Source organism: Vidua chalybeata, chromosome 8 (assembly GCF_026979565.1).
Source record: "Vidua chalybeata isolate OUT-0048 chromosome 8, bVidCha1 merged haplotype, whole genome shotgun sequence".
Lineage (NCBI taxonomy): Eukaryota > Metazoa > Chordata > Aves > Passeriformes > Viduidae > Vidua > Vidua chalybeata.
This window is the reverse complement of record NC_071537.1, coordinates 4,400,243-4,470,960: the sequence shown is the minus strand read 5'-3', so window position 1 is coordinate 4,470,960 and position 70,718 is coordinate 4,400,243. Positions and strand designations below refer to the sequence as shown.

The 70,718-nt window shown below is 46.2% G+C and overlaps 3 protein-coding genes across 3 annotated transcripts in view; all 3 read left to right on the top strand.

Annotated features, from left to right (window-relative positions):
* Nucleotides 1-7,253, top strand: part of LOC128791263 (deleted in malignant brain tumors 1 protein-like) — a 9,693-nt gene extending 2,440 nt beyond the window's left edge. Inside the window, exons 3-14 of the mRNA XM_053948739.1 lie at nt 181-198; nt 425-727; nt 1,089-1,118; nt 1,456-1,503; nt 2,219-2,372; nt 2,503-2,717; nt 3,509-3,541; nt 3,960-4,110; nt 4,461-4,672; nt 4,941-5,113; nt 5,801-6,189; nt 6,865-7,253. Of these exons, the coding sequence (XP_053804714.1) occupies nt 181-198; nt 425-727; nt 1,089-1,118; nt 1,456-1,503; nt 2,219-2,372; nt 2,503-2,717; nt 3,509-3,541; nt 3,960-4,110; nt 4,461-4,672; nt 4,941-5,113; nt 5,801-6,189; nt 6,865-7,150 (2,012 nt within the window). The 3' untranslated portion in view covers nt 7,151-7,253. The remainder of the gene's footprint in view (nt 1-180; nt 199-424; nt 728-1,088; nt 1,119-1,455; nt 1,504-2,218; nt 2,373-2,502; nt 2,718-3,508; nt 3,542-3,959; nt 4,111-4,460; nt 4,673-4,940; nt 5,114-5,800; nt 6,190-6,864) is intronic.
* Nucleotides 7,254-18,619: 11,366 nt separating this feature from the next.
* On the top strand, nt 18,620-39,554 carry DMBT1 (deleted in malignant brain tumors 1). The gene is made up of 24 exons (XM_053949234.1): nt 18,620-18,698; nt 19,156-19,203; nt 19,430-19,741; nt 20,292-20,603; nt 21,581-21,896; nt 22,441-22,778; nt 23,308-23,628; nt 24,603-24,944; nt 25,474-25,789; nt 26,764-27,087; nt 27,629-27,936; nt 28,926-29,240; nt 29,511-29,529; nt 29,798-30,103; nt 31,072-31,404; nt 31,943-32,256; nt 33,247-33,561; nt 33,822-33,869; nt 34,935-35,007; nt 35,218-35,426; nt 36,085-36,257; nt 36,645-37,033; nt 37,871-38,142; nt 38,806-39,554. Exons 1-24 carry the CDS (start codon nt 18,620-18,622, stop codon nt 38,976-38,978), a joined length of 5,955 nt encoding a protein of 1,984 aa, XP_053805209.1. The 3' UTR covers nt 38,979-39,554.
* Nucleotides 39,555-40,020: 466 nt separating this feature from the next.
* Nucleotides 40,021-61,507, top strand: LOC128791513 (deleted in malignant brain tumors 1 protein-like). The gene is given in 22 exon segments (XM_053949233.1): nt 40,021-40,036; nt 43,133-43,150; nt 45,217-45,528; nt 48,516-48,827; nt 49,253-49,294; nt 50,050-50,361; nt 50,416-50,450; nt 50,673-50,823; nt 51,259-51,570; nt 51,995-52,061; nt 52,727-53,115; nt 53,454-53,495; nt 53,939-54,250; nt 54,589-54,630; nt 55,074-55,385; nt 55,724-55,765; nt 56,209-56,520; nt 58,053-58,260; nt 58,586-58,797; nt 58,998-59,170; nt 59,277-59,665; nt 60,301-61,507. Coding segments are annotated over 22 exon segments (4,296 nt in total). The 3' UTR covers nt 60,587-61,507.
* The last annotated feature ends 9,211 nt before the right edge of the window (nt 61,508-70,718 follow it).

The following is a 70,718-nucleotide window of genomic DNA, read 5'->3' as shown; positions in this document are numbered from 1 at the left end:
AGGAATTTGGGGATGGCTTTGCCCTCCAGCAACCAGCCTTGCTAGAATGAAAAAGATCTTCTGTCACTTGTGCCCTTCAGTGGGATCTTGACTCACTGGAGGAATTGACAGCTCCCAAAGAATTTGTCCTAATTCTCTTGCTCTCTGTGTGTTTTTTCCCCTGCTTGTTCTCCTCCACAGTTCCAATCATAGGTGATGGTGAGTCTGTCTGCCAGGGTTCTCGTCATGGCCCTGGGCACAGGGATGCGACGTGCCTGCCCTGGCTGCCCCAACCTCTCCATCCTGCAGTGTGGGAGCTGAGAAGGGGCTCCCAGCCCTGGGCTGCGCTGCAGGTGGATGCAGCCATGCCCAGAGAGGGTGTGGGACATCATTCCCTGGACCCAGAGCACCACTGGCTTGACCAAGGGGTTTGTGTCTCTCAAAGATCTGCATCTGAGGCTGAACAATGGGCCCAACTGGTGTGCAGGCAATGTGGAGATCTACTACTTCGGAGCCTGGGAGAAGGTGTGTGGCTCCCTGTGGGACATGCAGGACGCCACGGTGGTGTGCAGGCAGCTGGGATGTGGCTTCCCCCTCGCAGTCATGTACCCCTTCCCTCCGAGCAACTCGTACCCGTACATGATTACTGAGGTGAACTGTACGGGCAATGAGAACTACGTGTGGCAGTGCCCCTACAAATACAAGTACAGTGCCTGCTACCATGGACCTGCTTCTGTCGTATGCTCAGGTGGGTGTTTGTGTTTTGGTGGCATTTTCCTGAAGAAAATCCGTCCGGATTGAGGTGGGATGAAGGCTGCCCTGCCCTCGCTCCACGCTCAGCAGGGCAGCAGCAGGTCGTGGGTCCACGTGCTTGATGCAGAGGGGGGGTGTTTCAGAGGGAGCATCAATCTCATGTTTGCAGACTGTACCTGGGAAATCTGGGGTTTGGGCATCACTCCTGCACAGAGCAGGGTGTGAGGAGAGGGATGGTTTTTAGTCAGGCCATCCTGTCCGTGGGTCCCTCCATAACTTTCCATGAAATTAAATACATGGTCCAAGGGGAGCCAAGCAGTCCTAGTGCCTCACATCCTCTGATTTTCTCCTTCCAGACTCGGGAATAACAGTGACTCCAGCAACAGGTAACAAGAAATTTCTGTTTATATATCAGTTTTACAGACCCTGGCTAATGTCCCTAACATTCAGGGAGACGTGGGATTGCTTGGGATCATTTGGGATTGAGCAGCCACTTCTTCTGTGGGAGAGGTTTGGCACTGGTCTTCATGTTGCTGCAGTGGGGATGCCCTTGAGCAAGTGCTGGCACTGCAGCCATCTCAGTCCTGCCACATTGCAGTGCTGACTGTGGGCTTTGGTTTTCATTGGGGCTCAGCGGGGTTCCCGTTGGAGAGGGGGGACTCCCAGCAGGATGATCCTCTTAGGTAAAACACTGCTTGCTCATCTGCTGCTCTCTCCCTGCAGCGCCTGCTGTCTCCAGATTGATGCCCGCCAGGCTGTGGACTACAACAGGTATGTCCAGAGGAGCTGTGGGGCTGCACTAGCTTCTGCCCTCAGTTAAGCATCACAGAATCACAGGATGATGAGGTTGGAAGGGATCTCTGGAGTACATCTGGTCCTACCTCCTGGCTAAAAGCAGGATCAGCCAGAGCTGGCTTCCCAAATCCATATCCAGACGGCTTTTGGCTATTTGCCACCTCTGCGGGCAACCTGTGTCTGTGCTCAGTCACCCTTGCAGAGAATAAGTATCTCCTGATGTTCAGAGGAAATCCCCTGTGCTTCAGTTTGTGTCCATGGTCTCTTGTCCCCTCACTGGGCACCACTGGAAAGAGCCTGGAGAGGGTTGACTCCCAGCAGGTCGTATCTCTTAGGAAAAATGCTGGGAGTGAATCCTGCTGATTTCTCCCTGCAGCACCAGGTGCCTCCAGCTCAACTTCCCCTCTGTCACGGACCACATTTAGTTCCACAGGAGTTAGGGGGTCTGGTTATTTCCTTCCCCAGGTAGACAGCCAACCCCATGGATCTGGGTTATTGTATGAGCTGAGCACAACCCGTGCTCTGGGCTGGGGGGATGCAGGGATGATGTTTTGGGGTGCCTGGCAGGGAGGGTCTCTATGGGGCTGTGGCAGAGCCTCCTTGGCGGGGCCGTGCCCGCTAAGAATCTGACGGATTCTGGCGATAGGATAAGATCTCTTTACCCATGCCCGGGCTCTGCTCTTTTCCTCAGAGAACCCATCCTGCGGTGGCTTACTTCAGGGATTGTCTGGCACCATCCAGAGCCCGGGATACCCCAGCTCCTACCCCGACAACTCCTACTGCGTGTGGCGCATCCGGCTGCGGGACCCGGCCCGCAGGATCCAGCTCCAGTTCACGGACGTGGAGTGAGTCCAGCCGGGCTCTGGGGGCGGCTTCGTCCCCACAGCCTCTGCCCGAGCACTGGGGCGAGGCGGGAATGGGGCCGGGTTGCCGGGCCCTGCAGCTGTGGTCAGACAGATCCTCCTCTCCCTGCAGGCTGGAAGGCAGCACCTGCACCTACGATGCCATCGAGGTGTTCGACGGAGGGTCCCTCCAGAGCGGGCGCCTCGGCCTCGTTTGCCGCAACGACCATCGTGTCTTCAACTCATCCGGGAACCAGCTCACCGTCCTGTTCCACAGTGACAGCAGCGTCACCAGGAGAGGCTTCCACGCCTACTACTCATCATTTCTTGCCTTCAATACCACCGTGGGTAAGGCTAGAGCTGTCCTTTACTCCTTGCCAGGGCAGGAGCTCAAACTCAATCACAAAGAGCTTCTGGCAGCTCTCAACCCCTTGTGGGCATCCAGACCTTCTGGCCCCACTTAGAGGCATCCTGGCTCAAGGGCATTCTTCAGGATAGGATGGCCATGAAGCTGCTCCCAGACACTGTTTCTTTGCCAGGTGGGCAGGAATGGGACTCTCCACCTCCCCCAGTGCTGCCACTGAGCTATCATCAATTTTCCTGGCCTGTGCTGTAGGCAGAGGATTTGCTCAGCCCTGGCACACTCATTGCCGCAGAGGCCAAAGGCTACTTTTTGTTTTTCCAAAATAAAGGGAGCTGATGCGCTCAGCCACAGTGCAGAGAACTCCTTTTGGCAGCTGAGGAGCTGTGGAGCAGCAAGGCTGGCTGCTGCTCTGTCTGCAGTGCCAGGCTCCCTCTGAATGGCAGCAGCACCGTCTGCCTGACCATCCTCCCTCCAGTTTGGTGTCACCAGCAAACATGCTGAGGGTCTGCTCTGTCTCACCCTGCTGACCATTAACAAAAGAGGTCATGGCCCTGCTGATGGGAGCTGTTGCATGTGCAGAAGACCAGCTGCACCCTGGGCTGGTGGGTGGAGGGGGAGGTGCAGCCACACAGGGACCTGCCGTGGGTCCAGGTAGTGATTGTGGGTCTGGTGTTTCAGTGTCCCTTCAGGAGCCCTTCTGGGGAGAGGTGACCCCCAGAGGGCTGTTTCTCTTAGGCAAAATGCTGAGTGTTCACCTGCTGCTCTCTCCCTACAGCTCCCGATACTTCCACTCTGTCACCAACCTCAGGTAGGTTTGGAGGACTTGGGTAAGTTTATGAACTGGATATTTATCAGCATTCTTTTTTTGAAACAAAATTATTTGATTTTTTTTTTCCTCTTCCCTTTGGTCATTAGCAATTGTAATAGGGGGCTCCCCTTTCAAGGAACAGCTGACCTCCATAATTCCAGCCTCAAAACTGTCTAGTTCTGTGTAAAATATTTGTGTCCTGCTAGTGCAGGTACTGCAGATCAGCATTATAAAATCTATTCAGTGTGGTTATCATCTCCTAACCTGCATTCAGATGTATATGAACCTGATGGAGAGGCTACTGAAGCTGATAAAAGTCACTATCTCTACATTTACACATAAACTTCACATAGACATACTCCAAACACAACCCTAAAGGTGCATACATATCTTTTTCTTCTTGTATTTTTCTCTGCAGAAGATTATTCTTGTGGTGGTTTGCTCTCCTCTTCATCTGGTACCTTACAGAGCCCATTTTACCCCAGAAATTATCCAAACAATGCCAACTGCGTGTGGGAAATACAAGTAAAAAGCAACTTCCGTGTCATACTTCAATTTACAGATATTCAGTAAGTAAGAATTCATTACTTGGGAAGATGAACATATGGGACTGACATCTTGGACTTACTAAGCAAAAGCCTACTTGATTTCAAGGATCTTTATCAAAGCTTTTAGTCCATCTGGAGAGGGAAGATGTGTTCATTTTTGCTTATTTAGTCAAAAACGTGGCTGACATCTACTGAGACAGGAATTGGAGGCTGTAGATTCTGTTCCAAAGATTTGACAGTCATATCAATCAAATGTATTCTTCTGCCAAACACAAAGAGATAATCTGACTGAAAAACCAAACCAACAAGCAAACAGAAACCAAAGAACATAAAAACGAAGCATTAAGCTAAATAGTTACGTTGCTTCCCAGGATGGAAGGTGGCAGATGCCTCTCTGACTACGTGGAAATCTATGATGGGCCCCCACACACCTCTCCTCTCCTTGGGAAGATTTGTTCTGGTTATTACCCCACGTACACATCGTCCTCAAACCTGCTGAGCGTCCGCTTTCACAGCGACTCCCGACACACATACAGAGGGTTTCAGGCCAACTATCATTCCACTCCAGCTGATGACAGCACCAGTAAGTTCATCTTTAAAGCAGAAACATGCTTTTCAATTATTTTCTAGTTCACGGATTGTTAATCTTGTTAGTGCTTTGAATGAGATCTGTAAAATTTCAATTAGATCTGTAGCGTTTTCGTGGAGATTCAAGTCCGTGGTTTGGATTCTGAACTCCTTCTGCCATATCAACTGCTCCTGCAAAAGATAATGTTTACTCAATCCACTGCTTACAACCTTTTTTGGTCATTTCACTGAGCTTGTAACATATTTTCTCTGCCATCCACTAGCACTGCTGTGTTTGCCAGACTACATGCACGTGGTTGTGAGCAGATACTTCCTTCAGTCCCACGGCTACTCTGCTTGGAACCTCACCCTGAACGACCCCTTTTGCACACCCAACATCACATCAAATTCTGTGTCATTTGACATTCCATACACTCGCTGTGGCACTGTCAGAGAGGTAGGACTGAACATTTCAACAAAGTGGGCAAATAAAGGGAGGATATAAAATTTCAAACAGAATATTTTGCTTTGAAAACCAGCACAAATTGAAAGGCACCTGGGATCTGCAGGGACTGGAAGTGGCCTGGTGATTATGGGTTGTCTCCCTCTCTGCTGAAGGATAAGGTTTATTTGCACTTGCATTTCCTGCCTCTGCTAACAGAACATTCCCTTACAGCCCGTTATCCATCTCCGAAGGAATAAGCTGTGGGAGGATACAAATACTTGGCATTTTCAAGGTCCCAGGCTGAGTGTGATAGCTACAAAGGTTTCAAAGCTTTCACTAAACATGGCTAATAATGTCGTAGTCAGATTTCAGCTTAAATAATGTGCCAGACCTGAACCTTCACATATTTAATGTTGTACAGGTTGTATTTAATTCTGTTACATCTGCATTTATTGTGAGTAGTTTTCTAGGCCAAAACTGTGGGCACTGAATATCACATGAAGATTACAGATTCTTATCTTGAGAACAGAAATTACTAGATTCAGACTTTTCCACATCAGACTTTCTGGGAAACAATGTTTTTACAGTGCACATTGCTGTAAGGGTACAGCAAAGTTCAGACTGTATAATAGGGTACCTATTATATATACCTATAGGCTATATGAATTAATTCTGCATTTTATTTTATGTGCCAAACAGGGAAACAGCAACACAATCAGCTATTCCAACATTATTAGAGGATCCTCTTCTGGTACATTAATCACAAGAAATAGAAATCTTCTCTTGCATGTCAACTGCAAGATGCTCCAGAACACGTGGGCAAAAGCGATGTACGTCGCGGACGGCAACTTTGAAGTCAACGAAACTCAGTATGAGAGATACGATGTAAACCTCACATTTTATGACTCTTCAAGCTTCTCACGGCCAGTGTATGACTCACCCTACCATGTTGGCATCAACCAGAATTTGTTCCTGGAAGCTTCCCTGCACAGCTCTGACCCGTTGCTGGAGTTATTCCTGGACACTTGTGTGGCATCTCCCACCCGCCACAATTTTACAACAAGAACCTATCCTATAATCAAGAATGGGTGAGTTCTTATGAATTACAATTAGAGATACAACTGCCTTCAAACTCTTTTATCTCTTATTAATTTTTTTTTAATTTAATGGAATATTGTGAATATAGCACACAATAATGATAGCTTCTAATCAATTAATGGACAAGAGTATTCAGGGTTTACTGGGAAAAGGAGATGGATTGACCCAAAATATAACACACGCCACAGCTTAAAATAACTAGTAGACTAAATGACTATGGCCAGTTCATGATGGATTATTATTAGTATTAGTAATATTAACAATATTATTAAAAATTAACAATATTATTATAAAATAATAATATTGCAATAATAATTTATAAAATTCTAATATTATTATAATAATATTATAAAACATAAAACATAAAACATAAAACATAATAATAATAATAATAATAAATAATGTTGTGATAGCAAAATACCTCAGGTAAGGTTAATTTACCTTCACAGAATCATACAAACACCACATATCAGACACAGGACAGGCTGGGGAAAGGCAATGTGGTGCAATTCTGCCAATGAAAGGCATTTTGGTTTTCCCACTTGCAGTTTTCTGAACTGTTTTCATTATGTTTAAAGATGGCTTCTCATGTCATGTGTTTTATTGCCTGTAAATGACTGACTGCAGTGTGTATTCATGAGAGGGTTTTTTTTGTTCCTTTTCAGGTGTGTCAAAGATCCCACCTATGCTGCTTATTACTCACCTCAGAGAAACATCGTCCGGTTTAAATTCAATGCCTTCCAGTTCATTCAGAGCAATCCAGAGGTTTACCTGCAGTGTGAGCTGGTGGTGTGCAGGGTCTATGACTATTCTTCCAGATGCCACCAAGGCTGTCTTCAAAGGTCCAAGAGAGAGGCAAGCTCTGACCTAGAAAGTGTGATTGTTGTTGCTGGCCCAATACAGCTTTGGGAACCTGGTTCTGAGATTACGAAGGAACTTGGATCTGAGTAAAAGTGTCTCCTTTGACAGATGGCATCTTTAAATGCCAGCTGAATTCTGGAAGAAACTATGCTGCTAGATTGCCAGAAGCTCTAGAATAAATATTAGGAATGTGCTTACTGACTCATGCCTGTTAATCCCACTTCACGTCAGTCTTCCCCATATAACAAAAATGCTACCTCAACAGTTTTATGGGGAGTGAGATTTGTGATCTTTAAGCTTTTTGATCATTGTTTGCTTTCTTATTGGTAAAACTGAAATGTTGAAATTGCAGTTCAGGTTCTATAAACAAGTTCTATTAATACACACCTGAGTCTGGATGTATTAGAGTGCAAGAAATCTGTTAATCTAGAATCATATTTTCCAGCATTTTTTATGTTTTGGACATAACGCAATGAGGGATAAAGCATGACCAGGTCTTTTAGTCTCTCCCAGAGCTGAATTCTTTTTTGTCATCCAGGAAAACCTGAATGTTTCCTGTGCATAGTTTTATTTTTGCTGTCAGCCCCTGGCAGTTCATAGAATCACAGAATATGGAAGGGATCCACAGGGATCGAGTCCAGCTCCTGTTCCTGCACCGACACGCCAACAATCCCACGCTGGCACTGCTGTCCAAACTCCTGGAGCTCTGGCAGCCTCGGGGCTGTGCCATTCCCTGGGGAGTCTGGGCAGTGCCAGCGCCTTCTGGTGGGAGAACCTTTCCCTGATATCCAACCTAAACCTCCCTGACACCATTTCAGGCCATGCCCTTGACTCCTGTCACTGGCCACCAGAGGTTGGTGTTGTGCTTCACTTCCCCTCACGAGGAAGTTGCAGACCATAATGAGGGCTCCCCTTAGTCACTGTTCTCACTCTGGATGGGTTTCTCTTGAAGCAGAAAATGAAGAAAGTAATTCCACACCAGATTAGGTAAACCTTGCTAAACACTTGGTCACATTGTCTGAGTAATTTGGTGGATTGAGCAATTTTCCTTGCACTGAGTAATTTCATTGATGATTCAAGATTAAAATCCAAACCTGACTGGCTTTCCTTGTTGAAGGCTCACTTCATGAAAAGAGGTGGGCTTGGCATAACAACTCAAAATTGAAGGAAGCCAAAAGACCAGGGGAAGTTTAACAACCTTCAGATTGTTTTGGTGCAGCACAACGACCACCCTGTAATATTAGGCTCTCTTATTTAATCACAGCACATGAACCATAAAATCCCTCTTCTCAAGATGGATATCTTGGTTCTGCCCGTGAAAAACACAGCCAGATCTGCTGTGAGATCAGCACAGCGTAACATCTCATGTCTGTAACACCTCATGTCTGTCATCCTGGGTGCCATCCTGTGGCATGTACAGGGAACCAGCACTGCTGTGGCACCTCAAATCCCGGGTTAAGTTTGGGGTCCCTCACTGCAAAATGTCATTGAGGTGCTGGAGCGTGTCCAGAGAAGGGCAAAGGAGCTGGGGAAGGGTCTGGACCATATAAGGAGTGGGAGCTGGAAATGTGTTCAAAACTTCCCAAGGGAAAAAGCCTTAGATCAGACTTTAACACCTTTCACTTATCCTGTGCCACAGTGATGAAGTCATTGCACCACAGCCAGAGGAAATTTTTCAGTGGAAGGTTCTTGAAGAGGAAGAGGGCTGGGAGGTAACGTGGACTGAGGATCAAACTGGATGGAAATTTAATGACAGACAAGGGTTTAATATTTGTGACTTAAGTCAGCTCACGGTTTCTGATGACTTCCTGTTGTCATGCAACCACAACCTACAAAATTGCAGCAAAACCCCACACATCTCTATAATTTCCCCCTCTGTTAAATACTGGTGAATGAATAGAAAACATAGCAATGTCCCCAAAGAGGTATTTGAACTGTCATATTTGCATTAAGATCTGAAGTTCTCCTCACCATTCCTTGGCTATGTATAATAAGTCTTCTCCAGTTCTATATAAAATCTTAAGTTTAGGGTAAATGGTGTAGTCATTAAAGTGCTCTTAGTAAATGCAAATGATGATTATTAATAAATGGCATCTACTCTCATATCTTCTTTTTTTAACCACACTTCCCTGAAGTCCTCAAATCTTACTTGAAAAGGTTTGTACTAGAATTTATTTCTTTTTCAAGGCTGCTGGTGACTTCAGTAAAAGCCCACATTATTCTTCTTAGCTCAAGTTCTTGGTTCAAAACTACACCAATCTTGCTACACTGTAGGGTGGCAGCTACAAAGAGAACAATGGGATAAGTCAATGACTATTGTCTTTTTCTCTTTGAAGGGATGACTCACCCATCCTTATGACAGGACAGAGTAGATTCGTTGTGTTGTTGTATTCACATGGACCAGGGAGCACCAAAGCCAGAGCTGCAGCACAGTGAAATCCTCAAGAAAAGCATATAGGTCAGGGATGAGGAAAGGATATAGCAAGAGATGAGATGTATGAAATTCTAATTTGCAAACACAATGCAGAATCTTTTCAGAGTACTTGAACATTTTTATGGATCTGATCTGTTCTGGGACAGTATTTGTTGAGCTTGAAGTCAGTCTAATATATCTGAATATCAATGAAAGCCATAAAAATATATTTTATATCCTCTCATTTTAAGATGTCTCCACCACTTTTCCCCTCTTGTTCTCCCCAGTGTATTTAGATAAATAGACCAATACAGCATTCATCTTCCCTAACAAAGAGATGTTTGCTGAAGTGCCTGGCTTAGGCAAGAAAGTTTTGCCAGCTGTTCCAGCAGGCTGTGAGCCCTTGAGTACCCAGTTACTGCAGCCAGTGCCTGCCCATGAATTGTGGTGCAGGCAAATTCTGGGCTCTGTTCTTTACACAAATTCTTGGTTATTTATATAACATAAACACAGCGTGGAGCCCACTGGGCAAACCTCATCTCTGACTTTGAATGGTAAAGAACAAAACGTGCTGCTTGGCATGGCATGGCCATGCCCTGGTTGCGCCAGGCTCTGCACTGTGCAGGAGGGTGTGGCACAGTCTGGCTTGGTTTTGGGGAGTTTTCCAGTGTGAGGGCTGAGGTATGTTTGCCCTCAATATGCACCATCATTGTGAAATTTATAAACTTAGAGCTTCACTCAAGCAGTGAGTAGTTCAGCAAATATCTTCAGGAGGATTTCAAGAAGTGTGTTGGAGGCCTGATCGTGCAGAGGTTAAGGCAAACACTTAACTGCCCCAGTGGTTTACAAAGAATCTGGGATGCCAGTCACAGTAGAAAAGTTATGCACATAACTTATTTAAACATTTGCTAATTCAAATATTTTATTTTAATGGTTTCTCTTGGCTCATAGTTAAATGTCAATGCATTATTTGCCATCATGCAATATTTAATACATGCAATATATGTGTAAAAATGGTTTCACTTACTGTGGCAAAGTTAACTGACTTCCCTGTCTATGAATTGTTGTAGAATGCCTTGTAATGTGGGGGGTAAGGTGAGATGTATTTACAGTTGCCATTGCCCACTCATTCAGTAAATACTGCTGCCTCACATGATCAGACATAGAGCATCCCTCACACCATAAAAAGCACCCTGGCAGAAATGATCTGCCCAGTTAGGTGGGGGAAAAAATAAAATGTGAAAGGAAATGGCGCATACAACACTTTGTTTTCTATCTTGCTACCTGTGTGATTCAGAGAAAATAAAACATGCAGGTCAGAAAACTAGATTGTACTGAGTACTGGACTGCAGATAGGAAGAAATTTATTTTGTTCATTGGTAATTTTTTTTTTTTGTGCAGATTTTAATTATTAGAGCTGCACATTCCTAAGATAAACTGCTTGATGCTTTTAGATTTTTGGTTAGTGCTAGGAAGAATGCAAAAAGTATTAATAAGTTTAAAGATTTGTGGTAGATACAAACAAAAATCTAGTTCTACTTTAAATGGCAAATCAAGGCACACATTTTTAATACAAAAGGTATAAATTACTGGGGCTTTGATCAGAAAAAATACAAATCCAGTCAGTAATCAGTAATCCTGCCTTTTCATTATGGCTCTTTGGGCTTTTGTTTTTTTGGTTTGTTTTGTTTTGGTTTTTTTTTTTTCTTTGTGGTTTTTTGTTTGGTTGGTTTTGGGGTTTTTTTTTGGGTTTTTTTTTGTTTGGTTTTTTTGGTTTTTTTTTTTGTTTGTTTGTTTTGGGTTTTTTTTTTGTTTTTTTTTTTTTTTTTTTTTTTGGTTTTGTTTTGTTTTGTTTTTTGTTTTTAAGCTTTGAAAGAAAAAATTCCTAGAAGAGACAAAGCATGGAGCAGCACATGTAGATATCTGCTGTCCAGGGAATTTCTGGGAAGACTTTGCACAAACTGGGCTGAGTGGGGAAATTATCAAATCCACTCTCAGCTAGAAATGTAGACTTACATGTTTGGCAATCACTACCTTTAGTGCAGTTGGCTTTTTTAGGATGAAGAACATTACGTAAATTTAATGTGGTTTTTCTCTCCCTTAGGACCACAGGTGTTTCTCTGCACATAAATAGGCTTGAAACACAAATACTGTGAGACATGGGACCACAGCCATATCACAAAAAGGAATTCTTACTGCATCAGCTTTTGAATGTCCTTAAACACTATACATATAGAAATTTAGTAACAAGTTTTCCTTTAATCCACTAACATTCCAAGTAAATACAGTTTATTATTTTTAAAGTAGTTTAATTTAGCTTTTTCTTTGCATTTCTGTGTTTAAGCACAAAAAAATACTACTTTAAGATAATTTTTTTAAAATGTTGATCATTTCTGGGAGGTATATAGGATGAACAAAATCCTTGACAAAGATGTAATATTGTGGCCAAAGAATTAGTTTTAAATATATTTCCAAAGCTCATGGGTCATTAAAAGGCTTCAGAAATACATAATTCTTGACAAATTGTGAGAACAAAGGAAGAAATAATGAGGCTGGCTGAAGGCAGACATAGAAACATATTCTTGAAAAGGTAAAAGAACAGGTAAAAAGCATTTAGACAAAACGGTGTATATAAGGTCAGTATTAGCTTTCTGGAGAAGGACTTTGACATTTCTCAGTTTGTATCAGCTTTAAAGTATCATAAAAGTTGAGCAAGACATTATAAACGGATTGGTGATGAGAAGTAATTACTGTAAAACTGCTAAATGACTGATTCCTTTTCTCTTTCTTGCTTTGAAAAGATCTTTCACACAGACAGAAATGCATATTACTTTCCCCTATACTTCTCTTAAGTTTAGATGTACACCACAAAGCGCCCAGAAGCAGCACAACACCTCTGATGTGTTCTCTCTTTTGAGCACCAGTGGCTTTTCCTGCAATTAGGCATTTTTGCACTTTTTTTAGGCATTTTGCTGACTTTCCTTGAGCCATTCCCTTTGGCAACTGGCAGCATCATTTCCTTCCTGCTGGTCCTGCTGGCTTAAAGGCAAGGTCAGGGCAAGAAAATGGTAATACTGAAGAGAGTTGGAAGTCTTGGAGCCAAGTTGCTTTCTGTGCTCACACCACCTCTTTCAGGAGCCACTTGCCCCAGATCAGATGTTTTTTCTCTCAGTAAAACTCAGAAAGGAAACTCGCATTAAATGAACACTACAGCTAAAATCACTTCAAAGAACTAAGGGTTCTAAATATTCCTCTACTTGAATAGATGAATATGAGAAGGGGGTGGAGGTCAAGAGCCAGGTTTGATGATCAGCTATAATGCAGTAGGAAAGAATTCAGCTGCAGGGTCTCTCAAGGCAGGAGCAGATATGGCCCAATAAGAAGCATCCACCAAGGTTATTCTCACACTTTCTCCCAGAAACCCTTCAAATACAGGTAGTTCTGACTGATGGGGACATTCACTCACTATGTGACAAAAATGCACGTGTCATGTCACAAGGTCTGTTCACACAAGGGATTTTGAGGCCATGAGACCCAGGACACCACCCTAATGTCAGACACAGGCAAGGGTGGTGTACAGATAGATTTCACCTGCATATGGCCTTTCATAAAACATCTGATATTTATTTTTGCCACTTTCTTAGACTTAAAACTGAACAGTTTTCCTTTTGTGGGGAGGAAGCAAAGAAGATTAAGAGTAAAAGTCTGAGTGCTGGGTGCTCCCCTGGCAGGGTATGGCCCATCTGGTACAACGTAAAATGAATATGGACAGACACAGGAACTGAAGCCCTGCAGAGCATTCCTGGGCAGATATAGAGAGACTAATCATGTTCAAGCTCCCTCCTTCAAGAAGCATGTGACAGAAAACCAGCACAGAGTGTTATTGTAAGTGAGTCTTCTTGTTCCTTTGTTAAACTGAAAGAAAATGATTGATCAATGAACAATAGCAGAGCTTTCTATAGTGTTTAACAGCTCTAAGAGCAACTAAAATTGTGACTGAAATTTCAAATCACAACTGTGACTGAAAAATTCAACAGTTTGAAACTTCACTTTTGATTGAAGTTGCATAGAAAACATTTGGTTTTTAATCCAACTATAACAGTATAATTTATTGAACACTTGCTCCAGCAAGCAACTGACCTCTGAAAAAACAGGTTATGCATTAACTGAGGCTGATATTCCTAGACAAATGTCTTAAACTTTCCTGTGTCTCAAGGCTTTTGATTACGGTAAGACAAATTTGATCCCATGTATTTTATCCTACTGATAAGTGGTCAAGAACCAAGGCAAAAGTTTCATTTATTCAAGATATGAGAACAGCAATGGATTGCTGGTCTGCTAGCAGGAAATGCGGTCTCATAACACGTTTTTCCAGACTTTTATGGTACTTTGTTTTGCATAAAACTTCCTGCTGCTCTGATCTCAGTGATGTCAGCAATAGATAAGACAGATAATCTGAGGCATGATTTGTAGATTACATTGGAATTTTAGCCTCTACAAATCAAAGGTGCCTGTTATTAAGGCATAGGTCCTCATATAAGTTAAAAAACACTTACTGGAAGTGCCAGAAATGCACCATTAAGCTGAAACTGGTGAGACCCAGGAAGTAGCCTGAAATGTTCACTTGTTCATGAACCTTGCTAGCAGATTTAATTACTGCTAAATTTAACATTTAGTCCTTCTCTGTTGTTGAAAGTCCTTGATATCATCCATAAATTTTCTGTTCATAGTGTCTCAAAGCAGCTATGGCTGGACAATCTGGAGATTCTCAAGTCCATCCCTTTGCTCAAAGCAGGGTCAAAGAAAACATGCTGCTCAGGACTGTCCAGTTGGTGTGAATATCTTGAAGAATTGAGGAATCTATAAAATTTCTGGGCAACCTATTCCACTGCTTGTCCAGTCTCACAGTGGAATTCTCTTTCCTTACGTTGACTTTATTGTACTTCAGTTCATGCCCATTGTTTCTCAACCTGCCACCGGGCACCACTGAGACAAGTCTGGCTCATTTTTCAAGAGTCTTGAAGCAGGGTTGACCTCATGAGCCCCTCCCAATGACAGTGTGTGATCACTCCACTGAGCACATGGTATTGTTTTTTGCTCTTGTCAGACAGTCAGGAGCAGTAGAGCTGTGAATAGCAATGTTCAGGCTCCCATTTCTTTATTAACATGTGAGTACAATCGGTTGTATTTACCATTGTCCTCCAGTTTGTTTGCTCTTCTCAGTAACAGCTTTAACAGCTTCTGATTCTGTTTCTGGACTCTGGCCTTTTGTCTTTCTTTCCTCTATTTGCACACTGTGAACTTTTGCAGGAAGAGCACTCTTTATTCCCCTTGTTCTAGACCCAAGCTGTGCTTTTCTACAGAAGGAGAGCTGGAACACACCAGCAAGAATACCAAGTTATGTCCAACCACTACAGTTTGGTTGCATCTGGTCTTGTAGCCAAAATAAACAGAGAGATACAGCCTGGATGGGTGTAATGAAAAGAATATTAGCCCAAAAACTGGCCTGTTTCTAGCTAACCTCTATTTCTCCTCATCAGGTGAGCAGAAACAGTAGAAATGCAATAAAACGACCCCAGCAGACAGGACTGTGGGCTGTCGTACCCCCAAGTCATCTACAGCTCCATTGAGATTTCACACAGACCAGCCAAGGAAACCAGCTCAACAGGACTTTTGATTTCAGTTCATCCTTCTTCTCTTTTTTATAAACTGTGTGATTGAAGGGATTGAAGGGAGTCCTGCTGGCAGATGCATCTGAGGACCATAGCTGTAGATTGAGAGAAGACACTGGTAAAGCAGAGCAAGCTCAACAGAGGTCTGCAGGTGAGGTCCACTTAGGATATGTTACAAAAAATTGGCATGAATTTACTTTTGATTCCTGACTTAATCCCATTTATGGTGTGGGTTTTTTTGGTGTACAAACAGCAGGGAAACAAACCTACAGTTTCAAATAGAGAACTAAAATATAAACATTTATAAGACCAGGACTCTCTGCTGAAGAATTTATCAGAAAACCTGCTATGAGTCTGCTGCTTCATCCTGCAATACAGTCTGCATAATCAAGCAATTACCTGTTAAGAATAAATAACTAAAATTGGGATGGCTGAGGCAAAGAAACACATATACTCACCTCAGTCAGGTTGGAACAGTCTGGTTCCAAAGCTAACTGTGGGCCAGCATATACAGTTAAAGATAATTTATACTAAAGGCATATCCTGGCTTTGACTGGCATAGAGTTAATTTTCTTCCTAGTAACACAAATTATCTAGGAAATGGAAACTTTACCACTCCTATGTAATCCTTCTGTAAAGATCAGATAATCATAAAAAATATTGCATAATAAATCAGACACAGCATGGGCCAGGCTGACCTTGGGAGCCCCAGTTTTTACCAGTGCAGAGTATAAAATCTAATGCTCAGTTTTACTGGGATCTCTTGACAAGATGGGTGTCACCAGGGACTTGCTGTGGTTAGTCCTCCTAGATGCAGCACTCCTGGATGCCGTCTCATCAAATCTACCCAAAAATTATTCTTCCCAAAAAGGTAGGAAAAAGGGTGTCTTACTTTGCTACTCTGGGTCTATACATGGCACTCACAGGCCAGTTTAATCAACCCTTTGGAGAGATTAGAATACAGGTTGAAATTAGATAACACCAGGTTGCCTTATTAAAAATATGAATTGGTTGATATCACAATTAAGTATTATTTTTGTTAAAATTAATTTAGTGTGATGAAATTATCATTTTTTGCAGTAGTGTCTTGTAGCTAAGTTTGAACCAAATTTAAAAAGAATTCTGACATGAAAGACTGAGAGGCCTTGCTCCTATAAATCTATGGCTTTCAGTATGGAATTATGAGGGATTATAGTTTCTTTGGCTGTAATGCATATCTGCTTTATAGTACTTCAAATTCCACCTTACAAATGCACATGGAACCACCCAATACTTATTTGGCTTTATATAATTTAATGGGAGTGCAACAAAAAGACACAGTTGCTGTGTTGTAGGGTGTCAGGAAGTCCCAAGTGTGTGCATTTTACTAACTTGGGACTTTCAGGCAGGTGGAATAAAAACCTGGAGACTGTAACAATCCAGCCTGCACGCATGCAAATACAAAACAGTGTCGGGTTTCCTCAGAAACCAATATTAAGTATTGCTAAGAACTTTCTAAACTCTACCAGTATTTTTAAAAAAGCTAAAACAACAAAACCCGAACAAATTAATAAAAAAGGTACGACTCGCATTCCTCTTTCACAGAAGATATCCAAAGTTCTTATGCTCCTGCTAGGAATTTCTTCTGACTCAGACACCTCTTTGTTCACTGGTTTTTGCAGCTATAAATGAGAAAAAAACACCCATTATATCCCTGGGAACACTGGTGATAGAGTGTGCCTTGCTTATTTTGCCCACTGCTTTCCAAAAGACAGTTCAAAATTCTTGAATTATAAAAAGAGAAACAGAGAAATGAAAAATAATCCAAGGAAATCAGAGACATTTAAAACAATGAAATTGTAGAAGAAAGAAACCAAAAGGGTCTGACATCTGTCTCACTGTATAAAGTCACTTTCTATATATCTGGGAATTACCAAATACTTTGTGTGTGCCACTCAGATAAAAAAGGCTTTAGAAAGACACAGCACTTGTATAATGCTGTATCAGATCATTGACCCTGACTAAGCATGTCACTGATTTCTTTTTTGCATTAAAATCATGAATACATTTATGCCAGTTTTCTTTGTTCTTGTTTTGGGGCTTTTTATACTTATTTCATTTTACAGATAAACCTGTGTATATAAACAACTTGAAAGTGGTATTTCAAATTAGAAGCACAGATTTAACGGAGTTCCAAAATTATTCTGTATTGCTCATGCCCAGGCACCTCTTCCTGTAAACTTTGAGTATTTCAAAGTTTGAGTGCTTTGAGTATTACATTATTTTACTTTATTAGGTTACCAGTAAGACTTTAATCTTGGTTTATTGACCTCCCAGCAAATTCTGTCCATTCCTAGCAAATACACATTAAGAATTGCCACTAAAATATTAAAATATCAGTCAAAAATCCAAATTATTCTCTTTATTCTGACCAAACATGCATTAATCCAAACATGCATGTATGAAAAATAGGTTTGCTAGTTGGCAGATTTGCCTTCAGTTGTCTCTGTTTACATCCTTTCATTAATTGAAAATATAAATTTGTGAGGCTACCATGCCCTTGTGGAATATGACATTACTAATTATGTCTTATTTTGCAGAGACCAGAGCTTTGCCCTGCATCCCAGGTGATGCAGCTTTTTAGGGAAAACATACCTGATATGAATTTGTTTTTCAGATGTATTGCAAATTAAATCACTGAAAGCAGCCATGTACAACAAGAATCCGAAAGTAATAGACTCATGGAACCACAGAATCATAGAATGATTTGGGTTACCATGCAATTTTAATAATCTTCTGGCTTAAACCTCCAAAAAGAAGCAGAGGCAGTTTAAAACAGATGCTCAGAGCCATGTCTGACCTGGAAAGTTGCCAGTGAAGGGAAATCCACAACATCTCAGGGTGACCAAAAAAATTAAAACTCATTTTATAGGAAAAAAAGTGTTTTGAACATGTATCCAAAAATTCTTGGTTTCCTTACTCCTTCAACAAAAGATCAGCTTTGAGATTGACACATTGCTCTCCATCTCCAATTTGACAGGGTCAGACCAACATCCCCACCACTGGGAGAGACCTGATCATGATCCTTCACCCACCAGGGACTCACCTGCTTCTTTATCTTCCAACTCTATACATGCCACATCCGCTGATACACCTACGTTAGTGCCTTCCACTCCTCCAGGTGGGTCTGAATCTCTCTGAAATTTCTGGCCAGTGCTTTTGAAGAACCAGTAATTCCTGCAGAGTTTAGGGTTCAGTTACCTCCATGGGACAGCAGATCCCAGGAAAAGTACAACATAACTGAAGCCAAGGGTGGTGCTCCTGGTGGCCTCAAACTTGTAGGCCTATGCCAAGGTTCCAGCAAGGGAAGGTGCCTGCTTGTGGTCTCTGTTGGCTGGAACTCAGTGTGCATTGGCGATGAGTGCAGGGTTATGTTTCTGGTTGATCCCACCATGACAAACCACCCTGCTGACACCCCCAAGCTCTCCATCTCCCATGCGACAGGGTGGCAGCAACGTGCCCAGCACTGGGAGAAACCTGGCCATCCTACTTCATCCAACAGGGCCCTACTTGCGTCTGTCCTTTCCTCCCCTGCAGATGCCACCAGTGCCACAACCAGCCTCCCTGTCTCTGCTCCTTCAGGCGAGTCTGAATTTCTCCTGGGATTTCTCGCCACTGCTATCTGTAGAAACATTTAGTGCCTCAGAGTTTACGGTTTAGTCTTCTACAAGGCAGAGCCTGGGAAAGCACAACAGAATGCAGCTGAGACTGGAAGACGTCGTAGCTTGAAATTCCTAGAGCATTGCCAAGGCCCTGGCAAGAGAAAGCACCTACCTGTGGCTTTTGTTGGCTGGAATTTGGTGTGTGTTGGGAGGGAGTGTGGGATTATGTTTTTGGTTAATCCCACAATGAAAGAACACCATGCTGACACCCTCAAGTTCTCCATCTCCCATGTTACACGGTGGCGCCAATATCCCCAGTCTTAGGAGTAACCTTGACATGCTCACTTCATAATTCTTTCTTTGCTACAGATGCCACAGCCAAAGATCCACCCAGGTTCAAGTTGGACACTCCTTCAGGTAAGTCTGAATTGTCCATGTTTTTCTGGCAAAAAGTAAATGCGGAAGAGGCTTGTGTTTCAACTTCTCCCTCAGAGAGGAGAACACTGAAAAAGCTCTTTAACATAGCCAGGACTGGCAATCATGGTAGCCTGAAATTCATAGACTGATGCCAAGGCCCTGGCAAGAGAAGGTGCCTTTGTGCTAGAAGCATTTCTCAACTTTTCCATACCTCCTTCTTTCCCAGATGCCACCATCAGCCTGGTGAACGGCACGAACCGCTGCGAGGGTCGTGTGGAGATTTCATACTCTGGGGGCCGGGGCACCGTCTGCGACGATGGCTGGGACCTGAAAGATGCCCAGGTGGTGTGCAGGCAGCTGGGATGTGGCACTGCAGTTTCTGCACCATCAGATGCCTCCTTTGGACAAGGCAGTGGCAACATCTACCTGGACGACGTGAGCTGCACAGGGTCGGAATCGTCCCTCTTCCAGTGCAGCCACAATGGCTGGGGCGTCCACAACTGTCGCCACAGTGAAGATGCTGGTGTTGTGTGCTCAGGTACCACTGATTTGACTGCCTGCATTCTGGGACTCTTTCAGGAAGTGTTCCCTCTTGGCTGGAATTTGGTGTGTCTTGGGGATGCGTGTGGGGATTTGTTTTTGCTTGGTCCCACCATGAGAGACCATTCTGCTGACACGCCCAGGCTCTCCATTGCCCATGTGCCCAGCTGGCAGCAACGTGCCCAGCACTGGGAGAAAGCCAGGCATCAACCTTCATCCCACAGGCCTCACCTGCCTCTTTCCTTTCCTCCCCTACAGCGGCCTCAAGCACAACTACAGCCAGCTCCATCACCTCTGCTCCTTCAGGTGGGTCTCATTTTCTCCTCAGTTTTCTGGCCCCTGATTTTTGCAAAAACAATTAGTGCCTCAGTGTTTGGTGTCTGATTTTCTCCATAGGAGAGGAGATGCCAGGAAATGCAGCTCAGTACAGCTGAGACTGGCAATTGTGGTGGCCTGAAATTCATAGAGTGATTCCAAGGCCCTGGCAAGAGAAGGTGCCTTCATGCTAATATCTCTTCTCAAGTTTTCCATACCTCCTTCTTTCCCAGATGCCACCATCAGCCTGGTGAACGGCACGAACCGCTGCGAGGGTCGTGTGGAGATTTCACACTCTGGGGGCCGGGGCACCGTCTGCGACGATGGCTGGGACCTGAAAGATGCCCAGGTGGTGTGCAGGCAGCTGGGATGTGGCACTGCTGTTTCTGCACCATCAGATGCCTCCTTTGGACAAGGCAGTGGCAACATCTACCTGGACGACGTGAGCTGCACAGGGTCGGAATCGTCCCTCTTCCAGTGCAGCCACAATGGCTGGGGCGTCCACAACTGTCGCCACAGTGAAGATGCTGGTGTTGTGTGCTCAGGTACCACTGATTTGACTGCCTGCATTCTGGGACTCTTTCAGGAAGTGGTCTTAGGTAGAATTAGATGATTTGCTGGGGATGAGTGCAGGGTCATGTTTTTGCTTGGTCCCACCATGAGAGACCATTCTGCTGACACGCCCAGGCTCTCCATTGCCCATGTGCCCAGCTGGCAGCAACGTGCCCAGCACTGGGAGAAAGCCAGGCATCAACCTTCATCCCACAGGCCTCACCTGCCTCTTTCCTTTCCTCCCCTACAGCTGCCACAAGCACAGGCACAACCACTCCCAGCACCACCTTCCCTGCTCATTCAAGTGGGTCAGAATTTCTCCTGGGTTTTCTGGCTGCTGCTTTTTGCAAAGCAATTAGTGCCACAGAGTTTGGTCTTTGGTTTTCTCCCTGGGAGAGAAGAAGCCAGGAAAACCAGTTTAAGACAGCCAAGACTGGGAGTCGTGGTGGCCTGAAATTCATAGAGTGATTCCAGGGCTCTGATGCCATCTTGGATTTTCTCTTTTTTCCTTTATATATTCTCCATATCCTTTACACATATATTTGTCGCTTTGTAGCTTCTTATTGTAACTTAGCTACAGCATTTTTGTAGGCAGGAAGTCAGAACTCATTCCAGGATCCCTATGCCATCTTGGTTCTTCCTGGATAAAAAGGTCCAAAAATGGCTCTTCAGACACATTCCACCAACAAAGCCCAGTCCCAGATGAAGGCAGAGAGGACTTGGGAGGGTCTTGGATGAGAGGGAATTGCATCCCCATTTGTGGATATTTTGTGGCCTTAGTGGATATTTTTCCATATCTTCCCTGGAGGCCTCCAATGAAGATCCGCTTTTATATTGTTTCCTGCACAAAAATGGTCCCGAAAGCTGTGATGTTTCATTTCAAGGTTGACAAAGGCATCACTCTCTCAAGAGATGGTGCCTTTGTGCTAGAAGCCCTTCTCAAGTTTTCTATACCACCTTTCTTTCCAAGATGCCTCCACCATCAGCCTGGTGAATGGTAGGAACCGCTGCGAGGGTCGTGTGGAGATTTCACACTCTCGGGGCCAGGGCACCGTCTGCGACGATGGCTGGGACCTGAAAGATGCCCAGGTGGTGTGCAGGCAGCTGGGATGTGGCACTGCTATTTCTGCAACATCAGAGGCCTCCTTTGGACAAGGCAGTGGCAACATCTACCTGGACGACGTGAGCTGCACAGGGTCGGAATCGTCCCTCTTCCAGTGCAGCCACAATGGCTGGGGTGTCCACAACTGTCGCCACAGTGAAGATGCTGGTGTTGTGTGCTCAGGTACCACTGATTTGACTGCCTGCATTCTGGGAGTCTTTCAGGAAGTGTTCCCTCTTGGCTGGAATTTGGTGTGTCTTGGGGATGTGTGTGGGGATTTGTTTTTGCTTGGTCCCACCATGAGAGACCATTCTGCTGACACGCCCAGGCTCTCCATTGCCCATGTGCCCAGCTGGCAGCAACGTGCCCAGCACTGGGAGAAAGCCAGGCATCAACCTTCATCCCACAGGCCTCACCTGCCTCTTTCCTTTCCTCCCCTACAGCGGCCACAAGCACAACTACAGCCAGCTCCATCACCTCTGCTCCTTCAGGTGGGTCTGATTTTCTCCTCAGTTTTCTGGCCACTGCTTTTTGCAAAAACAATTAGTGCCTCAGTGTTTGGTGTCTGATTTTCTCCATAGGAGAGGAGATGCCAGGAAATGCAGCTCAATACAGCTGAGACTGGCAATTGTGGTGGCCTGAAATTCATAGAGTGATTCCAAGGCCCTGGCAAGAGAAGGTGCCTTCATGCTAAAATCTCTTCTCAAGTTTTCCATACCTCCTTCTTTCCCAGATGCCACCATCAGCCTGGTGAACGGCACGAACCGCTGCGAGGGTCGTGTGGAGATTTCACACTCTGGGGGCCGGGGCACCGTCTGCGACGATGGCTGGGACCTGAAAGATGCCCAGGTGGTGTGCAGGCAGCTGGGATGTGGCACTGCTGTTTCTGCACCATCAGATGCCTCCTTTGGACAAGGCAGTGGCAACATCTACCTGGACGACGTGAGCTGCACAGGGTCGGAATCGTCCCTCTTCCAGTGCAGCCACAATGGCTGGGGCGTCCACAACTGTCGCCACAGTGAAGATGCTGGTGTTGTGTGCTCAGGTACCACTGATTTGACTGCCTGCATTCTGGGACTCTTTCAGGAAGTGTTCCCTCTTGGCTGGAATTTGGTGTGTCTTGGGGATGTGTGTGGGGATTTGTTTTTGCTTGGTCCCACCATGAGAGACCATTCTGCTGACACGCCCAGGCTCTCCATTGCCCATGTGCCCAGCTGGCAGCAACGTGCCCAGCACTGGGAGAAAGCCAGGCATCAACCTTCATCCCACAGGCCTCACCTGCCTCTTTCCTTTCCTCCCCTACAGCTGCTACAAGCACAACTACAGCCAGCTCCATCACCTCTGCTCCTTCAGGTGGGTCTCATTTTCTCCTCAGTTTTCTGGCCACTGCTTTTTGCAAAAACAATTAGTGCCTCAGTGTTTGGTGTCTGATTTTCTCCATAGGAGAGGAGATGCCAGGAAATGCAGCTCAATACAGCTGAGACTGACAATTGTGGTGGCCTGAAATTCATAGAGTGATTCCAAGGCCCTGGCAAGAGAAGGTGCCTTCATGTTAATATCTCTTCTCAAGTTTTCCATACCTCCTTCTTTCCCAGATGTCACCATCAGCCTGGTGAACGGCACGAACCGCTGCGAGGGTCGTGTGGAGATTTCACACTCTGGGGGCCGGGGCACTGTCTGCGACGATGGCTGGGACCTGAAAGATGCCCAGGTGGTGTGCAGGCAGCTGGGATGTGGCACTGCTGTTTCTGCACCATCAGATGCCTCCTTTGGACAAGGCAGTGGCAACATCTACCTGGACGACGTGAGCTGCACAGGGTCGGAATCGTCCCTCTTCCAGTGCAGCCACAATGGCTGGGGCGTCCACAACTGTCGCCACAGTGAAGATGCTGGTGTTGTGTGCTCAGGTACCACTGATTTGACTGCCTGCATTCTGGGACTCTTTCAGGAAGTGCTCCCTCTTGGCTGGAATTTGGTGTGATTTGCTGTGTCTTGGGGATGTGTGTGGGGATCTGTTTTTGCTTGGTCCCACCATGAGAGACCATTCTGCTGACACGCCCAGGCTCTCCATTGCCCATGTGCCCAGCTGGCAGCAACGTGCCCAGCACTGGGAGAAAGCCAGGCATCAACCTTCATCCCACAGGCCTCACCTGCCTCTTTCCTTTCCTCCCCTACAGCTGCCACAAGCACAGGCACAACCACTCCCAGCACCACCTTCCCTGCTCATTCAAGTGGGTCAGAATTTCTCCTGGGTTTTCTGGCTGCTGCTTTTTGCAAAGCAATTAGTGCCACAGAGTTTGGTCTTTGGTTTTCTCCCTGGGAGAGAAGAAGCCAGGAAAACCAGTTTAAGACAGCCAAGACTGGGAGTTGTGGTGGCCTGAAATTCACTGAGTGATTCCAGGGCTCTGTTGCCATCTTGGTTTTTCTCTTTTTTCCTTTATATATTCTCCATATCCTTTACACATATATTTGTCGCTTTGTAGCTTCTTATTGTAACTTAGCTACAGCATTTTTCTAGGCAGGAAGTCAGAACTCATTCCAGGATCCCTATGCCATCTTGGTTCTTCCTGGATAAAAAGTTCCAAAAATGCTCTTCAGACACATTCCACCAACAAAGCACAGTCCCAGATGAAGGCAGAGAGGACTTGGGAGGGTCTTGGATGAGAGGGAATTGCATCACCGTTTGTGGATATTTTGTGGCCTTAGTGGATATTTTTCCATATCTTCCCTGGAGGCCTCCAATGAAGATCCGCTTTTATATTGCTTCCTGCACAAAAATGGTCCCGAAAGCTGTGATGTTTCATTTCGAGGTTGACAAAGGCATCACTCTGTCAAGAGATGGTGCCTTTGTCCTAGAAGCCCTTCTCAAGTTTTCTCTACCACCTTTCTTTCCAAGATGCCTCCACCATCAGCCTGGTGAATGGTAGGAACCGCTGCGAGGGTCGTGTGGAGATTTCACACTCTCGGGGCCAGGGCACCGTCTGCGACGATGGCTGGGACCTGAAAGATGCCCAGGTGGTGTGCAGGCAGCTGGGATGTGGCACTGCTATTTCTGCAACATCAGAGGCCTCCTTTGGACAAGGCAGTGGCAACATCTACCTGGACGACGTGAGCTGCACAGGGTCGGAATCGTCCCTCTTCCAGTGCAGCCACAATGGCTGGGGCGTCCACAACTGTCGCCACAGTGAAGATGCTGGTGTTGTGTGCTCAGGTACCACTGATTTGACTGCCTGCATTCTGGGACTCTTTCAGGAAGTGTTCCCTCTTGGCTGGAATTTGGTGTGTCTTGGGGATGTGTGTGGGGATCTGTTTTTGCTTGGTCCCACCATGAGAGACCATTCTGCTGACACGCCCAGGCTCTCCATTGCCCATGTGCCCAGCTGGCAGCAACGTGCCCAGCACTGGGAGAAAGCCAGGCATCAACCTTCATCCCACAGGCCTCACCTGCCTCTTTCCTTTCCTCCCCTACAGCTGCTACAAGCACAACTACAGCCAGCTCCATCACCTCTGCTCCTTCAGGTGGGTCTGATTTTCTCCTGAGTTTTCTGGCCCCGGATTTTTGCAAAAACAATTAGTGCCTCAGTGTTTGGTGTCTGGTTTTCTCCATAGGAGAGGAGATGCCAGGAAATGCAGCTCAATACAGCTGAGACTGGCAATTGTGGTGGCCTGAAATTCATAGAGTGATTCCAAGGCCCTGGCAAGAGAAGGTGCCTTCATGCTAAAATCTCTTCTCAAGTTTTCCATACCTCCTTCTTTCCCAGATGCCACCATCAGCCTGGTGAACGGCACGAACCGCTGCGAGGGTCGTGTGGAGATTTCACACTCTGGGGGCCGGGGCACCGTCTGCGACGATGGCTGGGACCTGAAAGATGCCCAGGTGGTGTGCAGGCAGCTGGGATGTGGCACTGCTGTTTCTGCACCATCAGATGCCTCCTTTGGACAAGGCAGTGGCAACATCTACCTGGACGACGTGAGCTGCACAGGGTCGGAATCGTCCCTCTTCCAGTGCAGCCACAATGGCTGGGGCGTCCACAACTGTCGCCACAGTGAAGATGCTGGTGTTGTGTGCTCAGGTACCACTGATTTGACTGCCTGCATTCTGGGACTCTTTCAGGAAGTGGTCTTAGGTAGAATTAGATGATTTGCTGGGGATGAGTGCAGGGTCATGTTTTTGCTTGGTCCCACCATGAGAGACCATTCTGCTGACACGCCCAGGCTCTCCATTGCCCATGTGCCCAGCTGGCAGCAACGTGCCCAGCACTGGGAGAAAGCCAGGCATCAACCTTCATCCCACAGGCCTCACCTGCCTCTTTCCTTTCCTCCCCTACAGCTGCCACAAGCACAGGCACAACCACTCCCAGCACCACCTTCCCTGCTCATTCAAGTGGGTCAGAATTTCTCCTGGGTTTTCTGGCTGCTGCTTTTTGCAAAGCAATTAGTGCCACAGAGTTTGGTCTTTGGTTTTCTCCCTGGGAGAGAAGAAGCCAGGAAAACCAGTTTAAGACAGCCAAGACTGGGAGTCACGGTGGCCTGAAATTCATAGAGTGATTCCAGGGCTCTGATGCCATCTTGGATTTTCTCTTTTTTCCTTTATATATTCTCCATATCCTTTACACATATATTTGTCGCTTTGTAGCTTCTTATTGTAACTTAGCTACAGCATTTTTGTAGGCAGGAAGTCAGAACTCATTCCAGGATCCCTATGCCATCTTGGTTCTTCCTGGATAAAAAGGTCCAAAAATGGCTCTTCAGACACATTCCACCAACAAAGCCCAGTCCCAGATGAAGGCAGAGAGGACTTGGGAGGGTCTTGGATGAGAGGGAATTGCATCACCATTTGTGGATATTTTGTGGCCTTAGTGGATATTTTTCCATATCTTCCCTGGAGGCCTCCAATGAAGATCCGCTTTTATATTGTTTCCTGCACAAAAATGGTCCCGAAAGCTGTGATGTTTCATTTCAAGGTTGACAAAGGCATCACTCTCTCAAGAGATGGTGCCTTTGTGCTAGAAGCCCTTCTCAAGTTTTCTATACCACCTTTCTTTCCAAGATGCCTCCACCATCAGCCTGGTGAACGGCACGAACCGCTGCGAGGGTCGTGTGGAGATTTCACACTCTGGGGGCCGGGGCACCGTCTGCGACGATGGCTGGGACCTGAAAGATGCCCAGGTGGTGTGCAGGCAGCTGGGATGTGGCACTGCTATTTCTGCAACATCAGAGGCCTCCTTTGGACAAGGCAGTGGCAACATCTACCTGGACGACGTGAGCTGCACAGGGTCGGAATCGTCCCTCTTCCAGTGCAGCCACAATGGCTGGGGCGTCCACAACTGTCGCCACAGTGAAGATGCTGGTGTTGTGTGCTCAGGTACCACTGATTTGACTGCCTGCATTCTGGGACTCTTTCAGGAAGTGGTCTTAGGTAGAATTAGATGATTTGCTGGGGATGAGTGCAGGGTCATGTTTTTGCTTGGTCCCACCATGAGAGACCATTCTGCTGACACGCCCAGGCTCTCCATTGCCCATGTGCCCAGCTGGCAGCAACGTGCCCAGCACTGGGAGAAAGCCAGGCATCAACCTTCATCCCACAGGCCTCACCTGCCTCTTTCCTTTCCTCCCCTACAGCTGCTACAAGCACAACTACAGCCAGCTCCATCACCTCTGCTCCTTCAGGTGGGTCTCATTTTCTCCTCAGTTTTCTGGCCACTGCTTTTTGCAAAAACAATTAGTGCCTCAGTGTTTGGTGTCTGATTTTCTCCATAGGAGAGGAGATGCCAGGAAATGCAGCTCAATACAGCTGAGACTGACAATTGTGGTGGCCTGAAATTCATAGAGTGATTCCAAGGCCCTGGCAAGAGAAGGTGCCTTCATGTTAATATCTCTTCTCAAGTTTTCCATACCTCCTTCTTTCCCAGATGTCACCATCAGCCTGGTGAACGGCACAAACCGCTGCGAGGGTCGTGTGGAGATTTCACACTCTGGGGGCCGGGGCACTGTCTGCGACGATGGCTGGGACCTGAAAGATGCCCAGGTGGTGTGCAGGCAGCTGGGATGTGGCACTGCTGTTTCTGCACCATCAGATGCCTCCTTTGGACAAGGCAGTGGCAACATCTACCTGGACGACGTGAGCTGCACAGGGTCGGAATCGTCCCTCTTCCAGTGCAGCCACAATGGCTGGGGCGTCCACAACTGTCGCCACAGTGAAGATGCTGGTGTTGTGTGCTCAGGTACCACTGATTTGACTGCCTGCATTCTGGGACTCTTTCAGGAAGTGCTCCCTCTTGGCTGGAATTTGGTGTGATTTGCTGTGTCTTGGGGATGTGTGTGGGGATCTGTTTTTGCTTGGTCCCACCATGAGAGACCATTCTGCTGACACGCCCAGGCTCTCCATTGCCCATGTGCCCAGCTGGCAGCAACGTGCCCAGCACTGGGAGAAAGCCAGGCATCAACCTTCATCCCACAGGCCTCACCTGCCTCTTTCCTTTCCTCCCCTACAGCTGCCACAAGCACAGGCACAACCACTCCCAGCACCACCTTCCCTGCTCATTCAAGTGGGTCTGAATTTCTCCTGGGTTTTCTGGCTGCTGCTTTTTGCAAAGAAATTAGTGCCACAGAGTTTGGTCTTTGGTTTTCTCCCTGGGAGAGAAGAAGCCAGGAAAACCAGTTTAAGACAGCCAAGACTGGGAGTTGTGGTGGCCTGAAATTCACTGAGTGATTCCAGGGCTCTGTTGCCATCTTGGTTTTTCTCTTTTTTCCTTTATATATTCTCCATATCCTTTACACATATATTTGTCGCTTTGTAGCTTCTTATTGTAACTTAGCTACAGCATTTTTCTAGGCAGGAAGTCAGAACTCATTCCAGGATCCCTATGCCATCTTGGTTCTTCCTGGATAAAAAGTTCCAAAAATGCTCTTCAGACACATTCCACCAACAAAGCACAGTCCCAGATGAAGGCAGAGAGGACTTGGGAGGGTCTTGGATGAGAGGGAATTGCATCACCGTTTGTGGATATTTTGTGGCCTTAGTGGATATTTTTCCATATCTTCCCTGGAGGCCTCCAATGAAGATCCGCTTTTATATTGCTTCCTGCACAAAAATGGTCCCGAAAGCTGTGATGTTTCATTTCGAGGTTGACAAAGGCATCACTCTGTCAAGAGATGGTGCCTTTGTCCTAGAAGCCCTTCTCAAGTTTTCTCTACCACCTTTCTTTCCAAGATGCCTCCACCATCAGCCTGGTGAATGGTAGGAACCGCTGCGAGGGTCGTGTGGAGATTTCACACTCTCGGGGCCAGGGCACCGTCTGCGACGATGGCTGGGACCTGAAAGATGCCCAGGTGGTGTGCAGGCAGCTGGGATGTGGCACTGCTATTTCTGCAACATCAGAGGCCTCCTTTGGACAAGGCAGTGGCAACATCTACCTGGACGACGTGAGCTGCACAGGGTCGGAATCGTCCCTCTTCCAGTGCAGCCACAATGGCTGGGGCGTCCACAACTGTCGCCACAGTGAAGATGCTGGTGTTGTGTGCTCAGGTACCACTGATTTGACTGCCTGCATTCTGGGACTCTTTCAGGAAGTGTTCCCTCTTGGCTGGAATTTGGTGTGTCTTGGGGATGTGTGTGGGGATCTGTTTTTGCTTGGTCCCACCATGAGAGACCATTCTGCTGACACGCCCAGGCTCTCCATTGCCCATGTGCCCAGCTGGCAGCAACGTGCCCAGCACTGGGAGAAAGCCAGGCATCAACCTTCATCCCACAGGCCTCACCTGCCTCTTTCCTTTCCTCCCCTACAGCTGCTACAAGCACAACTACAGCCAGCTCCATCACCTCTGCTCCTTCAGGTGGGTCTGATTTTCTCCTGAGTTTTCTGGCCCCGGATTTTTGCAAAAACAATTAGTGCCTCAGTGTTTGGTGTCTGGTTTTCTCCATAGGAGAGGAGATGCCAGGAAATGCAGCTCAGTACAGATGAGACTGGCAATTGTGGTGGCCTGAAATTCATAGAGTGATTCCAAGGCCCTGGCAAGAGAAGGTGCCTTCATGCTAATGTCTCTTCTCAAGTTTTCCATACCTCCTTCTTTCCCAGATGTCACCATCAGCCTGGTGAACGGCACGAACCGCTGCGAGGGTCGTGTGGAGATTTCACACTCTGGGGGCCGGGGCACCGTCTGCGACGATGGCTGGGACCTGAAAGATGCCCAGGTGGTGTGCAGGCAGCTGGGATGTGGCACTGCTGTTTCTGCACCATCAGATGCCTCCTTTGGACAAGGCAGCGGCAACATCTACCTGGACGACGTGAGCTGCACAGGGTCGGAATCGTCCCTCTTCCAGTGCAGCCACAATGGCTGGGGCATCCACAACTGTCGCCACAGTGAAGATGCTGGTGTTGTGTGCTCAGGTACCACTGATTTGACTGCCTGCATTCTGGGACTCTTTCAGGAAGTGGTCTTAGGTAGAATTAGATGATTTGCTGGGGATGAGTGCAGGGTCATGTTTTTGCTTGGTCCCACCATGAGAGACCATTCTGCTGACACGCCCAGGCTCTCCATTGCCCATGTGCCCAGCTGGCAGCAACGTGCCCAGCACTGGGAGAAAGCCAGGCATCAACCTTCATCCCACAGGCCTCACCTGCCTCTTTCCTTTCCTCCCCTACAGCTGCCACAAGCACAGGCACAACCACTCCCAGCACCACCTTCCCTGCTCATTCAAGTGGGTCAGAATTTCTCCTGGGTTTTCTGGCTGCTGCTTTTTGCAAAGCAATTAGTGCCACAGAGTTTGGTCTTTGGTTTTCTCCCTGGGAGAGAAGAAGCCAGGAAAACCAGTTTAAGACAGCCACGACTGGGAGTTGTGGTGGCCTGAAATTCATTGAGTGATTCCAGGGCTCTGATGCCATCTTGGTTTTTCTCTTTTTTCCCTTATATATTCTCCATATCCTTTACACATATATTTGTCGCTTTGTAGCTTCTTATTGTAACTTAGCTACAGCATTTTTCTAGGCAGGAAGTCAGAACTCATTCCAGGATCCCTATGCCATCTTGGTTCTTCCTGGATAAAAAGGTCCAAAAATGGCTCTTCAGACACATTCCACCAACAAAGCACAGTCCCAGATGAAGGCAGAGAGGACTTGGGAGGGTCTTGGATGAGAGGGAATTGCATCACCGTTTGTGAATATTTTGTGGCCTTAGTGGATATTTTTCCATATCTTCCCTGGAGGCCTCCAATGAAGATCCGCTTTTATATTGTTTCCTGCACAAAAATGGTCCCGAAAGCTGTGATGTTTCATTTCGAGGTTGACAAAGGCATCACTCTGTCAAGAGATGGTGCCTTTGTGCTAGAAGCATTTCTCAAGTTTTCTCTACCACCTTTCTTTCCAAGATGCCTCCACCATCAGCCTGGTGAACGGCACAAACCGCTGCGAGGGTCGTGTGGAGATTTCACACTCTCGGGGCCAGGGCACCGTCTGCGACGATGGCTGGGACCTGAAAGATGCCCAGGTGGTGTGCAGGCAGCTGGGATGTGGCACTGCTATTTCTGCAACATCAGAGGCCTCCTTTGGACAAGGCAGTGGCAACATCTACCTGGACGACGTGAGCTGCACAGGGTCGGAATCGTCCCTCTTCCAGTGCAGCCACAATGGCTGGGGCGTCCACAACTGTCGCCACAGTGAAGATGCTGGTGTTGTGTGCTCAGGTACCACTGATTTGACTGCCTGCATTCTGGGACTCTTTCAGGAAGTGTTCCCTCTTGGCTGGAATTTGGTGTGTCTTGGGGATGTGTGTGGGGATTTGTTTTTGCTTGGTCCCACCATGAGAGACCATTCTGCTGACACGCCCAGGCTCTCCATTGCCCATGTGCCCAGCTGGCAGCAACGTGCCCAGCACTGGGAGAAAGCCAGGCATCAACCTTCATCCCACAGGCCTCACCTGCCTCTTTCCTTTCCTCCCCTACAGCTGCTACAAGCACAACTACAGCCAGCTCCATCACCTCTGCTCCTTCAGGTGGGTCTGATTTTCTCCTGAGTTTTCTGGCCCCTGATTTCTGCAAAAAAAATTGGTGCCTCAGTGTTTGGTGTCTGGTTTTCTCCATAGGAGAGGAGATGCCAGGAAATGCAGCTCAGTACAGCTGAGACTGGCAATTGTGGTGGCCTGAAATTCACTGAATGATTCCAAGGCCCTGGCAAGAGAAGGTGCCTTCATGCTAATGTCTCTTCTCAAGTTTTCCATATCTCCTTCTTTCCCAGATGCCACCATCAGCCTGGTGAACGGCACGAACCGCTGCGAGGGTCGTGTGGAGATTTCACACTCTGGGGGCCGGGGCACTGTCTGCGACGATGGCTGGGACCTGAAAGATGCCCAGGTGGTGTGCAGGCAGCTGGGATGTGGCACTGCAGTTTCTGCACCATCAGATGCCTCCTTTGGACAAGGCAGTGGCAACATCTACCTGGACGACGTGAGCTGCACAGGGTCGGAATCGTCCCTCTTCCAGTGCAGCCACAATGGCTGGGGCGTCCACAACTGTCGCCACAGTGAAGATGCTGGTGTTGTGTGCTCAGGTACCACTGATTTGACTGCCTGCATTCTGGGACTCTTTCAGGAAGTGCTCCCTCTTGGCTGGAATTTGGTGTGATTTGCTGTGTCTTGGGGATGTGTGTGGGGATCTGTTTTTGCTTGGTCCCACCATGAGAGACCATTCTGCTGACACGCCCAGGCTCTCCATTGCCCATGTGCCCAGCTGGCAGCAACGTGCCCAGCACTGGGAGAAAGCCAGGCATCAACCTTCATCCCACAGGCCTCACCTGCCTCTTTCCTTTCCTCCCCTACAGCTGCCACAAGCACAGGCACAACCACTCCCAGCACCACCTTCCCTGCTCATTCAAGTGGGTCTGAATTTCTCCTGGGTTTTCTGGCTGCTGCTTTTTGCAAAGAAATTAGTGCCACAGAGTTTGGTCTTTGGTTTTCTCCCTGGGAGAGAAGAAGCCAGGAAAACCAGTTTAAGACAGCCAAGACTGGGAGTTGTGGTGGCCTGAAATTCACTGAGTGATTCCAGGGCTCTGTTGCCATCTTGGTTTTTCTCTTTTTTCCTTTATATATTCTCCATATCCTTTACACATATATTTGTCGCTTTGTAGCTTCTTATTGTAACTTAGCTACAGCATTTTTGTAGGCAGGAAGTCAGAACTCATTCCAGGATCCCTATGCCATCTTGGTTCTTCCTGGATAAAAAGTTCCAAAAATGGCTCTTCAGACACATTCCACCAACAAAGCCCAGTCCCAGATGAAGGCAGTGAGGACTTGGGAGGGTCTTGGATGAGAGGGAATTGCATCCCCGTTTGTGGATATTTTGTGGCCTTAGTGGATATTTTTCCATATCTTCCCTGGAGGCCTCCAATGAAGATCCGCTTTTATATTGCTTCCTGCACAAAAATGGTCCCGAAAGCTGTGATGTTTCATTTCGAGGTTGACAAAGGCATCACTCTGTCAAGAGATGGTGCCTTTGTCCTAGAAGCCCTTCTCAAGTTTTCTCTACCACCTTTCTTTCCAAGATGCCTCCACCATCAGCCTGGTGAATGGTAGGAACCGCTGCGAGGGTCGTGTGGAGATTTCACACTCTCGGGGCCAGGGCACCGTCTGCGACGATGGCTGGGACCTGAAAGATGCCCAGGTGGTGTGCAGGCAGCTGGGATGTGGCACTGCTATTTCTGCAACATCAGAGGCCTCCTTTGGACTAGGCAGTGGCAACATCTACCTGGACGACGTGAGCTGCACAGGGTCGGAATCGTCCCTCTTCCAGTGCAGCCACAATGGCTGGGGCGTCCACAACTGTCGCCACAGTGAAGATGCTGGTGTTGTGTGCTCAGGTACCACTGATTTGACTGCCTGCATTCTGGGACTCTTTCAGGAAGTGTTCCCTCTTGGCTGGAATTTGGTGTGTCTTGGGGATGTGTGTGGGGATCTGTTTTTGCTTGGTCCCACCATGAGAGACCATTCTGCTGACACGCCCAGGCTCTCCATTGCCCATGTGCCCAGCTGGCAGCAACGTGCCCAGCACTGGGAGAAAGCCAGGCATCAACCTTCATCCCACAGGCCTCACCTGCCTCTTTCCTTTCCTCCTCTACAGGTGCCTCAAGCACAACTACAGCCAGCTCCATCACCTCTGCTCCTTCAGGTGGGTCAGAATTTCTCCTGGGTTTTCTGGCTGCTGCTTTTTGCAAAATCAATTAGTGCCTCAGAAGCTTGGGGTTTAGGTTTCTCTAAGGGAGAGCAGAGCCTGAAAAATCACAGCAGATTGCAGAAACTGAGTGTTGTGATGGCCTGAATTTCACAGGGTCTTGTCAAGACCCTCTCAAGGGAAGATTCCTCCTTTTGGTCTTTTTTGACTGGACTTTAAATGTATAATTGGGATGAGTGCCAGATTATGTTTTTTGGTTGATCCCACCATGTGAGAGCATTCTGCTGAGACCCCCAGGCTCTCCACTGCCCAGTGTCAGGGTGGCACCTCCATCCCCAGGGGTGGTAAAAAACCTTGCCATACTCCTTCATCCTCCAGCACCTCAGCTGGTTCCTTTTCTTTGCCTCATACAGCTGCCAAAAGCACAGCCCCAGTTACAAATACTCCTGGTTTGTATTTTTATATGCTTTTTCAAATTTCTCTGATCCATTACTCTTGAAGTGTCATAATTACTGTTTTGCAGGTGAGAGCTCTTTCATTTGTATTGTACAGTACGTTGGGAAAAATCCTTTCTGGTTTTAATTCTTTATATGCTATGCACTAGTCTTTTGTGTTTGAGTGATTCTATGGCTGGTGGTGGATTTCAGAATATGCTGATTACATGGGAGATTTTCTTTTGTTAATTCTCTGATTTTATTGTATTTAAGCCACCACCTTTTACTTTATTTCATACCTATGCGCCTGAAGCCCACAGAGTTAATAACTGCAAGCATGGGTCATAATTCTCTGAAGAGTTCATCACTCTTCTAACCTAACTGAGAGGAGCACAATCATTATGTTTCTTTTGATATTTAAACTTGTGTTGCCACGGTTTCTGTACATAGAACATATTTTTATTTGGCCTGAAGAAAATCTAAATTAATCACTTCTATCCCTTATTTTCTTTTTTTTTTTTTTTTTTTTTTTTCTTTTCCTTTCCTTTTTCAGGACAAAAATTTATTTGTGGTGATATACTTTTTAAGTCCTCCGGAACATTTCAGAGTCCTTCTTTGAATCCTCCAGATAAAGCAGATTGTTTGTGGCAAATACATGTAACAAACAATTTCCTCATTGCGCTCACATTTGATAACATTCAGTAAGTAAACCACCTTCTGCTTGGGCAATAAAAAAATTCCAAATCTCAACTGCATCCACAGTTCCTGGGCTCATTTCCCATCCTATAAGTGAATGCTAAATATACATGGGAAATGTGTGAGTGCAGAATCCTGTTATATTGTTTGCTCAGCATTTAAACCCCAAAGTTTAGCAAATGCATTTTTTTAATATATTCTCATTTCTTCCTCAGGTTGCAAGGTGGATGTCAGAATGACTATATTGAGATCTATGATGGGCCACCCAAATCTTCTCCTCTACTTGGAAGAATTTGTTCTAGTTCCCATCTCACATACACCTCATCTTCAAACCTCATGTCTGTGAGGTTTTACAGTGACTCCAGATATTCCAGTGGAAGTTTCTGGGCTCAGTACCAGTCCTTTCCAGCAGACCAGAACACCAGTAAATTTCCATTCTATTTGTAATTCTGTTCTCTTGGTAATGTTTTCTTTGCTCAGAAGCTTTTTTACACTGCTTTTTTACTAAATAAGCATTTCTTAATGTTGTTGAAGGAATCCCACGTAGATGATATTCCTACTTGAATTTTGTGACTGATTGTTGACTGCTCAATTTCAGAAAATAACTACTTTTTCTTCTTTGAAAATATTCATTTTATTTGCCTTTGCGTGTTTTCTATGTCATTTTCTAAAGTCTTACTTTCTTTGTATCACATCATAATTCATATATATTTTTGTACCTTTCTGGACAAACTTTCACAGAGTCATAGAAATGTCGGTTAGAAGGAACTTTTGGAGGTTTCCTAAGCCAACTATTCAAAAGAGAGCTACTGCCAACACAGGTCAGGTCCATTAAGAACTGGTCTAGCTATGTGTCTAGAAATATTCAAAGGATGAAATATTTAATGCTACTCCTTTGGGTGACCTGTTCCACTATTGTCCTATTGCTTACTCATATCTAAGTTTCAAGTGTAAAAATAAGTGGTTTGGCTTATGAATTCTCTTCTCTAAATGGTAGCAGTGATTGCATCTGTTGGACCTCCCATATGAAAGCATTATCAAGTACCCGAAATCACTAATAATTCATATTTTTTTTCCCCTAGCCCTTCTGTGCTTGCCAACCTACATGAGTGCAGTGGTAGACAGACACTACCTCCAGTCCCAGGGCTACTCAGTGGACAGCATCAGCCTGGCAGACCCTCAATGTAGACCAAAAATTACATCAACTGAGGTTATATTCAACATTTCGTACAGCAAATGTGGTACACGTAGACAGGTTGGTGTCAAGACATTTGGGACAGCTCTGGGCATGGGAATGTAATAGACATCTGGAAAATTGTCATGGGTTGCAAAAGATAAGCCACAGGCATGCAAAACCAGAAAAGGAGCATGTGTTTCTGGAGGTTGAATTTGTTAAATATTTTTACTTATCCTTTGCAGGGTACTTATATCCCTGTACCTATTTCAGAATGATGTTCTAGAGAACAAAAATAGAGGGGACAGTTAAGTGAGCAATCCCATCCTGATGCTTGGGATTTTTCAGTGTGACATGTCCTTTCTGACTGCCAGGACCTGGCACATACAGAAGTTCATAATGCTCACAGTATTCCCAGTGAACACGACCACATGTGGTAATTTAACACTCATTTAATGTGTCAAACAGGGCAACAACGAAACGATCACCTACTCCAACGTGATAAAAGTGCCTGCTCCTGGCAGTGTCATCAAGAGGCAAAAGGACCTTCACTTGCACATCAGCTGCAAAATGCTGCAGAACACCTGGGTTCAAGTCATGTACATTGCCGATGATGTCATTGATGTCAACAAAACCCAGTATGGCAGATACGACGTGAGCCTGATGTTCTACAACTCCTCATCTTTCGAGTGGCCAGTGCACGACTTCCCATACTATGTTGACATGAATCAGAATTTGTTCCTCCAAGCTGCTCTTCACAGCTCTGACCAAAATCTGACCCTGTTTGTGGACACGTGTGTGGCATCACCTAATTCTAGTGATTTTAGAACACTGGTCTATGAATTGACCAAAAGTGGGTAAGAACTTTGTAAAAAATTGCTTTAAAAATGTCTCTATGTGTTCTAAAAGAGCTTACTTTGTCAAATGAGGTGATTTAGGACCAGTGTACATTAGTTGTAGTTCTCAGGGCAAATGTTCTTCTAAGAACAACTTTTTGGCAAAGCCTGAGTAAAATTCAGAATGACAACCAAATGTCATCCAGAAGCTGCAATCAAGCACTGAGATTTCACTCAAGGAGTCAGTGAGGAAATGGAGGTCTAACTTTGTTTCTGAAATAGACATACGAAAGGGAGGGATGTCCACAGCTCTACATTTCTGTACATCATGAGTTTTACAGCATCAGAACTGGAATACAAAATTGCCTACCCAAAAGGAAAAGAAATTCCTTTTCTTACTATTCTAGAAACCTAAACCACTTTGCCTAAACTTATAGCAAAGTACATTGAAACACTAAAGTGTCTTAAAATTAGCTTCATGCTTCCTGAGCGTAAAGGGGAAATTTCTCTTTCTGCAACAAGTTTCAAGGGCCTCTTTTCAAACAGAAAAATCCTGCTTGCAAATGCATAATAGGCTCTCACCTGAAACACAGAACCCAGCAGAACCACTAGCCATTTTTCAGCTATTTGTGCTTACACAGAACTTGTTAAGCTATGACATTTCTGTGTGGTGCATATTTAGTAATTTCTCTTCTTGCTAAAAGCACTTTTTTTTTTTTTTAAGCCTTTTGATTTCTCTTTTACTTCCTGGTTTTATGTTTAACCTTGGAACTTATTGCAAAGAGAGGGTGTAATAGTGCTTCTACTCCAGTGAAGCTGTGAGTTAATAGCTAATCTGTTGATTTGATGTCCTTCCAGGTGTGCCAGCGATCCTGGCTACTCTCTCTTCCCCTCGCCGCGCAGCGATGTCGCTCGGTTTGGGTTTAGCGCCTTCTCGTTCGTGAACCGATTCCCGTCGGTGTTCCTGCGGTGTGAGCTGCTGGTGTGCAGGTACGGCGACTACTCCTCCCGCTGCTACCGAGGCTGTGTTAGCAGGTTCAAGAGGGATGCAGATTCCTCCCACCAGCAAGTGAATGTTGTTGTTGGACCCGTGCAGCTTCGGGAAGCTCACGCCGAGAACAGGAACATTGGTAAGTTTAAATATCTTTAATAACATAAGGCTCTGTGTGCTACTGTCTCTTTGCATTTCAGTTCAGACAGGAAATCCAGCTCTGAAATGGGCCTTTGCTGGTTTATTTACAATTCTGCTATAATTCTTATGGGGCATTATTTTTTTCTTATATATATATATATAATAGTTCTATTAGATTTACAAGCTCTTTCTTTTCTATCCTACTTTAGATCCAATCTTTGCTCTGCACATATCAAATGGCAATTGATTATGTTCTATGGGAAGAGGGATGAGATGTAACTAATCTGATTTATATTAATTTTCCAAAGCTCTCTGTGCCTAATTTGCATGTCTGTTATTTATTTACAATCCATCTCTAGGTCCTCTTGGAAATGCTGTTTCTCAGTGTCCTGTAGCTGCTGTTTCCACTACCAGAAAGCAACATCTTAAGGTCTTTGAGTGTAATCATTACACACTCCCAGTTTCTCTTTAATTTCTTGCCTCAATCTTTACTTGTTTTGCATGCCCACAGAATAATTTGTGAAATAATTTGCGGTTTTCTGATCAGATCCAGATTAGAGCTTTTTAACTCAAATTCTCCCTGCCTAATTATCTTTGCATTTAACTAGCTCAGGGGAAAAAAACAAAACAGTAAGTTTCTCTCTGTCTCTTTTATGCTCAGGACTGGCCTCTGACATCCAGGAAAAAGGGGAGACTCTGAGCTCAGAGCCTGCTGCCAGCTCCCACGTTCCTCTGGCTGTGGCCACCGTGGTGCTGGTAGCTGCTGTTCTGACAGGTGGAGGATTTCTTTGGAAGAGGAAAATGCAGGAGACCATCCCGTACCAGAAACTGTGAGAGGCAGCTCCAGGCATGGAGGTGGAAGGATTCTTTCACCAGCCACCTGCTTCATTATTTGGGTTTGCAATCAGTGTGAAGGGCAGCTCTTACTTGGCTATTCCACCATCCAGACCATGTTTGAAGAATCAAGATTACACCTGATGTTACCATGAACTGAATTTATAAAGCAATCTGGTTTTAAAACCTAAGGTGTCAAGAAGGATTGATTCTTTCATCCTAGCATCCAAATAAGCATCTTCAGTGCTGGACATTTCAAAGCTTTTCTGTTGAACTCCTTGTTGAGTGTCTGTCTGGGAAGACTGAAATAGGTGACTTGAGAAACAAGAACTGACTTATTTGGCCCTTGCTGATATGCAGATGAAACACCTGTGTAGCACCATAGATACACTGGGAAGTAGTACAAGAAAAATGTTTCTTTGCAGTAAAAACTCTCAATAATGAGCCATAAGCAAATATGCTCAGGGGCTACACGTGAAGAATTATTGCTGTACAGCATTCCTGACTTTGGGCAGGTTGGTTCTTCCCAAATTCATATTTCTCTCAGTACATGTAGGCCATTTATACAATTTTATATGGAGGATGAATATAAAATATTACTTAAAAATTAAATAAAATATTACTTAAATATGTAATTAAAAACAACAGGAAAGAAAATGTTTTTTTGAGCAATATTTTTTTTTTTGTGTACTTGCAAACATCCCACTTGTATGTGTGAATTCATGGCTAACACACTGCTGGGTTGGAGAATGTGACTTCTGACAAAGTGACTTTGCCAAGCAATGATTCCTGCTCTTGCTCTCACACATTTCTACACCTGGAATGGGTGGGAGGGAGAGAATGTACATAAGTTCCCATAAGGAAGTGTGATCTCTCTCCATGTGAAAACAAAATAAAAAACAATAAAAAGGAAGAATTTATTTGGAAGAAGCTACTTAATACAGGTAGAAAGGTCACTGGTATTGATTGAGAAATGCCCTTCTTGAAATGTTCCTGTTTTCCAGCCAGCTGTGAAAGAGGTAAGTTCATTTGGAACTGAGCAATGTCAGATGTGCAAGGTGAGCCAAAGTGGTGACGTGTGAGGAAGGTGAGCTGTACTCTGGGGTGACAACCTGACCTGACAAGGAGGATATGGGCAGCTCTGACAGGAGCCAGCACCACAGCCTGTACCATTTGTTCCTTCAAGTTGTTGCCTTCTCCTCGTGATTCCAGTCAGGGATCTCTTCACGTCTCCATGATGTAAAGAAGGGATCACACAGGTAGGGGCTGGCACTGCACACAGAAAGTGAGAGGTTTTTCCACACTTGAGGAACAAGGATTTAGGGTCCTCCTTCCCCACTCTGCCTGCAGGCACATGTGGAGGGCAGAGCAGCTCAGGAGGCTGACCTGCCTTCACCTGTTCTCTGGACCAGAGATTGTCCTGGCTCAGAAGGATCCAGCCATCTGCTCAGCACAGCAAGGACTGCCCTGGACCTGGGCTTTCCCAGCTCTCTAGAACAGGACCTTCCCCTCTCTCTTCTCTGACCTGCTGTATCCTCCTTCCCCTGTTCCTGCTGCTGTGGTGTTGCTACCACACTCTTTTGCAAGGTACAGCTTGATGGCACTTTTTTACACTTCTCCTATTCTCTCAGTATTATTTTTGCCAGACAAGCAGAAAGATCCCAGGCTTAGATCCTGGTGTCTCCAATCCTCACCATCCCTGTGCTGTTCAGGGCTGAGTTTTCCCATAGCATGTCTGTGCCAGGGCTCCCAGATGGAGAAATACCAAGGCTGGATAAAAATACAAGGTAGAATTACCAAGTCCACTGGTTTCCATGTTAAATATTGCTGCAGAAAGCATTGCCAAACAGTTCCGGTGGTAGGTGTTTCAGACTCCTCCTCATTTCTTTCTATCTCCCTTGATCCATGAGCATTATAGAAATGCAGGATTCAAGAAAACTGGGTTTGATGATAAGGAAAGGGTCATGTGCCTGGTGAATAATCTCTCTGCCATAAACCTTCCTGTCTGGATTCAGATTATCACTCCTTTGTGGAGAAGTCTGGATATCTTTTTTCCAGCGTAGACACTTCCCTATAGTCATATAGTCTTGTTTGCCCTTCCACTGGTTTCCATTTTTACCTTTAAAAACCCAGTATGTTTGCAAAGTGCCCTCACAAATGTCAGCTGAAGAAATGGTGTTTTCAAGGCTCAGTGCAGCTTCATTCAGAATGATGTGCTGGGAAATACCTCAAGCTGCCAGAAGAAGACCTTGAGAACAAAAGTGTGTTACTGCAAGAGATTTATCTAGTCAGTGGGAAGGGTGAAATACTGTATGGTTTTTGCACTAATTAACTAAGTTTAATTAAAACAAATTATTTCTCTCTTTCCACCATGCAGAGATTGTCTGATAATAAAGATCTCTAGAAATATGTAGATTTTTGAAATTAATAATTTATTAATGAAGAAGGTAGTGAAGAGTTCAATCAATCAATCAATCAAACAATCAATCTTGATCTTTTACCTGGGCAGCTGAAGACTTTTTTTTGCACTTGAAACACCTGGGAATCCCTTTCGTGTTCCCCTTCCTCCTCACCCTTTTCCAGTTATTGCAAGGGTTTGGAGAAGAACCGTGATCCATCACTCACTCTTGCTTCACTGATGGCAGTGTTTGATTGGCCGGCCAAATAAACTGGATTTTTCATTCTTGTCCGGGTGTCAAAACCAGAATATGAATAGTGAATACCAGGTGTTGTGTACATATCCTCATTCATGTGTAAATGTGGTTGTTTGGATAAAGAAGAAACATATTTACCATTCTGAATGTTCACTTTCATGGCTTCCAAAGTTATCTTTGGCCTCTTATATTTTTCACTTCCTTCTTCCATTCCAATGATATTGGCCTTTGTGGAAAGATGTTTTAGATCATTCTCTTTTCCCCCTGGGCTTTGGTCTTCCTGCCTGATGACTGTCCTTGGAGGCAATAAATTCATATGTGGCAACAATTTTAACTGGTGATAATTCCATCCAAGACATGATGGCTGTGGAGGTAGGGATGAGATGGAGAACAATGTTCTGACTCTTCAGTATCAGGGTGATCATCAGAATTTCTTGTTAAATTGTTAGAAACACAGAAACAGAGGAAAGTAACCACTCTGGCAAGAGAGTGATGAATGAGAATTAAGCATTATTTCATATTGTGGAAAAACCTTGGATTCATTCTTCGAAGAATGATACAGCTGTAAGTGTCACGATGTAAAATTAAACAAGGAATATATTAAGACATTTTCTTAATCTGAAGAAATCGGAACTTTTTTCCCGCTATGTGCTGGTTCAAAGGATCAGATGAAATTTTAGAACAAAATTCGTTTCAAGCTATGTAATTTCCTTCGCTAGGCCTGAAACCCACTGATTTTTTCCACAGTGTTTGCACAAAAAGTTATCAGTTGACCCTGATTCTCAGACACTTCCTTGCAATCTGTCAGTCTGTGAATTTTGACTGGAACTTTGACTTGTACTTAAATGTGCCCCAAAAGAATAGATTTATACTGGGGCTGGAGCTGTTGACTTCAGCTGCAAGGTTCTTCAGAGACCCCCCTGGTCTTAAACAGGACCACCAGGTCTGATCTTATTTTATTTAAAGTCTGCCAAAGCTTTAGCACATTCATGGTTCCCCAAGGAGACCTGCCACATTAGTTGGCAAGGGTCTCTTGTTATTTTGCTGGAAGAAACCCATTTAAGTTTCAAGATTCCACTACCATCCCAATACCTGACCAGGAACCTACTCATGAAAGAAAAATGCTGAGATGCATCAGCCAGAGTTGAAAGGTATCTTTGGACAGGAGCTCTCTTTTTTTTTTTGGTACAATGAGATGATTGTGAAACCTATGATAGCATAAATAGTTCCTTCCAGGCAATGGAAAATGTTACTCTTGAGATATTGTCTTTTTGCAAAACCCAGGAAGTTACAAAATATTAAATAACAAATCAAACATATGTTTGTTTCAGATTAGAGGACTGTGGTTGTTTTATTGTTCTGCTGTAGAAAAAGAGACCTGTAGAGCCACTCCCCTTCAGAAATAGAGACTATATATTGTGAGGTCCTCTTTACCAACAACGCCTGGTGAGATGGGTACCCCCACAATTTTGACATGGCTTCTCTTCTTGGGTCCCGCAGTTCTGGAGGCCAAAACAGGTAAACCACTTAGACTTGTTCCAGGGCACATAAAAAATTTATAAAGACTGCTTGGAGTCCTCTCTGTTGATTCCAAGAGCAGAAATTAGATTCAGGCTGGTATTGGTTTGGGCAAAAGAATAAAGGGGGGATTGGATGAAAGAGCAGAGTTTTGTTCTACTAAAATTATGAACTAATCATCAAAGAGGGTGATAAGAATGGTTTGAACCATTTTGTGGAGTTCATTTTGCTGCCACCGGGTCCTACTCATCTAAGTGCCTTGTATCTCTGCAAGAATTGTGTCTGTGAGTATGCAATGAATGAGGCACTCTTCCAGTTCCAGAAACCTGATCTGAAAATTATGGAAAGATTTATTTCTTTACTTATTTTCCAAGTGTATTTTATTCCAGAGTATACGTGTGCACACATATGCTATATATTTAATATTGCTTGTCTTATTTGGTTCTTCTTGGTATTATGTACAATTTAACAAAATAAACCATGAAGTTAGGTTTTCACACTGTAGCACTGTGGTTAAATGATGGACATCTAAAAACTATGAGAGATTAAATACTTTTAGTTCAACTTTTTTTATGATCATAGAATTTTTCCTTCCATAATCCCTTTCTATCTCCTGAGTGGTTTGGGTGACTTTGAGTTAATAGATCTGTGTACACCTTAGAATAATTGCTGATGACTTTTCTAATGAGTTATTTAAGCTTCGTGATGATAATTTATATTGCCACCGTTCACCTCATCAATTCTCTCCATCTGTCTCCTGCTTTTCTGGTGGTAACTCATCTCACTCTGGCTGCTCTGGATCTTCTCTCTGCTCTCTGCTCTCTGTGTCCCAGAGCAGAGTATTTGCTGTATTCCCATAATCACAGGCTTTTGTCTTTTTGATACCTTTGAAGTGTGAGGCAGGATTCAGCCTAACCAATTTCATCCCCAGCTGATGGTTTTGCTCTCACAGTGATGACAGGCCTTGAATGAAAGCAAATAAAACTGGCTTAGGTCGGCTTTAATTTCCTAATCCCACTCTGACTTTTTGCCAGGTTTGCTGTTTCACCTCTCAGAAATCCTGTGAGAAGGGTTCAGAAATGTGTGTGTTCAAGTAGATATTAGAAGGAACAAGTCAGATATAAGTCAAGGGGCACTTTTATAGCTTTGCCCTTTGAAAGTCATACAAATCAGGGAAAATTTAGTTGTCACCATCTTGACTGTATTTTTAGATCAATAGCAAAGAATTAGGTGCAGTGAAGAAATCCTGGAGCTGTTAACTTTTGAAATTTGTTTTGCTTTGGATGACTTAGTGTTTAATAATAAGGTAAATATATACTTGGCAGCAAAGTAAAATATAACAAGTGCAGCTGCATGTTTTGATTTCCAGAGTGTAAATACTGCAAATCCGAAGTTACAACATTTATTTGCTTGCTTACACTTGATAGTAAAGACTTTAATAAACTTCTTCACCAAAAAATGGATCTCTGAAATCAGGATTTTCATGCTGGTCACACCACAATGTTTAAACAAGACATATAAAACTGAAAAGCAGATGGGCTTTACCTGAATGAATGCAGTAATCAGCTGTATATAGGATAGGTTATTTCTTTATTTCAAACTGTAATAAAATTTTACTGGTATGTAAGAAATAAAGCCACTGAACTCCTATTGAAATCTTTATAATCCTGTTGAGACCATCATCCATTCTGTAGAATTCCTTCACTAAAGTTACTCTTCTAAGAATAGGATCTTCCACTAAAGTTACTCTTATGAACTATAGGATTTGGTGATGTGTGGACTCTCAGTCCTTAAACCTATTCCAAAAATTTCTTTTCTTGCTTAAATCACTTGTGCTTAGCCTGCTGCCTAACTTTACTGCAGGGATCTTGCATATGACATACGTGGATGATTTTGAGAACTGGAAGAGAGGAATAAAATAGGTACAAATCACCTCTGTCCACACAGTACCGGGCTGGGCAACGCCTTCCAGGGACAACAGGGGAAGAAGGCAGAATAGACACTCCTCCCAGTCCCTTCCAGCCTATTTGCCTGACTGTTTTGTGCCCATGCCCTCTCTCCCAAAGCTCCCTATGTCTATCTGGTGAACGGAAGGCACCAATGTGAAGGTCGTGTTGAGATCTACTACCGAGGACAGTCGGGGACAGTCTGTGATGACTTCTGGGACCTCGCGGACGCCCAGGTTGTGTGCAGGCAGGTGGGATGTGGCAAGGCCATTGCAGCTCTAGGAAGTGCCTACTTCGGGCAAGGCTCGGGTGACATCGTGCTGGACAACGTGAGGTGCAGCGGGAATGAGGTGTCCTTGCTGCGCTGCAATCACACGGGCTGGAGGATCCACAACTGTGCCCACTATGAAGATGCTTCTGTTGTCTGTTCAGGTACTCCCACATTTTTCCCCCCCGGTCTTGTTCTTTCACTCCACTGACCCTGCAGAACCAGCATGGACTCGTGTTTTTTCTCATTAAAGCCATGTACAAACTGCACTTGCTCATCCATGCAAAGCAATTAAAAACGCCAAGGATCAGATATACGTCGCAGATATGCAGGACAATCATTCCATCTAATCACCTGGCAGAGGCATTAAGGAAACAGTTCAAAATCAGAGGCAAAGCTATGTCTGATAGGCAAAGTTTATCAGGGAGGAATGGGGTAAGGTGAATTCTTAATGGATTTGTTATGGGCAATAATAATTTCACAATCACAGCTCAGATTGTCATAGCTCACAATTCACTTTTCATAGTTTCCATTTTTCAAGTCTTCCTTTGTTTAGGTCCATTAATGCCTTTTTCCTTTGCAAATATCCATCCATTTGGACTATTCTTTCACTTTGCTGTGTTCATTTTACTTTCCTATTATTTTTTAGAAGAATGTGGGTTATTCATATTTTATTTCCACATGTATCAACAACTGATCATCATGAACTGAGACATGGCTGATGACAACAGACTTTTCAGGTGTTTTGTATCTATATTGCAGTTTTCCACTTTTCCTTAGACAGTAAGAATGTGGAGAGCTGAATCCATACTGGAAGGAAGTGCTTCACCAGTGTTTTTCCCTTAGAAGAAAAGAATAAAAATTGTTATCAGGCCTGGATTAATCTATGTGTGATGTGTTCAGAGCCTTTTTAAATGCCATTTATTTCTTGCTTGCATTCATAGCTCCAGTGCCTTCTATGGGCTGGATGTATCCAACATCAGCCTGGTCCACTCCTGCCCTTGCACCAAGCACCATCCAAAAACCACTGCCCAGACTGTTCCTGGGGATGTTCCTGAGCCTCTGCAGAAGGGCATTCACAATGGGGACAGATCCAAACCCTGCTGCTGCCAGCAGCCCCACAGCTCCCCACTTTTTGCTAGGAGCCTGTAGAGTCTTAGGCTGTGCCTGGGCTGTGGAGTCTTGGGGCTGGAAGCAGATGCCACTCCAGAACCTTACCCTGCTTACCATCTGGAAATACCACTTCCAAGAAAAATTTTAAATTGGCTGTTATCCACCTCCATTCTCTCCATTGACCCCAGATAAGAAGGACTATGCCATCAGAGTAATTGCTCTTGATTTCACTTCATCCTTGAGGATCTGGGCTGGTAGCCACCACACAGACATATCCATTGCACAGTGCTCATGTGTGGAGTGTTTTTCTTCTTTTTTTTCACAGAAGAGTCTGATCCAATACCAACAGAGCCAACACTGACAGACACAACAGACTCAGCACTGGAGGCGACCTCCACAGAAGGGATAGAACCCACAGAACCAATGGCATTTCTAAGAGAGACATCAATGCCAGCATCAACAGTCCTCACAGAGGAGACGACATCCCTTGGTGAGACAGCCACAACTGAATTAACAACCAACACAGGGGAGGTGACATCCCCATTGCAGACAGCCACCATGGGGCCATCAGCCTCCAGAGCAGAGACGTCCTTCCTAGTGGAGATGGCCACCACAGTGCCAATGACAACCCTAGAGGCAAACAACCCATGGCAAACAACCTCCCCAGGAGAGATGCCCACTTCACTAGAGATGGAAGTGTCATCTGCTGCCCTACCACTGCTGATCTCACTGCCTGATATGACAAGCACAGTGAGATTGGACACCACAGTGGTGGAGAGCAAACCAGGTAACCCTGTCCACTGTCACTCACTGTTCTCTTTAGTGCCCCTGGATTTCCTTCCCAGACCTGATTGCACTGCAGGGAGACTCCCAAAATGACAGGACAGAGTTCCATGCCCTCTTCCTCCATTAATTGTCCAGCTCTGCTTTTCATTTCCATTCCATTGCACTAATGACCTCCTTAGCAGGAACATCCAGCCCAATAGACTCGACCAGCACAGTGCCACCCACTAGCATGCCAGAGATGTCCACCTCAACAGAGATGTCCACCGCACCAGAGACGTCCACTGCACCAGAGACAACCACATTCACAAGGATGATAACCTCACCATTGATGAGCACCTCAGAGAAAACATCTATGGGAGCAGAGGAGAGCACACCAGGTAACCCTGTCATCTCTCACTCATTGGTCTTCTTAACGCTCCTGATCTCTTTACAGAGTGACCCGAACCCCTGGCACATGTCCCACTGGTGGATTTTTGTGCCATCCCTTGGAAGCAGCCATGCTGACCTCTCTTGGTAGATGTGGGGCAAGGCAGCAACCTTGGTGCTTTCTGTTCCTGGTGAGCTGAGCATGTACCAAGCAAAAGCCCTGTTTGCACAAAGAGAGCAGAACAAACTCTCCTGGCCTGCAGGAATAGGGTTTCAGAGAGGTGGCAAAGAACAGGACTGAGGGGTCACAGAGCTGGGAGGCTGGGGAAGGACTCAGGGCACTTTGGGCTGGTGTCTCCATGGGAAATGACTGGACAGAGCTTCACTCTCTCTAGTAGCATTAACGATCCAGCCTTGTTTATCATACCAAATGCTGTGGCCACTGTAAGAATTACCTCCCTAGCAGAGGTGTCCGTGACAGTGCAGAAGATCCACAGCATGGATTGCAAGAGGGGAAGGGAGCCCACCAGGTAACCCTGTCCACTCTCACTCACTGTTCAGTGCGTGAAACAGCAAAGTCAAGACGGTCATTTCAGATGAGTGAAAGAGCTCTGTAGGATGTTGTGGGAATCATAGGGGAGGGCTGCTAGAAAATGAGCTACTCTCATCTGCATGACATGTGCTGATCTCTTTGGAACCTTTGTCATTGACACCAAATTCTTCCTTTCATCTGCAGCTCCAGCACCCACCACATCCAGGCCAAATTCCACAGGTAATTCCAGCCCCCCAGCCCCATGCCTGACCTTGCAGCAGCCCTATCACAGTGGCTCATGTGGGCAGAGCAGATGTAGAGCTGGTGTGAACCTGTCCTTGTGCCATGTGCCAGGGCGCAGCGTGCGGCTGTCGGGCGGCAGGAACGGCTGCGAGGGCCGCGTGGAGCTGTACGACGGCAGCTCCTGGGGGACGGTGTGTGACGACCAGTGGGACCTGCAGGATGCCCAGGTGGTGTGCCAGCAGCTGGGCTGTGGCCAGCCCGTGGCTGCACTGGACACTGCACACTTTGGCCTGGGCTCCGGCCGCATCTTCCTGGACGACGTGCAGTGCCGCGGGGACGAGCCCTCCCTCCAGATGTGCCGGCACAACGGCTGGGGCGTGCACAACTGCGGCCACGTGGAGGATGCCAGTGTCATCTGTGCAGGTGCGTGGCCTCCAGAGACCATCAGCTCTCCAGCAGCTCACACCGGATGGGGTCTGGTGTCCTCCATGGGAAGTAGACATGCAGAGCCAGAGCAGAGAGGAGAGCCTGGGGTCTTCTGCTGCGTGGTGCTGAAATATGTGTCATGCAAAATCCCCATTTTTGCACGAAGAGCTCAGAACAGGCTCTCCAGGTGTAGGTGCTCCATGTGGTTGCAAAGAGTAGATTGGTGGGATCATGGCATGGGCTGTACCAAGGACATGTCAGCAGTGGCAGGACTTCCGTGCCCATTCCTCCCTTTATTCCTTCAGCCTAGCACTTCCATATCCATGTCCATGTCCATGTCCACGTCCATGTCCTTGTCCACCCACTGCCACAAGTTTGCTGCCTTTAGTACTCTTTCATTCACTCCCTCTTTTTCCTTGCAGCTGCCAATCCAACCCCTCCTGCTCAGTGGCCGTACACAACAGGTAATTCCTTCCCTCCCAGCATATTTCCAGTTTTATAGTGAGCCCCAACCTGGCACAAGAGGAGAAGAGAGGGGGCCTGCTGGGCTGAGCCTGTTCACTGCAGTGCTGCTGGTCCATTCTGCCCATGGAAAAGGGTCTTGTCATTTGAGGGTTTCTGCCAGGGAGGATCTGATCTCAGCAGAATGGCAGCTGCAGTGGTGCTGAGTCCAAGCCCTGATCTGCCAGACACTCCCTGGCTCCTGGCTGTGAGGCAGCAAGTACCAAGAGGATGGGGGTAATCCCTTCCCTCAAGCCCATGTGCCTGCCAGCCCAGCCCAAGACACACGTATCTGTCCTGATGCCAGGCCACAGCTGTTGCTGTTCAGCCATCAAGCAGAGGTGGCCAGTCCCTCGTGGATACCCTGCCAGGGCCTGTAGCCTCAAACATCTGCAAGGTGTATGAGTGCTATGGGGGGATGTTGCATGATCATGGTGTGCAAAAATGGCTTTTTGGCAAATGCCCCCATGCCCCCAGCAGCTCCCAGGACCCCTAGCCTGTTCTCATGGGATTCCCCAGCAGATTCTTGTTCATTATGCATCAGCCTTCCTTGCACCTAGGATCTTTGTTCGCTCACTCTCCTTCCCTTGGTCTCTTTAGGTTTGCACCACCTCAAATCAAAGTCACTGTTGCCAAACCTCCAAAAGAGTAGGGGAGGTGGGGGCTGTGGATGCTGGGCTGTTGGAAACCTGATGTTGTGCCTTGTGCCGTGTGCCAGGGCCCAGCGTGCGGCTGTCGGGCGGCAGGAACGGCTGCGAGGGCCGCGTGGAGCTGTACGACGGCAGCTCCTGGGGGACGGTGTGTGACGACCAGTGGGACCTGCGGGATGCCCAGGTGGTGTGCCAGCAGCTGGGCTGTGGCCAGCCCCTGGACGCCCCACAAAATGCACACTTTGGCCTGGGCTCCGGCCGCATCTTCCTGGACGACGTGCAGTGCCGCGGGGACGAGCCCTCCCTCCAGATGTGCCGGCACAACGGCTGGGGCGTGCACAACTGCGGGCACGGGGAGGATGCCAGTGTCATCTGTGCAGGTGCGTGGCCTTTTGCTTATCACTCTAAGTGTGTTCTGGGTTCTCTGGGAACAGCCAAGCTGAGCTCCCCTGATAGGGCCAGGGCAGAGGTGAGGCGGGGGTCTTCTGCCACAAGGGGCTGAATTCTGTGCGAAAGACACAATTTTACACAGAGAGGGCACTCCAGACTTCCTGCTTTAGAGGCTAAATGAGGGGGCAAAGAGCAGGAGGGTGGAATTGTTCTTTGGGAAGGATGGGGCAGGACTGGGGACAGGTCCAGCTAGTATAGGAATGGAGGGAAAGGAAGGACCCAAGTTCTCTTCCCCCTTTAGTCCTACAGCTTGAATTTTCACGACCATGTTCATGACCATGTCCAGTCCGTGTCCGTAAACTGCCACAAGCCTCACTTCCCTTTTGTTCACTCCTTCTTCTTCTTTGCAGAAGCCAATCCAAGCGCTCCTTCTCAATGGCCACTCACAACAGGTAGGTCCTGCTCACCCAACTTATGCCCAGTTTTAAAGTGATGCCCAGCCTGGCAAAAGATGAGAAGAAGGGAGTCCAACAGTGCTGATCCTGCTCAGTGCAAGGCTACTGATCCCTTTGGCCCATGACAGCTCCAGGGTGCTTGAAAAGTACCCATAGGGGTTGGTTTGCTCCCAGGGGTTGAAAAGGGTTTTTCTGGAAATGCCTCAGTGAATCTATGACTTCTGCAGCCAGGCAGCTCCAACAAGTCCCTGGACAGGGCTAGACTGCTCTCTCTATGCCTACAGTCTATCCCTGATTACAAGCCCCCCCAATAATATGTGGGCGTACACGAATCCAGTTCATTATCACTGTCGCAAAATCTGCCAAGCAGTTGGGAAGTTCGGGGCTACAGATGTAGAGCTGGTGTGAACCTGTCCTTGTGCCGTGTGCCAGGGCCCAGCGTGCGGCTGTCGGGCGGCAGGAACGGCTGCGAGGGCCGCGTGGAGCTGTACGACGGCAGCTCCTGGGGGACGGTGTGTGACGACCGGTGGGACCTGCAGGATGCCCAGGTGGTGTGCCAGCAGCTGGGCTGTGGCCAGCCCGTGGATGCCCCACGGAATGCTCGCTTTGGCCCGGGCTCCGGCCGCATCTTCCTGGACGACGTGCAGTGCCGCGGGGACGAGCCCTCCCTCCAGATGTGCCGGCACAACGGCTGGGGCGTGCACAACTGCGAGCACGTGGAGGATGCCAGTGTCATCTGTGCAGGTGCGTGGCTTCCAGGGAACACCGGCTCTTTTGTATATCATTCTAAGATGGTTTTGGTGGGACCAGGGCAGAGGTGAGACTGGGGTCTTCTGCTGCCTGCGACTCAAGCTCATGGCATCCAAAATCCCCAGTTTTGCAGAGACAGGGAACAGCAGGCTCTCCACAATTCCTGCTCTCGGCATCCACTGATGGGGCAAAGCAGTGGATTGAGGGATTGTTCTTTGGGGAGGATGGGGCAGGACTGGGGACAGGTCAGGCTGGTGTCACAATGGGGAAAGGAAGGAAAATCTCCACCCTCTCTCCTGGCATTAGGCCTCCAGCTCTGCTTTTCTTGGCCATTGCCACTGAACTCATCACCTCCCTAACAGAGACATCCACCCCTCCAGAAATGACCACCTCAGCATCATCCCCTGCCACAACCCAGGGGTCCAGCACAGCACCACTGACCACCACAGAAGAACTGCCTACCTCAGCAAAGAGCAGCACACCAGGTAACCCTGTCCACTCTCACTCACTGCTCTCCCCACTGCTGCTGATCTCCCTCACCAGAGCTCATTGCACTGCAGGCAGTCTCCCAGCCCTGGGCCTCTCCACTTAGGCCACCACAACCTAAAGTGAGGATGCAAAGAGAGCATGGGGAAGAGCTGGCAAATGAGGCCACTGTGTTTTGAGTCCAGGAACTCTGCAGCTGTTGCGGGTTTAATGAAACTCTTGGCAGAGGGATTGCCTCCCACTGCAACCAGGAGCATCATGCCCAGGGATGAATCTGCCTTCATTCCTTCAATTCCTACATGGGTAGGACGAGAACTATTTCCTAGACATGCTCTCGCACTGGGGATGTGGCTGGAGGAAAGAAAGATGCTGCATTAAATATCTAGAAATGCATGAGAGGTTTCTGTGTGCCCGGGAGTCCTGTGTGAAACAGCACACTCATGATGGTCATTTGAGATGAGCTCTACAGGATGTTGTAGGAATCACAGGACATGGCTCTTAAAAAATGGGCTACCCTCATCTGCATGACATTGTGATGACTTTGTTTGGAACCTTTGTCATTGACAACAAATTCCTCTTTGCATCTGTAGATCCTGAGCCTACCAGAACTACACCATATTCCACAGGTAATTCCAGACCCCCAGCCCCATGCCTGGCCTTGCAGCAGCCCTGTCACAGTGGCTCATGTGGGCAGAGCAGAGGGCAGAGCTGGTGTGAACCTGTCCTTGTGCCGTGTGCCAGGGCCCAGCGTGCGGCTGTCGGGCGGCAGGAACGGCTGCGAGGGCCGCGTGGAGCTGTACGACGGCAGCTCCTGGGGGACGGTGTGTGATGACCGGTGGGACCTGCGGGATGCCCAGGTGGTGTGCCAGCAGCTGGGCTGTGGCCGGCCCCTGAGCGCCCCAGGCAACGCTCGCTTTGGCCCGGGCTCCGGCCGCATCTTCCTGGACGACGTGCAGTGCCGCGGGGACGAGCCCTCCCTCCAGATGTGCCGGCACAACGGCTGGGGCGTGCACAACTGCAGGCATGGGGAGGATGCCAGTGTCATCTGTGCAGGTGCGTGGCCTCCAGAGTCCATCTGAAGGGTTTTGGCTTTCTCCACTGAAGGCAGGCATGCTGACATATCATGGCAGAGATGGGGCCGAGTGATGAGGTGGCAGAAAGTAGATTGAGACACTGTAGAGTGGGAAAGATGGAGCAGGACTGGGAACACATCAGGCTGGTGTCCGGATGGGGAAAAGGCTGGACAGAACTCCATGCTCTCTTCCCCTTTCCATCCTACACTCTGAAATTTCATGTCCATGTCCACATCCACATCCATGTCCATGTCAGTCCATTGTTAGGATCCTGCTGCATTCACTAAACATTTGTTCACTCCCTGTTCTTTGTTGCAGCTCCCCAGCCAACCCCTCCTCCTCAACAGCCACTCACAACAGGTAAGTCCCGCTCACCCAGATTAGGCCAGCTTTTAAAGCCAGCCCCAAGGTGGCACAATAAGAGAAGAAGTGAGTCCAATGCATCTGATCCTGGTCGGTGCAAGCCTGTTTTTTCCCTAATGCCCTGATATCTCCAGGCTGCATGAGTGTCCCCCTCAGTGAATGGGCCAAATGCACGGCTAGCAAAGAATATGTCTGCACATGAGCCAGGCTCTTGAGCACCTCTGTCCCCAGGCAGATCCAGCAGCTCCCTGGGCAGGGCACATGTCACATCTCCATACCCAGGCTCTTGCCTCAGCCACTGTCCTCTCCGAGTCTTCAGGGGCGACACCACCACAGATTGTGGTCACTGTGACCAAAAATTCAGAAGAGTAGGGGAGGTGGTGGGGACTGTGGATTCTGACTTGGAGTGACCCCAACCCCTGCCTTGTGCCGTGTGCCAGGGCCCAGCGTGCGGCTGTCGGGCGGCAGGAACGGCTGCGAGGGCCGCGTGGAGCTGTACGACGGCAGCTCCTGGGGGACGGTGTGTGACGACCGGTGGGACCTGCGGGATGCCCAGGTGGTGTGCCAGCAGCTGGGCTGTGGCCGGCCCCTGAGCGCCCCAGGCAACGCTCGCTTTGGCCCGGGCTCCGGCCGCATCTTCCTGGACGACGTGCAGTGCCGCGGGGACGAGCCCTCCCTCCAGATGTGCCGGCACAACGGCTGGGGCGTGCACAACTGCAGGCACGGGGAGGATGCCAGTGTCATCTGTGCAGGTGCGTGGCCTCCAGAGTCCATCTGAAGGGTTTTGGCTTTCTCCACTGAAGGCAGACACGCTGACATCTCTTGGCAGAGATGGGTGTGAGTGATGAGGTGGCAGAAAGCAGATTGAGACACTGTAGAGTGGGAAAGATGGAGCAGGACTGGGAACACATCAGGCTGGTGTCTGGAAGAGGGACAGGCTGGACAGAACTCCATGCTCTCTTCCCCTTTCCACCCTACAGCCTGGATTTTCATGTCCATGTCCACATCCACATCCGTGTCTATGTCAATCCATTGTTAGGATCCTGCTGCATTCACTAAACATTTGTTCACTACCTGTTCTTTGTTGCAGCTCCCCAGCCAACCCCTCCTCCTCAACAGCCACTCACAACAGGTAAGTCCCGCTCACCCAGATTAGGCCTGCTTTTAAAACCAGCCCCAAGGTGGCATGATAAGAGAAGAAGTGAGTCCAATGCATCTGATCCTGGTCGGTGCAAGGCTGCATTTCCCCTATACCGTTGATATCACCAGGTTGCATGAGTGTCCCCCTCAGTGAATGGGCCAAATGCACGTCTAGCAAAGGCCTTTTCTGCACATGAGCCAGGCTCTTGAGCACCTCTGTCCCCAGGCACATCCAGCAGCTCCCTGGGCAGGGCACATGTCACATCTCCATACCCAGGCTCTTGCCTCAGCCATTGTCCTCTCCGAGTCTTCAGGGTCGGCACCACCACAGATCATGGTCACTGTGACCAAATCTCCAAAAGAGGAGGGGAGGTGGTGGGGACTGTGGATTCTGACTTGGATTGATCCCAACCCCTGCCTTGTGCCGTGTGCCAGGGCCCAGCGTGCGGCTGTCGGGCGGCAGGAACGGCTGCGAGGGCCGCGTGGAGCTGTACGACGGCAGCTCCTGGGGGACGGTGTGTGACGACCGGTGGGACCTGCGGGATGCCCAGGTGGTGTGCCAGCAGCTGGGCTGTGGCCGGCCCCTGAGCGCCCCAGGCAACGCTCGCTTTGGCCCGGGCTCCGGCCGCATCTTCCTGGACGACGTGCAGTGCCGCGGGGACGAGCCCTCCCTCCAGATGTGCCGGCACAACGGCTGGGGCGTGCACAACTGCAGGCATGGGGAGGATGCCAGTGTCATCTGTGCAGGTGCGTGGCCTCCAGAGTCCATCTGAAGGGTTTTGGCTTTCTCCACTGAAGGCAGGCATGCTGACATTTCTTGGTAGAGCTGGGGCCGAATGACGAGCTGGGAGAAAGCAGATTGGGAGATTGTAGAGTGGGAAAGATGGAGCAGGACTGGGAACACATCAGGCTGGGGTCTGGAAGGGGGAAAGGCTGGACAGAACTCCATGCTCTCTTCCCCTTTCCATCCGACAGCCTGGATTTTCATGTCCATGTCCACATCCGCATCCATGTCCATGTCAGTCCATTGTTACGGTCCTGCTCCATTCACTAAACATTTGTTCACTACCTGTTCTTTGTTGCAGCTCCCCAGCCAACCCCTCCTCCTCAACAGCCACTCACAACAGGTAAGTCCCGCTCACCCAGATTAGGCCAGCTTTTAAAACCAGCCCCAAGGTGGCACAATAAGAGAAGAAGTGAGTCCAATGCATCTGATCCTTGTCGGTGCAAGCCTGTTTTTTCCCTAATGCCCTGATATCGCCAGGTTGCATGAGTGTCCCCCTCAGTGAATGAGCCAATGCACGGCTAGCAAAGGCCTTTTCTGCACATGAGCCAGGCTCTTGAGCACCTCTGTCCACAGGCACATCCAGCAGCTCCCTGGGCAGGGCACATGTCACATCTCCATACCCAGGCTCTTGCCTCAGCCACTGTCCTCTCCGAGTCTTCAGGGTCGGCACCACCACAGATCATGGTCACTGTGACCAAAAAATTCAAAAGTGTAGGGGAGGTGGTGGGGACTGTGGATTCTGACTTGGAGTGACCCCAACCCCTGCCTTGTGCCGTGTGCCAGGGCCCAGCGTGCGGCTGTCGGGCGGCAGGAACGGCTGCGAGGGCCGCGTGGAGCTGTACGACGGCAGCTCCTGGGGGACGGTGTGTGACGACCGGTGGGACCTGCGGGATGCCCAGGTGGTGTGCCAGCAGCTGGGCTGTGGCCGGCCCCTGAGCGCCCCAGGCAACGCTCGCTTTGGCCCGGGCTCCGGCCGCATCTTCCTGGACGACGTGCAGTGCCGCGGGGACGAGCCCTCCCTCCAGATGTGCCGGCACAACGGCTGGGGCGTGCACAACTGCAGGCACGGGGAGGATGCCAGTGTCATCTGTGCAGGTGCGTGGCCTCCAGGGAACACCTGCTCTTTTGTATATCATTCTAAGATGGTTTTGGTTGGACCAGGGCTCTCCACAATTCCTGCTCTTGGCATCCACTGATGGGGCAAAGCAGTGGATTGAGGGATTGTTCTTTGGGGAGGATGGGGCAGGACTGGGGACAGGTCAGGCTGGTGTCACAATGGGGAAAGGAAGGAAAATCTCCACCCTCTCTCCTGGCATTAGGCCTCCAGCTCTGCTTTTCTTGGCCATTGCCACTGAACTCTTCACCTCCCTAACAGAAACATCCACCCCTCTGGAAATGACCACCTCAGCACCAGCCCCTGCCACAACCCAGGGGTCCAGCACAGCACCACTGACCACCACAGAAGAACTGCCTACCTCAGCAAAGAGCAGCACACCAGGTAACCCTGTCCACTCTCACTCACTGCTCTCCCCACTGCTGCTGATCTCCCTCACCAGAGCTCATTGCACTGCAGGCAGTCTCCCAGCCCTGGGCCTCTCCACTTAGGCCACCACAACCTAAAGTGAGGATGCAAAGAGAGCATGGGGAAGAGCTGGCAAATGAGGCCACTGTGTTTTGAGTCCAGGAACTCTGCAGCTCTGTGGTAGTGAAGGCAACTGGGTGTCCTATGGAGCTGATGGCCCTTTGTGCCTCATCTCCTGTTTCCACCTCCCTGCCTCCCTGTGATCCCCATTTTATCACTCTGTGCCTCAAGGTGAGGCTATGTCCAGGCCCCAGTTCCTTTCTCATGAACTGCACTTCTCACATGTCTCTTTTTCCTTCACACCACAGCTCCAGTGGCCACCTCAACACCTCCACCAGGTAATGCTCTGCTGTGGCTCTTCTACCTTGGTAATTTGTGGTCTGTCTGTCTCCCTGTTGCACATTTCTGTAAATTTGTCTATTGTCTCTATGATAATATTGCTGCAAGTGTGAGTGATCTTTTTCAAGCAGAATATGAAATGGATTTTCATCTTTAAATGTTACATCTTGTAGCATCTATATTCCGAGGTTGTGCTCACTTTCCTACACAGACACTTTTAGGATTATCTGTGACAAAAATTATGTCATTCATGCTGGCAGGAACACTAAAGCTTTTTGTAGCTATGTTTGTACTTAGGACTTTTCGCAGCAGCCTGAAGGGTTTATTTCAGTCTGAGACCAGAAAACTGCAGTTTTCTAGAAAACTTTCAACTTATTTACCCTCCAAAGACCTTAGTGGAATAAAGAGAAGCAGCAGAGTAACTGATGAGACACTGTCTGTTGAGGATGGTGCTTCCATTTCAACTGTCATGACACCTCCCAGAATTGACCTCAACTCTAAAAAGGGGCAGAAAGCATTCAGGTATTACCAGCCCAGCCTGAAGAGGGTAGTCGGACACCATGGATGGAAATCCACCACTGAGGGAATTCCAAATCCAACATGAAAGCAAACCTAAAGCAAAAACAAATATTAGTTTTGACTCAGCTCCTATAGTCTACCACCTGCAGTCAGCAGGGGGACCTGCTTTTCCACAGCTATGGATGAGGCACATATAGCTCAAGTACACTTTTGTAAGTAGATTCTTTCCCATTTCTTTCTGCAGCTCCTTATTTTTGTGGTGGCTCAGTCTCAGATTCCTCTGGGGTGCTGCAGAGTCCCAACTATCCTGGAAATTATCCAAACGACGCTGACTGCGTGTGGGAAATACAAGTAGAGAACAATTTCCGTGTAACGCTCACATTTAGAGATATTGTGTAAGTAAAACATTGATTCCCTGGGCAAATATCAAAGTCAAAACATACTTGAGAAGTTTGGAATTTAATCTGAAGTAACCAACCTTCCCAATTTTAAAGATACTTCCAATGACATCCACAGTTGGAAGACCAGATCAAAATCTGAATCAATGTCGCATTTTTTTACTCACCATTTTCTGCTAAAGCTGCATAAAAGCCAAATTAAATTTCTGCTGAGAAAACTTTAAATGCTGAAAGACTTTATCACATGTTAGGCAGTGAAATCAGAGTTTCTGAAGTTTTCTTCTGAAATGGATTTGACAAGGTGCTGATGTTTTCCTACCAGGATGCAAAGCAGGACGTGCCAGCATGACTACATTGAAGTCTATGATGGACCTCTCCACTCTTCCCCTCTTCTTGGGAGATTCTGTTCTGGTTCCTTTCCCACATACGTGTCCTCTTCGAACATGATGAGTGTTCGCTTCCACAGCGATTCCAGATACTCCTTCAGAGGGTTTCAGGCTCACTACTCCTCCATTCCAGCAGGTCACAACACCAGTAAGTTCCTGGCCAGTGTTTCTCAACAGACAAGCCTATTTATTGCTTTTGTTTGCAGAATAAATATATGTGGAAATTTAAATATTGTTGTGGAAACTGAATGATGTGCGTGAAATACAGTGGGTTGGAGTGGGAACGGCCTGACTTCCAAATTCAGAAAAAAAATGCCTCTAATCATTACTAAATTCCTCTTCTACCAGCCATTCAGTGCTTGCCGGACTACATGCACGTAGTGGTCAGCAGAGACTACCTCCAGTCTCAGGGCTACTCAGCTCAGAGGGTCACCCTGAACGACAACCGCTGCAGACCGACAGTCACGTCACAGGAGGTTGTATTCAACATTCCCTACAACAGCTGTGGGACAATACAAGAGGTACAGTCCCTGTTTTGGGCTCTCAATTGCATATCTAAGCTTGGCAAGACTTAGATGGAACGTGACAAAAGCACGATTCCTGATTTTAAATTGCATTGTTAAACAGGAGAACAACGACACAATCAACTACTCCAACACCATCAGCGTCTCATCTTCCGGGTACATTATCAAGAGGAAAAAGAACACCAACTTGCACGTCAGCTGCAAAATGCTGAGGAAGAGCTGGCAGCAGGTGATGTACGCTGCTGAGGACACCGTGGATGTGAACGAGTACCAGTTTGGAAGATACAACATGAACATCACCTTCTACGATTCCCCAGCGTTCCAGCGGCAAGTGCGCGGCTCTCCCTACTACATCGACCTCAACCAAAACCTCTACCTCCAAGCCTGTCTTCACAGCTCGGACCCAAACCTGAAGGTGGTTGTGGACACGTGTGTGGCATCACCTGACCCTCGTGATTTTAACACACTGGCCTATTACTTAGTCAGGAATGGGTAAGAGCTTTCTTCAAAGCTAGAAGCACACCTGTCATCCACATTTATTTTGAATAATTCAGCCAACTTGAATGGGGTTAGAACTCGGTATCAACAGACTGTGAAAAGCGGTCTTTGATTTTTTTTATTTTTACAGTATGAGCCTGGGAATAAGAAAATATATTTAGACCTTACTATCATTTCATTTCACTTACTCCATCTTTGTCCTGTGAACAAAATACAAAAAAATGGCAGTGGGAATTGTCATCCTAGAAGTTAAATATTTTAGTAAAACCAGGTCAAGCATTAGACTAATTTTTATGCCTTGCATAACACTGACATTACTAACAATGTGTTTGTTCCCTCTTCATCACTTCAAGTAAAGTATCCTTCTCTTGGAAAAAGAAGAATAGCCAACACTCCAGCTGCTTCATAGTACTTTTAAAAGTCTGTATTTTTAAAGTGCATACTCTGCTATGAAAGTTACATTTTTATCCCACTGCTTTCCTAGTACCCAACTATGATATAATTCAGTTTTAATCTGAATTTCACAGGAATTCATAACAATAAATTGAATCATCTGAATTTTAATTGTGCAGGAATGTGCATGTGCGCATCCGTGAAGACTAATTCCCTCTTTTTTTGCTCCTCTCTAGGTGTCCTAGAGATTCTTCCTATGCCACATACTACTCCCCTTCCAGCCACTTTGCTCGGTTCAAGTTTAACGCCTTCGAGTTCATGAGCCGGCACCCGTCAGTGTACCTGAAGTGCCAGATGCTGGTCTGCAGGCTCGGGGACTACTCCTCCCACTGCTACCGGGGCTGCAGCTCCAGGGTCAAGAGAGACACCAGCTCTGCTGAGGAAAAAGTGGATGTGGTGGTTGGACCCCTTCAGCTCCGAGGAGGGGACGCTCCGAGTGGGATCACCGCGAAAGCCGAATGAATTTCTCTCACGTTTGCTCCAGGATGACCAACGGGCTTCAAGAAAGCCACAGCTCTGTCGTCTGTCACTGAAATCTGCTTTTGCCAACTTTGCCATAAAAAGGAAGAGATCCACACCTTGCCAGCTTCTGCTTTCACCCACGTTTTTATAAAAGTGGAACTTCCCAGGCTGTCCCAAAGGAGAGTTTCCTGTAATCCTTTTTAGTGCTATAACTCCTTGAATTGTGCTAATTAGCTCCAGTCTGATTGTGAATTTGATGGCACTTGGGGATATGGTTTATTGGTGGACTTATTTGTGCTAGTTTAATGGTAGGGCTCAATAACCTTAAAAGTCTTTTCTAACCTAAATGATCCCATGATTCCATGGCAGCCAGCTGGGAGCAAACTCCCAGCTTTCTTGAGAAATATTTCATTCCCTCAGTTGTTTTCTGCTCATGAAGTTTACTTAGTTGAGTTGTCATCCCTGCTAATATGAAGCCTGTCCAAATAGTTGAAAGCAATGAATCTGTGAGCTTGCTTATTTCTGACTTTGATCTGGGAGCCATCCCTTTAACACTGGAACTCTCTGTGCCTTGACCTTCAATATGCTGAGATCAAACCCCAGGAACTTTCACTTGTAGGGCTGAGCTCTTCTAGCAACCAGAATTGTGGCTATACAATATTCTAATTACTCTGAGTATTGCTTTTAGTGCTATATTTCTCATTGAAACAAGGATGGGTCTGTGCTTATTGATAAAATACAGAGATTTCCAAGCTAAAATTAATCTGTTTTGTGAGCAGTGTAATTTATAATCAAAGGAAGGAAGGTTTACAAAGCAATAAATCTATTTTGTCTCTCAAATTAATGTTTCTGTGCTTAAAATAAGAATGTTTTACTGTGTTGAAGAGTGCTGTCTGTTTGATTAAAAATTCCAAGTGGTGGTCTGAGCCCCTGCTTCTGAAACACTACACAGGGCACTTCTAGATATCTTAATATAAAATTTCTCTTAAAATAAACATTTAAATATCTTCCCCCTGCTGCTGAAAATTCCCTCACACCAGTGGTTGGGGCTGTCACCCTCCTGGCAGTTGTTGTTTCTGTTCTTGATGGTTTTCCTGCAAGGCTGGCACTGAAGGAGTGGCTTTCACACGGGATAATGTCAGAGCAAAGGTCAGCATCACTCACTGGATGAATGCAGCGCAAACTTTACACATTAGGAGCCACCAAAATGCTTCACTGATGACAGCCTCACATGTGCCATTTGTGGGAAGCTGTGATATCTTTATCTTCAATAAATTCTGCTACGATGCCTTAGAACAGCTTTGTAATCCTAACACCTCTAAAAGGATTAAGAAACAATTTCAACTTTCATGCCACAACTTGTTTAGCACAATTATTTTATCATGTTTCTCCTCTTTAATTCTCTTCTCACATCATTCTAAAACCATTTATCTAATGCCTCAAAATTCTGTGAGCTGGAGTGAAAATGTGAGAGAGACATCAATAAATGTTTCAAGGTTTATTGAAAGGAAAGAAGATTCCATTTGGTGAGAATGGATCATCTCTGGAAAGGAAATGTAAAAATTGATCTTACTACAGCAACTGGATTTGTGGCTATACAATATTCTAATTATTTTGAGCATTGATTAATATCTTTTCCATTAAGTTTTAACTTCTCTAGGTTGAATAAATCCAAATCCAGAGTATGCTGAGCTGTTAAAGATGTTTCGTTTGCAATCTTTAAGTCTGAAACGCACAATCTATTCTAAAGGCTTGTTATATAAATTTTTATCCTTCCCATTAACATACATCCTAAACCAAACAAAACCACAAATATCCAAGAGATTGAATCTCAGCCAGGAGACTTTTCAGCTCTCACCCAAATGTCAGTCAAGAGGTGAAAGACATTTCATATTTGCTTTCCAGAAGGAAGAGTTTTGTTCAATTTTTTTTTACTTTTGGTTGCTGATCACAAAAACTATTTAATTTTTTTTCCCTCCATGGTTGGATGCTTTGTGGCTGTGAGGAGTTTGGCTTCTCAGGACTTACCCAGCCTTTCAGAATGTCTTGTGCACATTTATAAATCAGACTGAAATATGCTGGAAATGCAAACAGCCAAATGCCACATAAACATTTATCACTGGTGCATGAAAACATGAAAAGCAAGACCTGGGATTTCTCACCTTTCATGTCCTAGTTTAAAAAATACAAAGAATTAAAGCCAAAATGTAAGCTAAAATTGTTTATTTGGCCTTTTGTTTTGGTTTTTTGTTTGGTTTGTAGGGGATCAGTGTTATGCCAGTCTCCCAGTGAAGGCTGGTGCCTGCAAACACAAGGGTGGCAAGAACCAGGAGCACGTGAAGGACACTTCCTTTGCTCTTTTTAAATGAGCTTTCTGGAGGCTGCTTATTTTTATCACCTCCTCTGCCCTCAGACAAGACACCCCAACCATCACTTGGCAGATTCTTCCTTTGAACTGTCTGACTTTGGTATTGGGTTATTTTATTTCCTCCTGGTGTGTCTGTCACGACTCAACCATGTGCTGGTTCAGTCAGCACTCAACTGATCACCTCAGCACCAATAAGAAATATTTGGTTTGCAGCACCATGAGAAAATCCCTTAGAAATGTCAACCCAGTGACAGAATCACACCCTGCACTGGTTCTGGCTGGGGTAGTTAATTTTCTACCTAGCAGCTGGTACAGTGCCCTGTTTGGATTTAGGATGAGAATAATGTTGAGAACACACTGATGGTTCTGAGCAACTCTCACACTCAGTCAAGGATTTGTCAGCTCCTCATGCTCCTCATGCTGCCCTGCCAGTGAGGAGCCTGGGGAGCTCAAGACATTTTATTTTTTTTTTTATTTTTTTTTTTTTTTCCCTATTCTCTCCCCCATCCCACTGGAAGAGGGGAATGAGTAAACAGCTGAAAGTGCTCAGATCTCTGACAAAACTGCACATCACTGAGAAACTCTCCTGAAGGTTTCTTTAATGGGAAGAGAAGGGATCAAAAGCAATTTGATTTAAAATACATGTATATTTTTTAGTAAATACTTGCATGGGTTCTATAGGTTCTTGACTTTGTGCTGTTCCCAGTGCTACCAAGGCACCTATTTGGTCAGAACTGGGGTTGAAGCAAAGCACAGAAACAAAGTCCTTTTGCTGGTTTGTATGCTGGATTTCCTGTCCTGTTTATCCTTCTATTCTAATTTTGGAGTATGGAGCAGATCATTCAGCTCTGTAGTCCTCCTTCCCAGGAACCTGCCACAAAAATATTTATAACTGGGTATAAATAAACATGGGTTTGTTTCTGCGTCTCATAGCCAGCAAGTAGATTAATTTTCCACTTGTTAATAACAATTCCTCAGGTAGATTGAGATTTCCAAAAGCCAATGAGGGTTTGCAGGGTATGGGTAAGAACCACCATTTTTCTGGTTTTCATTACTTTCTCCCCTTGCTTTCCCATGGAATCCCACAGATATCCATTGACATCAAGATGAATTCAGCAGCTGAGCACAACCTTCTGCTCCCAGTTCTGGCTCAGGGGTCCTTTAATGCCCTTTAAACCCCACTGCTTTCACCAAATTCCAACTATATAACTAAAGGAATATACTCTGGAGATCATTTCACTCAGCTGATTATTTTATTTTCTAAGTTAACTCCATCAGACTCACCAAACCACAACCAAGCTCTTTAAACAGGATTGCACAAGAATCTCCCTATTGTTTTTTAAATTTTTTTTGCTGTTTTTATCTAGATGGCAAAACCTAAGGAGACGCTAAAATTCACCCAGCAGCTTGTGAATATTAGGAGATCTTCTCTCTCAGACTCAGGACACAAGAAGTCTATTTTAATGAAACCTCGCCTGGCTGAGGAAACTCATCAGTGACCTGGCTGTGCCACTGGAGTGAGAGTTGTTTCTGTTTCCTAGAATAACACTTGGAGCACCACTTTTGCCCTGAATCACCTGGTACTCATCCAACCAAATTTTCTCTTTTTTTTTCTGAAATAAGAGGATTAGTCACAGCGTGTAATGTAGACATTAATTGTACTGCTTCTGTTCTAAAGAGCCTGCCAAGTCTGAATGACTGTCACTTTTTTTCCCAGTATTTTTCTTATCAATTCAGAGAGGTGGATTCTCTATTTCCTCCCAGTGACTGACTAATGATGTTGAGATGTTTTGGAAGCATTTGGCATTAGTTACCACCTTCTATTGCTAAGCCTGGATTCAAGCAGGGCTTTGTTGCACGAGATACGATGAAAATTGAGCTGTGCTCACGTGAGGGCTCTGTGCCTCCACACAAAGTTGTGTCTTTTCCAACCTCAGCAATTCCATGACCCTGTTTGGCAAAGCCAGGCCTTCTATCCCAAATGCTGGATGTTGATATCCCCAATTCAGGCTCAGAAATCCAAAAGTGTAGCTCCAGCTGCAGAAGAGTGGCCAGAACCTGCTGCTTCAGTTTCCCTTTGAGAGCAGCACTCTGAGCACATAGAGTAAACTTGATCTGAGCCTTGCCAGCCTGAGACAAGCCTTCTTTGTTCCAGAAGCTGACTGGATTTCCCTAAGGAATGCATTGTTGGGGAAGACAAGAGAGCTGCTCCCTGCCAGCACCGCAAGGATTCAGCCGGGTGGGCGTCACAGGAGGTGCTGCCCAAAGGCAGCAGTGTCACTGCTGGGCTGGCAGAAATCAAGCTGGAAATTAACTGTTTGAAACACAGGCTAGAATCTGGACAGTCTTGAGAGGTTCCTGGCATTGCATTTTGGGAAATAAATAGCATTTTGTTTACTGCAGATAAGGCAGTCCATTGCCCTGTAAATGTTTTCTCCCTGGTTCCTCTTGGGCCACTGGCTGCCGTGGGATATCCAAGGGGAGGGGTTAACCACTGCTCCCACAAAAGAGAAGGGTTTCCAACAATTATTAAGGTACTCAAAAAAATGAAGCTATTAGAAAGGAACTCCTGCAAAATATTTACTAGAATATTTTAGAAGTTGCAAGTATCTCCACTCAATTAAATATATCATTGGCTATTGCTGCTCTTTCAGTTTCTTGCCTTCCAGCGACATTTCCTCTGTAGAATCGAACCCTATCAGATCAAATCCTTTGGTTTCACTTTGGTTTGCCTTGGATTTTTATTTTAGTGACCACATTGTTTTATTTATACAACCTTTTTACTACGAACACTTTAAAAATTCGTATTTTCCCCTATAGTCATAAACAAATGCATTTCAACACTGGTCTGACTTCTGTTGTAGACCTGTGTAATAGTCCTGGAACAAGGTGTATTAATCTGCTTCTTATTGTTTCAACAATACCTTCAGCACCCCATTTCCTTGCTAGATGCAGCTGTCACTGCAGTGACTCAAACTCCACCTAGAAGTGACAGATTTTTTTCATTCACTGCTGGCACAGGATCTGAAGAAAGAGGTAAACTTCTTACATTTGTGTAATTGCATTTAATATCATGCTCTGATGTTTCAGAACTGAATTTGTACAGAGCAAAACTCTGGAGGTATTCAATGCCTTTATAGAAGAACCTGCTTCAAGCAGCATAAACCAACTTGCATAAATCTCTGGTTCTGTCTTTCCATGAAACACCCACGTTCAGGGAAATTCTCTTTTGTCTTTCAAATAAATGTCAGTGACAGAGGTGAATGGGTGGAACCAGTGCTAAGGGCAGGCTGAAATAGTTTGCAAAGAGCCTTGGGGGAACATTTGTGATGATTTCTGGGATTAAAGTGATAAAGCAGCTGTCTGCAACCAGCAGGTTTGTGGACATGCTGCATCACCCTCAGGAGATGTGGCTTTTGCTCACAGCCCAAGAAAAATTGTCATGGATGATGTTCAGGGGGGATGAGAAATACCTGTGGGAGTGTCCTCACAAGGGGTGGTGTGGAGAGAAGTGTGACAGCCACTGTGATTCCAGTGCCATTTGCTTGCGTGCAAGGCAGTACCTTTGCTTGCTCAAGAGGAGCCACGGTAAATTTTTAATGTTGTCATATTCAAAAGTGCTCCTCTGAACTATAAAACACATTTCTCCACAGCATTATGCCTCTCTTAATACCCACATTGTCACCAAATCTCTGTCCTATGCAGTGTTTCCCTCTTTTTTCCTTGATTTTTAATCCATATTTGACATGGCAAACTTCCATCCAACTAAGGTTCAAAATCTTTTAGTGCACTTTAAGCAGTGTCACTCAGAGTCCATCCTGTTATATTACCACACTTTTTAGTCACCTGTAACCTCCTTTAACCAATTCTATTTGCTCTCTACCAAGGTTTAGCAACAAAATCAATCCCAAAGCACATTCTGCCCTCACAGAACCAACAAACTTTCACACAGGAGACTTTTCCTGAACTTACAGTCCTAATCCCACATATCTCACCTTGACAAAGCTTTTATTGAACACCTGAGGATCATTTATTTGAGTGAGATAACCAGGATAAACCAAATGCAAAGGTTTAGAGTCACAACTGCTCTGCAGCTTAAGGGACAGAAAGCAAGAGAAAGGAACCAGGGCTGTGTCAGATCCCTCTGAAGGATAAGCCATGACCTTCTGGCCCTTCTTGGTCCTTACCCAAATTTGACCTTGACAACTTTTTTAAAGTCTGCCTGATGGTAAAAAAAGTTGAAAGTCTCGTTCTCCACTGATTTTTCAAGTTGTTAGCAAGGACAGTCAACTCTTAATTAATTATATAGTTGTTGGACACTCTGTGAAACAAAACAGGTTTTACAAAAAAGGTGAAGTGTTATCACAGAATCATAAAATATCTCGATTTGGGAACAATCCATCATGTTTGAGTCCAGCTCCCTGCTCCTCACAGGACTACCTACAATTAAACCACCTGATTTATAATGTTGTCCAGGAACTTCTTGACCTCTGGTAGGTTTGGTGCTGAACCAGAGGAGCTGTTCCAGTGTCCAACCACCCTCTGGGTGAAGAACCTCTTTGAAAAATACAGTTAATTTTACAGAAACTGTAATTGCTAGAATGTATATTTTGTCTATTTCTTCCTCTGACAGCTTCTATGGGAACTGAAATGCCTGGCACTTTCAATTTCATATTTATTCAACCATTTCTATTTTGAAAAAAAATTCCCTACCATAAAAAAATTGCTCTTTAAATTATTACTGGTTCACACCTTATTTAGTTTCTTCAGTAGCTTATGCATGAGGAAAAGCTTAAAATACAGTGTATTTTGACCACAGTGAAAGCAGTAATTCTGATTTGCATGAGTTTTCATGAGGATAAGCATAGATTTTTAATATTTAAGGAGATTTAATATATGAAACTTACATATAAATCTAATTTGCCACAGGACTGAAAGGATGTGACCTATTGAGTATGAAAAACCTCCTCACTGGATCAGTTTGTTAAAAGTTTCAAGTCTTAAAAAAGGAAAGGTGCTGCATAAAACAGCATTTTTAATATTATATGTTATTTGGATTTACTTCACACAAAAAAAAAAACTAAGAGAATTTATGCACTTCCTTATGAAACTCAAAGGTCCTTAAGTGATATTAAAATGCAAGGAGAAAAGGAAATGTGGTAATAAGGAAGTCATGGTGATGGCTCTGCTGCTTTGGCTTGATTAACCTCGTGTCTTGGTCACCCTTGTCTCAGTGAGTTGAACCTTGATTTTGCTCCATTAATTTAAATACTTCATTGTATATATATCAATAAATACCCGCCATCATTTGTCTAACACAGGTAATTTGTTTCATTATGATCAATTTCATAATCACTACTCAGCTGGGAATAAATAACTTTGGCAGCCTACAGAGTCTTTCTTCTTCTCTGCACTGGCAGTGAGCTGCACTGTAAACTTCATGGGTCTCACTGCACTGATTTAAAAATTAAATTTTAAAAATTTAAATTCAATTTAATAGTGACAGCTCAGTTGCTGGCACTCCAAGGCCACTCCCATGTTTGTGATGACAAATGTTCCAAGGGTGCTGGAGAAGATGGCACTGATGTGACCCTGCCCGTGGCACTGCTGAGGTCAAAGGGATTTGCTGGAAGCTGAGGAAAGCTCTCCTTTAAGACCATTGTCCACAGGAAAGTGGAAAGCAGGAAAAGCTGCAGGAATGCAGCAGGTGCCAAGACAAGCAGGGTGTGTTGACAGAAAGCCTTACTGGGAAACAGGATGGAATGGCCCCTCCTGCCATGTGTGGGGCCAAGGCCACTGACAGCCCTCGACTGCGGCACAGCCTTCACCCCTGACAAAGATTTTCCCTCACTGGGGCTTCCACAGGCTGATGTGACATCCTTATCCCAAGGGAAATCTCCTCTGGCACTGGGAAGCTGGACCCAGCACTCAACACTCAGTTTTGTCCAAACACAGTGGCTTCATACCTAAAGTTTTCACTTCACAATAAATTCACCATAAATACAGGCAATCGCCTTGCGGGTTATGTTATTGAGGATGTGATTTACTTCATCTGAACTTATTGGACTTCAGTGGAAAGGCTGTCAGAGAGAAAACCCGGCCTGTTCCAGCACTAGTGTGGCCAGCAGGACCAGGGCAGTGGCCATCCCCTGTGCCAGCACTGCTGAGGCACCTCAGATTTGGGATCAGCTTCGGGTCCCTCAGGACAACAAAGACATGGTGGGGCTGGAATGTGTCCAGGGAAGGGAACAGAACTGGGGAAGGGGCTGGTGCAGGACTGACTTTGGCACTGGGAACATTCCACAGTGGCAAGACACTGGGCATGGCCCGCCCCAGATTGTTGGGAATGCAGTGGCTTCAGCAAAAACCAGGATTTACCACATAAGAAAACTTTTCAGGAGTGCAGTATGATGCTGAAAGAAATGACGAATACATTGCTATAGCACGGGAAAATATTGTGAGCTCACACACATCAGTGATTTTTCTTTTTCCCCAGGGAATGAGAAATACAAATAAATACACGTACAGGAGAAAGGCAGTCATGCCTAGCTTATTCCTTCCAAAACACTTCGGTGGAATTCCTTACAGAAATGCGTACTTTTAAAGGGATTTGCTCAGGTGGAGAGTCTTTATGGGTGCCACAGCAGCTCTGTGGTGTTGGAGCATCTTTTCCCAGCCTGGTGCTCGCTTCCCAAGGACGGGGCCCCGCTGCCCTCCAGTGGCAGCAGCACCAGAACAGCTCCAAATTTTCCTTCTGCTTTTAGCCCCTTTAGGCCCAGATACTTAGAGAAATTATAATACTAAATTAAATTATTTCCAGGGATGGGGGAGATGTGCCAGTGCAGCAAAACTTCACTCTGCGAAGAAAGATTAACGCTGAACTTCCAGCCCAAAGCTATTTCACTACACACCCTGTTTGTTTTCTAGGAGCACATTTTGATAGATTTCTTTAAAATGTTCTAGGGAACATCTTTGCCCTTCCAAGACCACAAAGGTCAGCCCTCCTGTCATCACTGCTGGTTCTTGGCACGCAGGATTTAGCCTCTGCATGACCTCCTTGGGTTCTTACCTGTTTCATAAAGGAGACTGAGGAATGCTGAAAAAGCAAATCTTGATGCTTCTTAATAAATAAAGATTTTTGCATTCAGCCATGTTCCTTCCATGTCACCTTCTATTCCTATATCAGGGCTCCAAACACAGCTGTACTGTGCCATGAAAATAAGAAAAGCATTCATGAAAAGAAAAAAAATTACATCTATTTTTAATTCAGCTAAGAAAATTCAACTTTGTTTTTTTTCTCTCTGTAGCTGAGTCCCTTCTCCCTGACAGGACAAAATGAGGCAGAGCTGGAGGCATCCTTTAGGATATCAGAGGCCATGGTGGTGTTGACACCATCACTTCATGCCAGGGAGAAGACTGGATGCTCTTTTATTGCTCTGGGGGCTGCAAGTCAGAGAGAACTGCAAATCTGAAACGTCTTCTCCCAGGTTAAAGAGAAGTCAGGAAAAAGAAAAACTGCTTCTTACATGAGTAATTTTGGCAAACAAAGAGAATTTGTTTGAGGCCTGCCTGACACTTTTAGGATGCTAATCTTTTGGCACAATCCTCACACCAATTAATCTGGTTAATATGGTTGTAAATTAGAAAATGTCTTAATGGGTGGCATGAGAATCCTTACCAAACAGCCTAATCTCCAAAAGTAAATCACTGCTTCCTGGAACAGCCACACCATCAACACAGGGCCACAAAGGTGCCCGGGAAGTG

Bases quoted from the DNA above. Each gene is read 5' to 3' on its own strand.
- DMBT1 (XM_053949234.1), top strand. From the start codon at position 18,620: ATGCGACAGGGTGGCAGCAACGTGCCCAGCACTGGGAGAAACCTGGCC. The intron at 20,604-21,580 runs GTACCACTGATT...TTTCTTTCCAAG, and splicing joins TGCTGGTGTTGTGTGCTCAG to ATGCCTCCACCATCAGCCTG. The intron at 35,427-36,084 runs GTAAATTTCCAT...TTTTTCCCCTAG, and splicing joins TCCAGCAGACCAGAACACCA to CCCTTCTGTGCTTGCCAACC.